At 46.9% G+C, this 56,593-nt stretch overlaps 1 protein-coding gene and 1 non-coding gene across 2 annotated transcripts; both read left to right on the top strand.

The window, feature by feature from the left end:
* Positions 1-5,960: 5,960 nt before the first annotated feature.
* Positions 5,961-51,482, top strand: ARHGEF37 (Rho guanine nucleotide exchange factor 37). Its single transcript, XM_045551401.1, has 13 exons — positions 5,961-6,017; positions 18,617-18,813; positions 20,381-20,504; positions 28,620-28,767; positions 34,193-34,392; positions 35,773-35,903; positions 36,573-36,677; positions 38,447-38,557; positions 39,240-39,569; positions 41,150-41,278; positions 44,097-44,292; positions 45,744-45,901; positions 48,543-51,482. The coding sequence occupies exons 2-13, from the start codon at positions 18,628-18,630 to the stop codon at positions 48,750-48,752; spliced, it is 2,028 nt and encodes a 675-aa protein (XP_045407357.1). The 5' UTR covers positions 5,961-6,017; positions 18,617-18,627; the 3' UTR covers positions 48,753-51,482.
* On the top strand, positions 29,376-29,482 carry LOC123639086. Its single transcript, XR_006735649.1, has one exon. It is a non-coding gene; the product is annotated as a small nucleolar RNA U13 (small nucleolar RNA).
* Positions 51,483-56,593: the final 5,111 nt, after the last annotated feature.

Here is a 56,593-nt window from a genome sequence, read left to right as displayed (position 1 = left end):
CACAGCTTGATGAGAACATCTGATTTCAAGATCTGGTCTTAGCTTTCACAGTGTAACAAACACTATTTTATCTATGGTTTCAGAATTAGTATAAACTCATTGAACCTTCACAAACACAAAGCCCTATGCGGCAGGTATTATTTTTACTCTATTTTGCAGCATTCTAAAGTTTACAATTTTTTCTCATATATTATTTCATTTTTTGTCCATCAGTCTGTGAAACACAAAGATTTTTATGCCCACTTCACACTAATGAAGAAACTGAATCTTAGATAGGCTAGTTAACTTGTCCAAAGTCACGAAGACAGTTAAGTAGAGGAGCCAGGACATAAACTTTAAAGTTCAGTGTCCTTCCAGTGTGTGACAAGTTCCAGTTTGTTTACTAGTCAATTCTTATAGGTTTTTCTATCAATCCAGTGGGACCACTGTCTCACTGAGAACTGCATCTCATTCACTTTCCACTTCTAATTTTATATGTATATGTGTGTGTATATCTTCTAATTATATATATAATCATGTCATTGAACATTAAATACTTCAGTGTATATTTCCTAATAACAAGGACATTCTCTTTATAACTATAGTAATTTATCAAAATCAAGAAATTCAACATTGAATAATATTATCTAATCCATAGTTCATACTCAAATTTCAAATGTCCCTGTAATGACATATATTTTTCTAGTCCAGGATCCCATTCAGGATCAAACATTACATTATTTCTTGTCTTCTTAGTTTTCTTCAATTTGGAATCTTCAGACTTTATGTTTCTTCACCTTGACATTTTTGTAGACTACACTCCAGTTATTCTATAAAATATCCTTTAATTTGCATTTGTTTTGTTTCTACAGGATTAGATTCAGGTTATGCTTTTTGGCAGGAATACCTCTGAAGTAACATACAGCAATCACAGTGTCTCTCGATATCGATGATACTAGCTTTTATCTTTTGGTGAACGTGGTGTCTACAAAGTTGCTCCTCTGTAAAGTTACCATTTCCCTTTGTAATTAATAAGTAATGTGTGGCAATATGTTTTGAGGTTATATATAAATACCCTGTTATACCCTAAACTTTCACTGTGTCATCCACTGAGGTTTTTCTAAATACACCATTCCTTCTATATTTATTAGTTGTCATTTTACTGTAAGGAAGAACTTTCCATTCTCCATTTTTTCTATATTCATCCAGATGTGAGTTCCATCGTGGAATCAATGCAGCACAGACAGCTTGAAATATCAACGAAGCATTAGGGAAGGATGTGACTAATAAACGCACAGTACGTCGATGGTTTGAGAAGTTCCATTCTGGTGATTTTAATCCTGAAAATGAGCCACATGGGCGACCTGAGACAAGGTGGATAATGATGAGCTGAAAGCTGTAGTGGAAGTGAATCCATCTCAACTTATACGTGAATTAGCAGCAAGGTTTGACGTTACTATTCCAACAATATTGGACCCTTTGAAACAAATCGGCAAGGCAAAGAAGCTGAATAGATGAGTTCCGCATGAATTACACAAGTGTCAGAAGAGAAATCATCTCAAAGCTTGCCTTTCTTTGCTGTCACGACATAAAGGTGAACCATTTCTATGTCATATTGTTACGTGTGATGAAAATGGATTATTTTTGACAATCGAAAGTGTTTGGTCCAGTGGTTAGATAAAGATGAAGTGCCAAGGCCGGACGCGGTGGCTCACGCCTGTAATCCTAGCACTCTGGGAGGCCAAGGTGGGAGGATCATTTGAGCTCAGGAGTTTGAGACCAGCCTGAGCAAGAGCAAGATCCCGTCTCTACTAAAAATAGAAAGAAATCGGCTGGACAACTAAAAATATATATGGAAAAAATTAGCCAGGCACGGTGGCACATGCCTGTAGTCCCAGCTGCTTGGGAGGCTGAGGCAGAAGGATCGCTTGAGCCCAGGAGTTTGAGGTTGCTGTGAGCTAGGCTGATGCCACGGCACTCTAGTCCAGGCAACAGAGTGAGATTCTGTCTCAAAAAAAAAAAAAAAAAAAAATAGAGTTCAGCTCATTTGCTGTATTAAGCACTTTATACAGATTCTATTCTTTAATTCCTTCAGTTTTTGGCCTACAAATTATTAGAAGGTGATTGCATAGTGGACATTTGTCATTTTCCTGGTTTCTCAGCCTCCAAATTGTCCTTTTGCATTTGGGAAACAGGCATTGTGTGAAGCAGAGCCCTGGATCTCACTGAAGGAGGCCAAAGGCCCTGGTACCAGCTTTCCCTGATTGCTGACTGCTTGGGACCCCGGCATGGTCGATCAGCCAGGCACTCTTGGATTATGATTCTGGAGAGGGAAGTGAAGAGAATCAGGCAATGTGTAAAATTTATTCAGTAAATTTTAGTGAATTTCAGGGGTGGTGGCGTTCTGTATCTGGTGGAGGTGATGATAGCTGGGTCAACTATGGCATCCAGTCTCCAGGGCCATAGCCTGAGTGGCAGGGCCAGTGGTATTGCCAGTGTCCAGAAGAAACATCCTTCCTGCGGTGTGGTTTCCTCTGTGGATCTGGCCACCTGGCCTTCCTTGGTGCCTGCGTATACTCCTAGCCTGGTTTTCTAGCCTTTCTATCAATTATTTGAGCTCCCCCATACTCCCTTCCTCCCTTTCTTAACAGGGTCTCCCCTGTTGCCCAGGCTAGAGTGCAGTGGCATCATCATAGCTCACAGCAGCCTCAAACTCCTGGGCTCAAACAACCCTCCTGCCTCAGCCTCATAAGTAGTTGGGACTATAGGTGTGCCACCTCACCCAGCTAATTTTTCCATTTCGTGTAAAGATGAGGTCTTGCTATGTTGCCTAGGCTGGTCTTGAACTCCTGGCCTCAAGCGATATTCCTGCCTGATCCTCCCAAAGTACTGGGATTACAAGCATGAGCCACCACGCCCAGCCTTCCAGTACCATTTCAATAAATTATTTTCTGCTTCAGTTAACTAGAATCAGTTTTTGTTGCTTGCAACCAAGGACTCTGGCTAATACATAGTCTTTAGGTAATTCTCAATCGCCAAGAGTCTCATGCTGCTGCTTTTAGCAAAGATCTCTGAGTAATGTCATGGTCAAATTTGCAACTGGTCAGGGAGTTCTGTCTGGGCTCCCTTTAAGGCCTGTGCACCTCAGGCAACAGAAGAAATACCAGGGAAATGAGCTGTTGCTCCTTGACTCTCAAATGACTGCTGCCCCACCCTAATCCACCTCTTTCTCTGCCTTTCACAATTTCTTAATTCACACTCACTCATCCACCCCTTCAACAAACACTTATTCAGCACCTACTATATACAAGGCTTTACGCCAGGCACTGGGCAGAATCCAAAGATCAGTAAGTCATAACCCTGACAGCATACTTTTGAATTTTGAACAAGGCGAATGTATTTTCTTTTCAAAAAATAGATAACATTTAAAAATTGATCACTCTGCTGAAGGCAGAAGTGAAAGGGAACTCTTTTTTACTTTGGGTTAGTGTCACTGCAGGCAAGGTGATGTCTATTTCTTTGTAAATGTTCTAGAAATCAATCCCAAACTGCAATTGGATTCCTTTGTTAGAGGTTTCCAGTCAAAAACAAACAAGTAGCTCTCCAGAGCATTGAGAAGAGAATGTCTCTTCTGAAGTTGACAAGTAGATTACTGCTCATCAAAATATTTGTGACCAGGATGGGAGATGGAGGAATTAGTGCCAGTGCATTAGAAATTTCACTCAAAAAAACCCAAAGTTCTAAAATAGAATCAAAGAAACATCCGTTTCAAATGACAATATTATCCAGCTTATTTCTGTCTCCTTAAATTACCAAATAAATACATGAACTACAGCAAATGTCCAGGGGGGTATTGACACTTGTATCTGAGAACACAGAATACCCAACACAAGCAAGGAGGAAGGGCACACAGTAGAAGTGCAAAGTAAAGTGTGAAGCAGATGATTTCACACACCCAAGCGACCAGCACAGACACATACACACTTTAAGGAGCATGAGCTGAGGTGTTGAGCATGCACAGGACCCTCACCCCCAAACAATTAGAAAGCCTGTCTAGGAATCAGACTTGGTTTTGATGCCTGCTCTTTGCTTCCCAGGTGACTTTGGACAAGCCACTTAACCACTCTATGACTCAATGTCTCTATCAATGAGTTAGAGTAGATAAAATACCAGAATTAGAAGGAACCTCAGCGATCACCACAATCAGTCTTTAACTTTCACCTGACTCTTCTTGAAGCATCCCCACTAAGTCTCTCTGCTTGAATGCTTACTTTTAGTGACAGGATACTCACTCTCTCCAGGCAACTGATGTCATTTTTGAAATACTCTAATTGTTACAAGAGTTCTTCCTTATTGTGGAGACTAAAGCAACTCTGTCTTGGATGCTAATCTGCCATGTTGACTTCTGATTAACTCCTGTTCTGGGAATGCCTCTAGATTTTGACTTTACTGTTACTGTAAATCCTGTCCTTAGGCAGATTCACATAGCATTCCTGCCTTTCCCTGAGGGGTTGACTTCAGTTGTCCTACACATTCCTACCCTATGGTGTACAAGCTCTGGGTATGAGGGGTAATGGTGTGGGGATCCACCATCTTGCCGGGTCTCACTGCTGCCAGAGATATGGCTTCTGTTCCTCAGTCCCTATTAAATGTTTTTTTCTGAGAAACTAGATTTGTTAGCCTCTTTCTTTGGCCTTTCAGCTTCCTTGGCCCTTGGGGGTAGGTCTGCATAGACCTGCTCACCTCAGGACATTTACATATTGAATTGTAATATGTCTCCTTGTAGCTTTCCACATCCTGGTGACAGGTTAAGTCTAATCCACAGGACTACTCTTAAAAAGCTCTCAACCTCCCTTGCTTTTCTCTTCTGCGGGCTAAACCACCCATCTCTCCTTCAATTGTCTTCATCTGTCACATTCAAGATGCGATGCTATTCTGGTCTTTATATATATTTTATGGGTGCAGAGTAGTGGTTAAGCACCCTGAGGCCTCACACAGTCTGAATTTGAATACTGGCCCCACCACTTAGCAGTTGTGTGACCATGGGCAAGCTAGTTTCATCTCTGTAGGCTTAGTTTCTCCCTCTAAAATGAAGAAAATAATAATCATACCCACCTCTTAGAGAAGTTGTGGATGAGATAAAGGACACACTATAAGTAAAATGTTTAGTTAGTACCTGGCACTTAGTAAGCAATACTACTACTACCAGTAGTAATAATAAATAATGACAATCCCTAATAATGAGAATAAGAATAAACGTTAGAACTGGCAGGATGATTAAAGTTCATCTGGTTCATTCCTGACCTCACAAACAAGGTTTGGTTGCCCTGATATGAAACTTTCCATACGTTTCATAGCAATTATCACTTTCAATTGAGTGTTCAATGTCCAGGACAGGAGCCCGAGAGGGCGGGGACTTTGTCGTGTTAACTGCTGAATCCTCGGTGCCCAGAACAGTGTGATCCGTCACAAAGTGTGAGAGAATGGACAACACCTTCATGGGCTCAGATTATGCGGAGAGCCCCTGGGAGCCTGGGCGAGAACTCAGAATTGAATCAAGGCCCAAGGCTAAAGTGAGGGGACTGGAGCAGGAGCACAGCCACCCAGTGATACCGGGTCAGCATGCCCACCGGGTGTCCTGAGTGCCGGCCCCTGTTTTCGGGGTGCCAGGAGAAGGCGGCTTAACTAGAGTCCGCAGGTGGGAGGGTCCCGGGGCGCGGCGCTAAACCCCGCCCGCAGTGCTCCCCGCTGGCCGCCAGCCAGGGCGCCGCTCCCCGGCCGGGCTGGCTCCGGGAGCGGCGAGCAGAAAACAACCTGGCTCCAGAAAGACAATCAACAAAGGCTGGAGCCCCGCCACCCTCTCGCGGCGCGCGCACGCACGCAGCGGCGTGGGCAGAGCCGCGCCCGCCCGCGCCCTGGGTTGGCACCGCCGGCCGGTGTGGGAAGCCCGCGGCGGCCCCCCCCGCCCCCCGCCCCGCCGCGCTGCGGCCCGGGCGGCCGAGCTGCGTGCGTGAGCGCCCGCAGGCACCTGGCGCGCGGTGAGTCCGCCGGCGATCGCGGTCGGGCCGGGACGGCAGGATGGGGCTGGGGAGGGCCGCAGGGAACAGCTGCCGGGCAGATCAGAAAAGGCAGGTGGGGGAGCCAAGGGCAGGATGCGCGAGCTCTGGTCCGGTCCCGTAGCTTTGTGTTTTGAGCCTTATGGGAATACAGGCCACCTGCTCCATGTGACCCAACCGAATCGTTTTACAGGTGGGAAACAGACCCAGGGAGGTAAGCTGGGTTAGGAAAAAATTATTATTCTTTGTGTCTGTTTATCTCTGCCTGCTTCCGTGCAGGATTTGAGGCAGCTTTTAGTAAGAATCCATACACAAAAACGATGGAAAAATACAATCAATGGTAAAGAATCCTTGCCAAGCAAAATATAATAATGAATAAACAGTCAAGGACACGGTAAAAGAGAATAGAAGTCGGCACTCCATAAGGTGCGGTGTCTTGGCCAAGGGCCCTCAGAAAAGTGACAGCAAAGCTGGGACTAGAGGCCAGAACATCCCCCTCCTGAGCGCCAGAACTTAGAGGGGAAGGGACGAGTGGACAGCATGCCCAGACACTGGTTCTTAACCTTCTGGAGGCCCCTGACCCCTTAGAAATCTGTGTCCACTCCCCATAGAGGGGTTCACACATTCCCTTGTGCACAGTCTGAGATTTCACAGGGATTCCTGCTGTAAGGAATGACCGCAGGCACAGGCTGGCACTCAGTCGCGTTTCAGAGCAGTTTCTTTGCTCCTTTGAAGGGAGGCAGCTGGTGGAGGAGTACCTGCTGTGAGTCCAGACCTGCTGGGACCCTGCTAGCTGTGTGATCCAGGACACACAGTTTAACCTCTTCAAGGCTCAGTTTTATTTGTACAATGGGGTTAAGATTGTCTGCTTCTTCCTCCAGGCAGTTGTCAGACTTAAGAATGAATGTAACGCCCGGTGCCTGGCTCATAGTAGATGCTCAGTAAAAGTGCTGACCATGCCATATGTAAAGAAATATTAAAAATATGGTTTATATAAACTATAGGGTGACTATAGTTTATAATAATCTGTTGCATATTTCGAAATAGCTAGAAGAGAAGAATTTGGTCCTAGAATAAAGAAAAGACAAATATTTAAGGTGGTGGATAACCCAAGATCACTGATTTGATCTTTACAAATTTTATGAATATATTAAATTATCACATGTACTCTGAAATTATGTACATCTTTTAGGCATCAATTAAAAGAAAGTGCTGATGCATAAAACCCAGTGAATCAAAGCTGGGTCAGTTAGGAAAGGGTGATGAGCTGGAAGAAATTGGGTAATATCTGAAATAAAATAAAACAAAAATCTTAAAAATTATAAACATGCAAATATAAAGTCAATCCTAGGATGACTTACAAACCGCAGCACATGCCTTGGTGATAGTATCCTAAATAAGGGGGCAGCAAAGCACTATACTACACTCAGTATTTGACCAAGGTCGAATGCTGAAAGTAGAAATTACCAGATGCTGTAACAAAGGCTGTTTGGGCTGGACTTCACTTGCCCCTTTCAAATGGAGCCAGAGGAAAAAGGACATAAACTGGGACCTGGGCAACACCGAATCTTGCCCAGCAATGGAGGCTCGGCTGAGTGTCTGCCAGGGACAGGAGCTGCTGGGGCAGCTGGCTTACATCCCCATGTGTCAGCAGATTACTGTGGTAAACAGTGCCTCGGTTGATTCTGCTCTAGATCAAACAAATGGCTTTTTATTTAACTAATGAGGAGGGGAGTGTGTTTTTGGGTGCTGTAACAGAAGCAAAATGGCATTTGTACAGCTTGATTGCCCAAAGTCTATTGCTTGTTTATTGACAGTTTTAAGAACTTTAAATCTATGGATTCAAACTTGGGAGGACAGAACCTGGGCAGGCCCTTTTATCTATAAAAAGAACTGCTTTTTAAAAAACACTGTGTTGTGTCCTTTCTCTTTTGGAAGAATTTTTTAGCCCTTCCAAATAGAGCCAGGGAAATATGGCTAGGGGCAAATAGCTGCTATTTAATTTCGGTTAAGACACATACCACCTGTCTGGTGGGTTACATTCCTCTCTATGTATTTATAAAGGGGAGTTTTTCTCCAGGAGAGAGAGAGAATGTGTGTGTTTTGTGGGGGGGAGGGGGGAGGCTGTTGTCATTTGCCGTCTTTCCACCTCAGTTCCAATTAGTCATTTCTCAACCCAGAGGGTTTCTCAGCCCTTCCTTTTTTTGCAAGCATGGTGATGTTGGCAAGTTTCTTCCCTTCCTAGCTCTGTGTCTCTATTTTGTTTCACAGTAGTTTCTAAAAAATTAGGATTTTCTTTTTCTAATTTGACTTTTAGGTTCCAAACTTTAGGAACTCCACGGGACAATACAAGGGAAACACGCTCACTATTTCAGGCAAAACTCTTCCTTATTTGAAGGCAGCCATGCACCCCTTCCGTGTTTTTTCCCCTCTATACCCACTGCCTTCGTTCCTCAGTTAGAGAAGAGTAAGAGCAGGATTTCTCGAGAAATGATCTGCAGACAGTTTGCGTCTGAATCACTTAGAGGTTTTGTTAAAATGCCCCACTCCTGACTTACTAAATCAGAATCTTCAAGAGCAGGAACAAGAATTTGCACGCTTAATAAGCACTCCTGGCTATGCTTAGGCACCTCTGGTTACCTGTGTGTTGAGGGGCGGGGGTTAGTGGTGGGGACTGTTAGCTCTTTATGTTTCTGTATTGTTTGTCTAGTTTTAGAATGAGTAAGAGCCTCTTTCATAATTTAAAGAAATCTTTAAAAATGTTGTCCAGAGAAAATACATGGGTAGGGAATAAGCACTTGAAAAAATATACAAGATCATTAATCATTAGGAAAATGCACATTAAAACTATAATGAGATATTGAATGAATCACTGAGTAATAAAACAAATAGAATAAACAAAATAATTATCGGGGGGCGGGGACAGGAGTGGTTCTTTAGAAGCATGATGGAAGTCAGGGAAGACTTGTCTGGGTTTCGAGTAGAGAAATAAGGTGACCAATTTCGAGTTTTTAAAAGACCACTCCACTCTGCTGCTGTGCATCCAGGCAGGAGGCTGTTGTGCTAGTCCAGGAGAAAGGTGATTGGAGATTTAGACCCAAGTGGTCCTAGAAATGGAAAGCACCAGAAGAATGAATGGATATCCTTAATAAAAAGGGCAGAGCCTGGAGGTTGACACTGATTGACACTCTTTTTTTTATTAATTTATTTTTTTATGGTGGTACAAATGTTTCTGTTACGTGGATACCTTCCATAATGCTTAAGTCAGGGCTTTTAGTTTGCCCATCACCAGAACAATGTTCATTGTACCTGATAGGTAAGTTTTTACCCCTCTGCTCCTTCTTGATTTCCAAAGACCTTTACATCTTTTTGTGCCTGTGTGTGCCCATCAATTAGCTCCCCATTATTAGAGAGTACATATGGTGTTTGTTTTTCCATTCCTGAGATACTTCACTTAGAATAATGATCTCCAGTCCATCCACGTTGCTACAAAAGACATTATTTCATCCCTTTTTATGGCTGAGTAGTACTCCATGGTGTGTGTGTGTATATATATATATGTATATATATATATATCACATTTTCTTAATCCACTCATGAATTGATGGGCACCTAGGTTGATTCCACATCTTTGCAATTGTGAATTGTGCTGCAATAAACAATCAAGTGCAAGTGTCTTTTTGATAAAATGACTTCTTTTCCTTTGGGTAGATACCCAGCAGTGGGGTTGCTGGGTTGAATGGTAAGTCTACATTTATTTCTTTGAGGAATCACAATACTGTTTTCCATAGAGGTTGTACTAATTTACAGTCCCACCAACAGTGTATAAGCATTCATTTCTCTCTGCATCCACACCAGAATCTATTGTTTTTTAACTTTTTAATAATGGCCATTCTGACAGGAGTAAGGTGGTATCTCATTGTGGTTCTAATTTGCATTTCTCTGATGACTAATGATGTTGAGCATTCCTTTGTATGTTGATTGACACTCTTTGCATTGAGTAGTTTTATCAGTTTTTGGTCCCTATTACTGTCCTATCCCCTGCCCTGTCCCCAGCCTCCACCACTGCATCTTATTCCTGATTTGTAAGGATGTCATGAGAGACTGACTACAACTGCTGGTCCAGATATGTTAGACTGCAGCATTCCTTTGATCTACTGATCTAACTGACCTTCAGTAAGGGAATGAGGATAGTCTGGAAGGACCTGTTTGGTTTTTTTAAATTAACCTGTACTGACTCCAAGGGATCTCTGTTTCCCTTTCCAAGGGCTAACAAACCATTTGTTTTAATCGAGTGGGTTTTTACCCAACTCAGAGTGGCTTAGGCCAAAATGGGGTGGGGAATGAAAATATATTAGCTCAAGTAAAAAAAATTAAAATTAAAATTAAAAAACCAAAGGGAACTAGTCTCCATCATGCCTGGATTGAGTAATGTCATCAGGGCTCAATCTCTCTCCCTATCTCTCAGTTCTATTTCTGTGGTGTTAGCCGCATTCTCAGGCAGGCTGTGATGCATAGTTCTTATTACTTATTATTGTTACCGTGATTAGCTGTCCTTGCCATCTGCCTGAATGAGATACATCTAGATCAGCCAGGTGTCCTGAGACAACTTCTTTATATATCTGATCAGTGGTAATGCCACCCTTTCCAATTTAACAATAATAGTAACAAAAAATAACAGCTACTATTACTGAGAGCTTACCATATACCAGGCACTCTGTTAAACATTTCACATAGATTATCTTATGAAATCTCATAACAAACCTTATATAAATATCCTAGGAAAGCCAGCCAATGGATTGCAGAATCAGAATTGGAAATCAGTTTTTTTCTGGCTGCAGGGCCTGGGCTCCTAATCTTCATGGTGCCTCTCACAATCAATCTTTAGAGATAAGGAGATGAAATCAAAGCCTTCCAATAGTGCGCCTCTCTCTTACTTTTTCTAAACGTGAATCTTAAAATATACTTGGAAGTTATGGTAGGGACACGGCTTTGGAGCCTATCCTTATAATTTTGTCAGTTCCAGATCCTTCTGGGTTTAGAGTTCTGGAAACCCTTTGTACAGGACTCTCCCTTCTGACTACTGCATGCATCTTTATAAACCAGCTCATTAGCCACGTCCTTGTGTGGCCATATCGTTCCCTCTTTTATTCTTCGGCGGGGTCTTTTGCTCTCATGATGCTTGAACTTCACCTTTTACAGCCTTTCATGAACCATCCTAGAGTCTGAGAGCAGAGGTCTTACTTCCTTTTTTTCCCTTAGATGTTAAATTGGCCCCCGCACAAAGCCTAAGGTAGGCAGCTGATGGATGCTCAGCTTTTCCTGCCCCGACATTGTGACTTCCGAAAGAACTTTCAGATGGTGGTTCCACTTTCCCCAAGGATCTGCTTAGTTCTCTTTCTTCGTTCATCTCTTCTGATTGCTCAGAATTAGATTTGGAGATTCCTTTTGTTACCTCCTCTGTCTTGAAAGGGATGAAATGATCAGGATGTCCATACGAGGTTTTTTGGTTTTGTTTTGTTTTTAGTTGACACATGATAATTATACATAATGTTTTAGTTTAGGTAGTTCTGCTTTTAGTGGAGTGAAACTTCGAGCAAATAGCCAGGTATTTTAAGTATCTATCCTGATGGTAGAGCCATTTTTTCTTGATCTTTGTATTCTCAGAATCCAGCAAAATGCTTGGCATGTTGCTCCAAATACTTTTGAACGAATGTGTGAATCCCTTTGTGCCAGTGTGGACAGAACAGAAGAGACAGAAGGAGAAGAGAATTAACTCAGTTTTAACCTAGCCTAGAGTCAGAAGCAAGAGCTTACTGCAGAAGCATTAACTAGAGAACATTCAATATTTTTTTAGTACTAACTATGCGCCAGACTGATTTTGGTTCTTATTTGCCCATCACAAGGCATCAAGGAGATCTCAGGACTGAACATGGACTGGACTGTTCAGATTCTTTTTCCAGTGCCGTGCAGGCACCTGACTGGCATTAAGGAAAGCCACATTCTTCCAAGTATGTTCTCTGGGACAAGCCTCCTTATCGGACCAGGCAAGGAAATGGAACAAGAGCACCTTGGAACCGGTTCTCCCAGGCTTCTAAGTCGTCTTTGTCCTGAGAGTGTTGCAAAGATAGTGGATAACTTAAGCTATACAGACAGTCCCTGACTTATCATTTTTCAACTTTAAGATGGTGGGAAAGCAATACGCATTCATACGACCATTCTGTTTTTCACTTTCAGTACAATAGTCAAATTACATGAGAGAGTCAACACTTTATTATTATAAAATAGGCTTTGTGTTAGATGATTTCACCCAACTGTGTGCTAATGTAAATGTCCTGAGCATCTTTAAGGTAAGCTAGGCTAAGCCATGATGTTCAGTAGGTTGGGTGTATTAAATGCATTTTTTCGTTATGAAAGTTTCAACTTACAATGGGTTTATCAGCATGTAACTTCATTGTAAATTGAGGAGCATCTGCATAATATTTTGTTTGTTTTTAAATTTTTATTTTGAAATAATTATAGATCAACATGAAGTTGCAAGGATAGTACAGAGAGGGCCTGTGAACCCTTCACCCAGGTTCCTCCAGTGGTTACATCTTATTTAAATATCACACAATATCAAAACAAGGAAATAGGCATTGGTATAATATATGTGTATGATTGTTCTATTTCATTTTATTACACGTGTAGATTTGTGTAACCACCATGTCAATTAAGACATGGAACTTGCCAGGTGGCATTGTGAGGCACAGAGGAGGATACAAGGTGAGTAGGTACACATCTTGCCTCCAAGAGCTTAGTGTCTAGCTGGGAAAATGAGCACAGTCACAAATAACCTGAATACAAGGTTGCATGGGATGTGTGCCACTTTAAATATTGTGAAGTATTTTAACCATCCAGAAAATAACAAAGAACAATACAACAAATACCCATGTACTTACCTCCTAGCTTTGTTTAATTTTAACATTTTTGCCATATTTGCTTCAGATTTTTTTAAACAAATAAAACATCTTAGATACTCAGCAATAAAAGGGAAAGAACTACAGTTATTGATGTACACAACTTACAGGAGTCTCAGGGAATTATGATGATTGAATAAAGCCAGTCCTAAAAGGTTATATGCTGTATGATTCCATTCACCTGTTCTTGAAAAGACAGGATTATAGAAGTGGAAAACAGATTCACGGTTGCCAGTGGTTAAGGATGGGATGAGGGCTGGAGCAAAGAGGATGAAAAGGTAACATGAGGCATGTGGTGATGGAATGTTCTATGTTTTCACTGCATCAATGTCAGTGTACCGGTTGTGATATTGTACTATAGTTTTGCAAGTGTTACCTGTGGGAAACTAGGTAAAGGGTACATGGAACTTCTCTGTATTATTACTGCATGTAAATCTATGATGATCTCAAAATAAAAAGTTTAATTTAAAAAGGTTTCAAATACCATTAGGCCTTCCTTGATATTCACTTCCATTCCATTCCTCTGCTTCCCTTTCTGTAGGTTACTGCTAACCTGAATTTATTGCTTTTCATTTCCATGAAAATTTTAATACCTATGCTACATATGTATGTATCCCTAAACAATAGTCAGCATTGTTTTATATATCTTACTTTATTTTATTTTATTTTGAGGCAGAGCCTTGCTCTGTTGTCTGGGCTAGAGTGCCGTGGCGTCAGCCTAGCTCACAGCAACCTCAAACTTGTGGGCTCAAGTGATCTTCCTGCCTCAGCCTCCAAAGTAGCTGGGACTACAGGCACATGCCACCATGCCCAGCTAGTTTTTTCTATTTTTTGTAGAGACAGGGTCTCACACTTGCTAAAGCTGGTTTGGGACTCCTGAGTTCAAACAATCCCCCCACCTCCCTCCGCCTCCCAGAGTGCTAGGATTACAGGTGTGAGCCACCGTGCCCTGCCTGTTTTATATATTTTAAACTTTAAAAAATAGTATCATATACCCTTCTGAGACTTGCTTTTTTCTTGCCTTTACAATATTTGTTGAGATATCCACATTGATACGTGAATATATAGTTCATTCATTTTCACTGTTCAGAATTCCATTGGTATTAATAGTATAATTGTGTGATTATACTACAAGTTATTTATCTACTCTCCTATTAATGGACATCTAGACTATTGCTAATTTCCTGTTACTACTAACAGTGCTGCTGAGAACATTCTTGTCAACATTCCTTGTGCTTATGTGGACAAATTTATTAAAGGCAGGATATTCTAGGAGCAGAATGGCTTGGCTTGACAGTGTGTGCATTTTCAACTTTTCTAGGTATTGCCAAGTTGCCCTTTACAGTGGTTGCAACAATTTACATCATCATATCAGTATATAGGACTTCTCACCATTCTACATGCATCTACATTCTCACTGATACCTTTTTTATATTTTGCAAATCGATGGGCATAAAGTGGCATCTCATGTGGCTTTAGTGATTCACATTTGCCTTTTTTAGTAAGTTGATCATCTTTTCATTTGTGTAGTAGCCATTAAAATGTCATCTTTTGTGAATTACCTGTTTATATCTGCATTAGCTGGGGTTTAGTTGGAGAAAACACAAATCATTGTATTTTAAGCAGAAGGAGATTTAAAAGAGTGTTTTAGGTACTTACTAAATCATTGGAGGGCCTGGAGCTGCAGGCCACAGCATGGCTTCTAGGAGGGAGTCCCGGGGCAGTACGGAAGGAAGGGCCCTCTTGAGCTGCTACCCTCTGCAACAATCAGCGAACTGCAGAATTGGGAAGGTGCTGTCCCAGATGCTTCCTTCAGGATTCCACAACTTTAGCAATAATCTCTTGCCAGAACTGTTGATTTTAGACCAATTTAGTATCTGCCCTGTTAAACGGATGCCTCAAGCACCACCTTTCTTCCTCCTTAGTTTAGTTCTAAATTCCAGGTTTACACGAGAACATCTGATTGGTGGGGCTGAAAATACATCCCAGAGAGTTTGGGAAGCTGGTTTCTGGCTCTCCAATTTCAGTCTAATAGCAAGACCCAATAGAAGGAGGTTGGAACTGATGCTGAATGAACCAAATTACGTGTTTTCAACAACAATAGCCTTTATCTATTTTTCTATTAGATTGCCTTGTTTTAATGATTCCTAGATGTTCTAGATATAGTCTGGATATTAAACTTTTGCAGATTACATTCACTACAGATATCTTCTCTTGGTCTGAGGTCTATGTTTTCCTTTTGATTGTAGAATTGCTTGATAAACAGAACATTTCAATATTAAGGCAGTCAGATTTATCAATTTCTATCAATCTCTTCTTTTGGGGTTTGCATATTCTGTGTTTTGTTGAAGAAATTCTTCCCATCTGGAGAGCATAAAAATATTTTCCTAATTTTTTTTGTAAAAATTAGAGTTTCACATTTAACATTTAGGTCTTTAACCCGCCTGGAATTTATTTTGGGTGTGATACAGGATTGCATTTATTTATTTTTCTATACGGGTAACCAGTTATCCACTTATCCCATGGACCACTTTTTTTAATCAGGTAGTAAAGTAGGAATACTTTTAGCTTTTTTGCACAATTTTTTTTATTTTAAAGTTGTTTTGACAATTGTTTGTTGGTTTGTATCTTAGTTTTCTACATATTGCCTATGTAATTATCTGTAATTAAACACTGGCTTCTATGTCAATTCAATAAATCTGCTCTCAAGACATTTTAGAACCTTCTGGAGTGCTCTAGTCCAGCCTGGAGCCAGTAGTCAACCCTAAGATTTCCCTTCATCTATCCTGAGGATTCCCATTCCCCTCTTCAGTGTTTGGTCACCAGTTTCCCGTATCTTCCTCTTTTTTGATTTATTTCTTTGTTTTGGAGGAACACATTCTCCAGCAGTTTCCTGGGAATAGGACCATAAGAGGAAAATGCTCTGGGCTTTCAAGGTTCTGCAATTGCTCCTCAACTTGGTTAAATGTGGATTTTTTTTTTTAAAAAAAAGCTTATCCTGCTTGGGATTTTTATTGATACTTCCTAGATCTAAGTATTCATGTCTTTTATAAATTCTGCACAATTCTTAACCTTATGTCCTCAAATATCGCCTCTCCTTACTCTTTTCATTCTTGCCTTCTGGAACTCTTATTTGTTACATGGACCTTTTTGTTTCCAAATCTACATCCCTCCAATTCTCTCTCACGTTTTTCATGCTTTTCTCTGTTAAGCAGTATGGTTCATTTCTTTAGATCTCTCTGCCCCTTTACTATTTCTTTTTCTTAAACATATCTGTCCATTCAGTTTTTAATTTCAAAGAATAAATTTTTAATTTCTATAAATTCTATTTGGTACTTTTAAAAAATTGTACAGGTCACTTTTTTTTTTTTTTTTTTTTTAATAAACAGGGTCTCTCTCTTGCCCGGGCTGGAGTGCAGTGGCATCATCATAGCTCACTGCAACCTCAGACTCCTGGGCTCACGCAATTCCCCTGCCTCAGCCTCCTGAGTAGCTGGGACTACAGGCATGTGCCATGATGCCTGGCTAATTTTTCTTATTTTTTGTAAAGATGGGGTCTCACTACTGCCCAGGCTGGTCTTGAACTCCTGGCCTTAATCCATCCTCCTGCCCCAGCCTCCCAGAGTGCTAGGATTACAGGCATGAGCCACCATGCCTGGCCTCTATTTTTTTTTATATTAATGGCCTTCCTCTTTTCCCATTTCTTTTTTTTTTTTTTTTTGAGACAGAGTGTCACTTTGTTGCCCTGGCTAGAGTGAGTGCCGTGGCATCAGCCTAGCTCACAGCAACCTCAAACTCCTGGGCTTAAGCGATCCTACTGCCTCAGCCTCCCAAGTAGCTGGGACTACAGGCATGCGCCCCCATGCCCGGTTAATTTTTTTTTTTATATATATATTTTTAGTTGTCCAGATAATTTTTATTTCTATTTTTTTAGTAGAGACGAGGTCTCACTCAGGCTGGTCTCGAACTCCTGACCTCGAGCAATCCACCTGCCTCGGCCTCCCAGAGTGCTAGGATTACACAGGCGTGAGCCACCGCGCCCAGCCTTCCCATTTCTTTTATAGTTTTTATCTGATCTTTTGATCATCTGATGTACTTGAGGTCTCATCTCTGTTCTTTGTTGTTTCTGCTGCTGCTCACTCACAGTGAAATTTTTGTAATTTGGGATTCTAAACTCACCTTCAGGACAAGTTTATCTGTGGCCTAGGTTAAAGATGTATCTTCTTAAGAAATTTTATTTGTCTTATGGCCATTCAAAGGATAGCATTAGTTCAAGGACTCCTTTTGGTGTAAATTTCTCAGCTTGGGCCATTTGGACCACATGCATAGTCTTCATTTGAATCTGAAACCCCGTGAAGGCAGGCCTGTTGTTACGAATTTTCAGAGAAAACTTCTTTCTTCACCCAGGACCCAACCCAACCCTCGATGGGGAAGCATCTTTGTCATCTTCTGTGTGGATGGATGGATGCTTTCTCCTGATCCGCCATTTCACTGACGTCCATGGGGAGCCCCAGCTCTGTGAAGGAGCTTGTCTCCTGCTCCTGCCTGGACACTAACGCCAAGGCCCTGGTTCACTGGGACTGGCAATGCTCTCTTCCCTGCCTGCCCCTCCACTTTGGGCCACAGCTGCATCAGCTCAGTTGCCCCTGCTCTGAGCTTCAATTTCCTCTGTTTTGGGGCCCTGGTGAATTCCTTTCTTTCTGGCAAGTTACGCCATGCAGTTAATGGGAAGTTTGCTATAGTTGATCTAGCGTTTCTAAGTGTTTTGTAGTAGAAAGGATTTTCAGGTCATCTTGTCCACGGTATTGCCCTTTAGACTTTTTAAATTTAGAGATAAAGGGATTGTAGGAGTTTCAGAGAAGAAAAATGTAGCTGATGGAGGTGGGGAGGGGGGAGGATCAGGAAAGGCCTTAGAGAAGATGAATGTTGGAGGACAGAGTCACAGGAGTGGGCACAGCAGGTGCCACAGCGCAGAGGCAGGAAATGCCAGCGCAGGTAAGGAGAAGAGCTCTCAACTCCCTTTCTGCTGGAGGACAGTCTGTGAAGGGGAAATGAGGTTGGGGCCGGACCACTGAGCAGCAGGAAGCTACTAAAATCTTGCAGCAGGGCACACCATGATCACAAGCTTTGTTTCAGGGAGTTTAAACTGGAAGCACATCCAGGAAGAATGGGTGTGGTGGCAGCAGGAGAGAGAGGGGTTTGGAAGGATGATCCTTGGGCCTGTGGAAATGGCCCAGGTGCAGGTAGTACAGCCCCTGAATGGCGGAGTGGGCTGGTTGTATAGAGGAGGGGACCACTGGGAGAGAGAGGATGAAGGAGACTCAGCTGAGCCAGATAAAGAAATCTGGATTAAGAGCTGGGAGAAAATAGAAGAAAAGCCATGCCGGCACATTGCTTGAGTCCTGGGAAATGAATTTAAAATATCAACAATTATCTAACCTGCTGTCTACCTTTTAATATTGTTCAGATACTGCCCACAAATGCTAATAAACAATTCATCTTCACTCTATTTGCCGCTAAAGATGTTTTTAGGCCTCCTGATGAACAGTTGTCTTTAAATTGAAGATAGCATGTCCCCATAGTGCTCCTGGAAATCAGCTGGGATGGTTTTGCTTTTCCCAGAACCCTCTGCCATGGCCAGTCGTGGGGGAGATGAGCCGTCCTCCAGGTCAGGGAGTCCGGACAAGGAAGGTGGGGTCTCCGAGGACCGATCATTGCTCCGTCAGAGACTGGCCATCAAGGAGCTCATGGACACTGAGGTCACCTACCTGCACGTGCTCCAGCTCTGTGCCTCCGACATCAGGAGCCGCCTCCAGCAGGTACTGGGGAGGGGTCACACTCAGTCTGTCTTTCCAGGGGCAAATGTGGATCCCAGCTGCTGAGACCTCACATCTGCCCCTGGGGCATGCTTGGTGGAAAGGAGGCATGGTGGATGTGGAGTCTGGCAGGCCTGGATTAAGCCCCAGTGCTTCCATTTATTGGCCACACCACCTTTACCAAGGCCTTTAATGGCTCAGAGTCTTAGTGTATCCCTCTGCTACATGGGGAGAGGAATAATCACCTCTGAGAATTAAATGAGCTAATGACAAGCCCTTTTCAAGTTTAGAACAGACTGCTTAAACTGACCTACATTCTAATGGTCTCATTTGCAGGGTGGCGACATGGAGAAATTATCACTATGATGGGTTTCTATTATGGTGTTCATTTTTTACATTTTTTTTTCTGGTTTCAGAAATAATACAGGCGCTCGCTATAAAATTTCCAGCATCCCCTAGCATGTGACCACCATAAGGAGCTCCTTCCATGCCTTTGCATATATATATATATGTATATGTCCTGCATATTTTTTACAGTGGTATAGCCTGGTTCATAGAGGCTGGAGTTTAGAATGCATTTTTTTTTTCTTTTTTTGGCATCTCGTTCTATTACTCTGGGTAGAGTGCAATAGAGTCATCGTAGCTCACAGCAACCTCAAACTCCTGGGCTCAAGCATCCTCCTGCCTCAGCCTCCCAAGTAGCTGGGACTACAGGTGCATGCCATGATGCCTAGTTAATTTTTCTGTTTTTTTTTTTTTTTTTTGTTGTTGAGACAGAGTCTCACTTTGTTGCCCGGGCTAGAGTGAGTGCCGTGGCGTCAGCCTAGCTCACAGCAACCTCAAACTCCTGGGCTTAAGCGATCCTACTGCCTCAGCCTCCCGAGTAGCTGGGACTACAGACATGCGCCACCATGCCCGGCTAATTTTTTGTATATATATTTTTAGTTGGCCAGATAATTTCTTTCTATTTTTAGTAGAGATGGGGTCTCACTCTTGCTCAGGCTGGTCTCGAACTCCTGACCTCGAGCGATCCACCCGCCTCGGCCTCCCAGAGCTAGGATTACAGGCGTGAGCCACCGCGCCCGGCCAATTTTTCTGTTTTTAATAGAGACAGGATTTGGCTCTTGCTCAGGCTGGTCTCGAACTCCTGAGCTCAAGAAATCCTCCCGCCTTGGCCTCCCAGAGCGCTAAGATTACAAGCGTGAGCCACACACCCGGCCTGGAATGAATCTTGAGGTCATGGTGTTAAGCCCCAAGTATGTCAGGGCTGGAAGGAAGTCTAACTTCCCACCCTCGGATGACAGATGGGAAAACTAAGAGAAGAAAAATGGTAGTTGGCAGCAGACCTAGGATAAAACCTAGTTCAGCTTTCTTTCCATGCTGAGCATGCTATGTCTTAGTCTCTTCTTGTAGAGTAATGAAAATACCTCATTTATAAAAGTTCAAAACCCTTGCAAAAATGCCACTGGGCCCCCGACGGTGTGAGTGTTCTGGGCTACTCTCCAGAGCCGGCAGATACCGTTAGTCTGCGGAACCCCTAGCGACGTCCAAGCATCTTTGTTCCTTCCAGTTGCCGCAGGGAGATGTGGACATACTATTCTCAAACATCGATGATATCATCAAGGTTAACGGCAGACTTCTTCATGACTTGCAAGAGACAGCCTCCAAGGAAGAGGAACAAGTGTCCCTAATTGGTAAGCAAGAGACCTAGGGAGTTGTCAGCCCTAGGTTCCTGTGGAATTGTCTTCAGCACGTGGTCATGGCTGAACTGTCTCCAGAGTTCCAGGAAAATGCAGCTCAATGGGAGTTCATTTTTGGGATCTCTGAACACAACATCTCAGAGCCAGCAGGGCCCTCAAGTAATATGTAGTCCAATCATATCGCTTTATAGAGACCAAGTCCCAGAGACAGGAAGGGGCATGTTCATGGCCACATAATTCTTAGTGACACAGCTGAGTCTTAGTCTGGGTCTCTTTCACATTCATTCATTCAACAGTTATTTCCCGAGCTCCTGCAGTGTGTCATCACTGTGCTGTGTGCACGGCAGCAACAAGAGAGACACTTGTTCTCATGGAGTTGACAAGTTAGTGAGAGAGACAGAAGATAAACAGATCAACAAAAGAATTTTAGGTAGTGATTTGTAATTTGAAGAAAATAAACAGTCGTGCTAACTTCCGGGTGTGAGGAAAGGCCTCCTGAGAGCGCACATTTGAGCTGAGGTCTAAATGTTAGGAAGAAGCCAGCCATGAATGTATCTGGAGGGAGACAGGGAGTGTAGCTGCGCAAAGGCCCTGGGGCAGGGAGTGCCTGGACTGTTTGAAGGAAAGACAGAAGGTTGGTGTGGCTCCAGGGGAATTAGCGAGGGGTGAATGTTAGGGGATCAGATGGAAGAGACAAGCAAGGACCAGATCGAGCAGAGGCTTCTAGGCCTTGGTGAAAAGTTAGGGTTTCATTCTAAGTGTGGTGAGAAGCCACCGGACGATTTTGACATGGTCTGATTTAGGTTTCTTAAAGATCTCTTTGGCTGTTGTGGACAGCGGATTATGAGGGGGCGGTGAGGGTAGAAGCAGCGAGATGATTTGGGAGCTTTGCCGTGGCCCAGGCAGGAGATGAGGACGGCCTCCTGATTCTGAAACGGCTAGGGTGACCAGAGCATAACGAAGGGAGCAGTGGGTGCAAACCTCAGACCTGTCTCCTAGGTCCCATCTGCTGTGAGGATTTCCATGGCCAAGGGTTCCCTAGTGAGGTCAGGGGAGGAAGGTGAATGGGGCCAGTGGCAGAGAGGAGAAGGGGGTCGGGGGATGCAGTGCAGTGGCCACCCAAGTCCCCTGGCCTTTACACTGCCAATTTTTTACCCTTTCCTAGACATGTACGATGATGATAGGGATTAAAAGTAACAAACACATTTTTAAAAACCACTTTCTGAATGTTTACTAAATGCTAGGCACTGTTCTGATGTACATATATGAACTCATTTCATCCTCACAAGAACCCTGCAAGGTAGATCCTGTTGTCCCGTTTGACAATTGAGGAACCTGAGGCACAGAGAAAGGAAGGAACCTGCTGAAGGTCACGCAGCTAGTGGCAGAGCCAGGACTTGAATACAGGCAGTCGGCCCCGGGAGCCAGGGCTGGCACCTGCTATGCTGACTTGCTCCCACATAGTGGATAGCGGGGTGAAAGCCTGGGTCTGGTGTGTTTGTCAGCCCTTTGAAAAATAGTTCTTTATTAAAATGGCAATGTGAATGAGTTACTCTTCCCTGCAAATGACACATGAGTACAAAATTAAAGAACAAGATTTTCTTTTTAGTACCTGTAGATGTTTTCACCTTTTATCATTTTATCCTGGTTTCTGTTAATAATTAATACTCATCTGAGTGGAAATGGATATAGGCTGAGGCTGAAGACTTTCTAAAGGCTTGGGGACTCTGAGGTCAGGCTCTTCTGTTGCTGTGTGTTCAAGGGTCCACATGTTCCTTGTAAGGGTCCTCACTGGTCAGTCTCTGCCCTCCTGCCGGACCCACAGAATGCAGATGTAACTCTGTCTGCTAAGCACACCTGGCGACATCTCCTTTGGCTGCCCTCACCACTTCTCTGGTAGGGTTTCCCGATGAAATATAGGCTGTCCAGTTAAATTTGAACTTCAGATAAACAAGGAATGATTCTTTAGTATGCTCATACTAAATTTTTATATACTTATACTAAAAATGATTGCTTGTTTATCTGAAATTCAAATTTAACATCCTCTGCTCTCCCTGACCCTAAATTTGGCAGTTTTCTGGCTTTTACAGTCTTCATAAAATACCCTCTTCACCCTTCGTCCCTTGTGTGTTTAGCCAAAAAGAGGCACAAATAGCCCACATGGCCTTTCTTCTCTGTAGTGCAACTATGCGCCAGGTCAGGCCGCTCTGGGTCCTGCCAGCTCTCTCACCCCCGTCCAGCCACCAGGCCTTGCTGTGCAAGCAAAGCCCTTCGCCCAGTTGGACAGCAACAGCGTTGTGAAAGATTTTTGGACCTCAGGCAAGACTGTTTCTCACAGACATTTTTCCTCCCAAATGAGTCAGGTTCCCTGTCTTTATGAACAATTCCAAACACCACTTGGGCATTCACAGGCGTTCCCGCACCGGGTTGTGTCGCCAGAAGGCCCCATGGTCTAGGGCAGCGCTGGCCAATAGAAATGTAACGTGAGCTGCAAATTGAATTTAAAATTTTCAAGTAGCTACATTAAGAACATTAAAGATGCAGGTGAAATTCATTTTAATATCTTTAATCCAATAGATCAACATGTGATCCATAGAAAAATTATTCATTAGCTATTTTACTTTTATATGAAGTTTTTGAAATCCAGCGTCTTTTTCACCGAGAGCACATCTCAGTGGGGGTTTGCCATATTTCAAGTGCCCAATAGCCATGTATGGCTGGTGACCGATGTATGTGAGCACTGCAGGTCTAGTGCTTAGGACAGGGGCTTGGGAGTCTGACTGACAAGGGCCTGCCACCCATAAGCTCCTTCCCATCTCTGAGCCCCAGTTACTGCCTCTTTGAAATGAGCATGAAAATAGTACCCATCTCTGCGTCAGTCATAGGGCAGAGTACTTAACACGAAGTACCATTTTCATTCTCGTAACATCGTTACTTGTTGATTATTATTATTATCCCCATAGAAAATTACCAAAGAAATTACTAAAGCAAAATCCGAGGCTCAGAGAGGTTAAGTAACTTTCTCAAGGTCACACAGTGTGTATTTGAACCTAGCTCTTTTGATCTCTTGAACCCTAGCTCTTTATCATTCTGCCTTCCTTTTTCTCCTTTCTGACAAATCCCAGCCAGGGAGAGTGTCCTTTTTGATGCTGGGAGTTAACTTCTTTGCTAATCTGTGACTGTGGAAGGATAAGTCAGGAGACATAAGCCTTTAACTTTGGTGTTCCGGACATTCCTGCCTCTTTGGACAACTCTGCTCTCTGGGAGTTTGCCTTCCTCCACCCTTCAGTTACTGAAACACCCTTGCCCCTGGCCACACTGGTATGATACAGTATCTTTGCTATGTTTGTCATGTTCCCGAAGACACGCCCATGTTGAGGAGAAGGTGGGGACAGCCCTAGGTTTCATGGCCACTCCCAGGCTATCTCCTAGCAGGGCCATCTTTGCAGTTGGCTGATCTCCTGTCACACACATTCTCCCTAGCTGGGGTTGGGGGGTGGGGCGGGGTCCTGTCCTCCCTGGCTCTAGGGGCTTCTCCTGGGAGTCCTCTCTGAGAATTGCCTGCACCAGCACTGGGTCAGGGGTTGGTCCTGGGTGATAATCTTGCCGTGGAAATCTTTGCTGAGAGCTGGATCATGCTCCTCCCGGCACCAACTGATGTGTCCCAAGGGAGACCTGGTCCAGGTCAGAGGTCCAGCCTATGGCTTTGGCTGGCAGTAGGGGCGGCTGGGTTTCCTGGGGGCCCTGGCTCCCCACCTGCCCTGTTCTGGTTACTACATTTCTCTTCACCTTGACCACTTCCTCCCTAGAGGGGCCACCACCTACTCCCGCCTGGGTGTTTCTCATAGAGTCTAACAGCTATTCCTCTTACTCCTTTGTCCCCTAGTAGTCTCAACATGGTATTTATCTTTTTTTAAAAAAAATTATTAGGCTTTATTTTTTAGAGCACTTTTAGGTTTATAGAAAAATTAAAAGTACAGAGAGCCTGGTCAGAAGGTAGTGAGTTAACTCGGTGGATTGTTTAGTCAGTCACAGGTCAAACTGCTTGTTCTACTCTTTCCCGCTTCTCACTACTGCACTTGACCAGTCTTTAAAATAAAAGTATGGAGAGCTACCAAATACACTCCTCTCCCCTCCGCAGAGGCTACCCTATTATTAATATCTTGCACTGGTGTGGCACATTTATTATAATTGATGAATGAATATTGATATATTATTAGTAACTGAAGTCCATAGTTTACGTTAGGGTTCACACTTTGAGTTGTACAATTCTGTGGGTTTAGACCCATGTATGTCATGTATCCACTGTTACAGTATCAGACATGATTGTTCCCCTGCTCTGAAAATCCCTGTGCTCTCTCTGTCCCTCCCTCCTATTCCCTGGCAGCCACTGATCTTTTTACTGTCTCTGCAGTTTTGCCTTTTGCAGAATGTCGTATAGTTGAGATCCTACAGCATATAGCCTTTCAGAGTGATTTCCTTCATCCAGCAATATCCATTTAAGCTTCCTCCATGTCTTTTTTATGGGTTGATAGCTCATTTCATTTTTCAGTCACTGAGAAATATTCTATTGTATGGATAAAGCACAGTTTATGTATCCATTCACCTATTGAAGAACATCTTGATTGCTTTCAAGTTTTAGCAATTATGGGTAAAGCTGCTATAAACCTTCATGTGCAGGTTTTTGATCTTTTTAAAAACTTTTTTATCATGGTAAAATACACATAACATAAAATTTGCCATTTTAGCCATTTTTAAGTGTACAGTTCACTGGTGTGAAGTGCATTCGGATTGTTACCCCACCATCCCCACTTCCCATCTCCAGAACTTTTTGATCGCCCTAAAGTAACACTCTGCCCTTTAAACAGTAGCCTGGCTCTGGTAACCAGGATTCTATTTCTGTCTTTAAGAATATGACTGTTCTAAGTACCTCATATAAATGGCATCATACAATATTTGTCCTTTTGTGTCTGGTTTATTTCACTTAGCATAATGTTTTCAAGGTTCTTTTTAAACTTTTTATCTTGAAATAATTTTGGACTTATAGGCCGGGCGTGGTGGCTCACGCCTGTAATCCTAGCACTCTGGGAGGCCGAGGTGGGTGGATCGCTTGAGGTCAGGAGTTCGAGACCAGCCTGAGCAAGGGTGAGACCCCGTCTCTACTAAAAATAGAAAGAAATTATCTGGCCAACTAAAAATATATATACAAAAAATTAGCCGGGCATGGTGGCACATGCCTGTAGTCCCAGCTACTCGGGAGGCTGAGGCAGTAGGATCGCTTAAGCCCAGGAGTCTGAGGTTGCTGTGAGCTAGGCTGATGCCACGGCACTCACTCTAGCCTGGGCAACAGAGCGAGACTCTGTCTCAAAAAAAAAAAATTTTGGACTTACAAAAAAGTTTCAAAAAATGCAGAGAGCTCCTGTCTACCCTTCATCCAGCTTCCCCTAATTTTAACATCTTACATATCCATAGTATAATTACGGAAACCAGGAAGTTAACACCAATGCAGTACTATTAACTATTCTCTAGACCTTATTCAAATTTCATCAGCTTTCCTATTAATGTCCTTTTTCTGGTCCAGGATCCAATCCAGGATAACAAATTTTTTTGTCACATTCCCTTAGTCTTTTTCAGTCTGTGACAGTTCTCCAGTCTTTATTTTTCATGACTATAACAATTCTGAAGAGTCCAGCCCAGATATTTTGTAGACTATCCCTCAGTTTGAGGTTTTACATTAAGATTAAAATTATGTATTTCATAAAGTTTTATATATAAAACCTGTTTTATAATTTGTATTTTATAAAATAAAACTTTTATATGTTTTACAATTTTATATAACTCATGAGATTAAAATTATTTTCATATTCAATTGAGGTTATGCATTTTCGGCAAGAATACCACAGACTCCATGTCATGTCCTTCCCAGTGCACCGTATCAGGGCACATGATGTCATTATGTCCTCCTACTTAGAGTAATGTTCACTTTGATCACATAGCGAAGGTGGTATCTAGGGTTTTTACACTGTCAAGTTACAATTTTCCCCTTTGTAATGAATGACTATATTGTGGAGAGAAACTTTGATATTATGCAAATGTCCTGGTTTTTTTCTCAAACTTTGGCCCGCTAATTTTAACATTCATCAGTAGTTCTTACCTGCAACAATGATTACTGGCTTTCAGCTAACAGAGCTAGGAAATATACGTGTGTATACTAATACATGCATATACACACATCAACCTTTCTTTCTAGTGCTATCCATCTGTGTGTATGTATACGTTTAAAACCATGATCTTATGTTGATCACTCCAAATTCCAATCCAGCATTGCAGGATTCATTCTAGCCATCCCCCTTTTCTTGTTTGTAATGTTTTCTCTGATAGGAGAAGCCTAGCCGTCATTATCCACAATATATTTACTTATTTGTTCAAAGTTAGCATACAGGTGAAGAAGTTTCAGAATTTAGTGGATTGTATTCCTATGAAAAGCAGTTCCTTAAGTCAGTTTCTCCCTCAATCCCTTCGGGGCGGTTAGGCTATTCATTTGTGATAGAGTTAGGTTCATTCCTTGCTGTTTGTATTCCATTTGGGGTTCCTGCTCCTCATCTTGGTTGAGCTTAATGGCATATTTATTTTGGGAGTATGCGGAGCCTGATGGTGGCTCCGAGAATCAGAACTATATAGAAAGGTATTTTCAGCAAAGCATGGCTCCCCTCTCGTTCCCACTATGCTTAGCCAGGCCTTCGTCCTCCCCACCCTGTCCCATCCACCCCTACAGGCAACGAGTCTCCTTCGTTTCTGACTTGAACATACGGAACACCGCACGAGTTGGCCTGTCATTTTTGCTCAGGGGTCGTGCTCATCATGTCTATGTTGTTACTTTTGTGGATGTGCTGCTGACAATGAGTGCCAGAGTGAGCCTTTTAAGCAGAAATCAGGTCATGTCACCCTCGCTCAAAGCCCCCAGTTGCTTCCTGCCCTTATTGGAATAAAGTCTGAGCACCCGACTACACCTCACTCTGAGGCCCTACTTGATCGGGCTTCCCTTTCCTGTCTTTCTCTTCTACTCTATGCCGTTGCTGTCTCTGCTCCAGCCATCTTGCCTTCTTGCTGCTACCCTCATGCCAAGCACCCTCCTGCCTCAGGGCCTTTGCACTTGCCCTTGCCTAGGCCCACAGTGCTGCTCTTCCCAGAGATGTTCCCGGGGCTGGTTGCCTCTGGTCCCTGATAGACATTCACATCTTCCCAGAGGCTGTCCCCAAGGGGATCCCTCACCACTCTCCAACTCTTTCTTGAGTTTCTTTTTAATTCATGGCACTTATCATACCTGACATACATAATATATTTATTTATTGTCTGTCTTCCCCACCAGAATATAAACTCCATGAGGCAGGGGCTTTTGTTTGTTCGTGGAGCTTAGCAGAGTGCCTGGCACATGGTCAATAAATAAGCAGGTGGTAAATATTTGGTGATGAAATTTGTGTCAGGAGCTTTATGTGCATTATTTCATTTAATCCTCACCCAAAACACTTGGTGATGAGAACTGTTTTTATTCCCATTTTATAGATAGGAAAACGGAGGATCCAAGGGGTCAAACACTTGCCCCAGGTTACAAGACTAGGGAAGGGTAGCCTGGAGATCTGGCCCTCCTCTCTCTAGTGCCAGAGGCTGCCCTCGTAGGCACCTGTAGGATGCTGCGGCTGGCATGTCTTTGTGGAATGGTTTGTAATTGTGTTTGCCACGCGCAGCTAATCGGAAAGATGAAATGAACTAATGGCTAGGAGTGTGTTTTGTACACTATAAAGCACTGTCCAAATGTGAGCATTATTCATGTTATTGATGTGATTATAGCTACCATTTATTAAGGGCTCACGGTACCGGCCTGTGCTCTATGTTATTCTGTCACTCAGTCCTCCCAGCAACCTTGTGAAACTGAAATGAAAAAATGAAAAGTCAGGAAGATGAGGTCACTTGCCCATGGTGACACGCTGGTTAAGCCTGGCAGTCTCACTGCAGAGCTGGAGGGGCTGGCTCACTTACCACCTCCCTGTCCCAAGCAAGGGGACATGCAGACATGCCCTTGGTCACTCCTTGTTGTGTGTTCACCCTCAGGTAACTTATTCCTGGAATTCCAAGAGGAGTTGGAGCAGGTCTACAAGGTCTACTGTGCCAGCTACGAGCAGGCCTTGCAGCTGGTGGAGGCTTACCGGAAGGAGCCGGAGCTGCAGCAGGAGATCCAGGGCGTCATTGAGGCGGTGGTGTGAGTAGAATGGCCAGGGAGCACTGGCTCCTGCCCCGCTGCCCCAGGCTCAGCGGCAGTTACAGTCTCACCCCTACATGGTGTCTTATTTACCTACCTTTTAAATGAAAGTTTCTATCTTTTTTATTTTACTTACATGTGTGTATATATATCTACATCTGTAAGTATATTTCTCTTAATCTTAGAGGTCTTTCCATTTCAACACATAACATTCATGATGTTTTAAACAGCCACATACTCTTGGAGTTATTGATGGGAATTTGGTTTGTTTCTATTCTTTTTTTTTTTGACAGAGTCTCTCTCTGTCACCCACGTTCGAGTGCAGTGGCACCATCATAGCTCACTGCAACCTCAAACTCCTGGGCTCAAGCAATCCTCCTGCCTCAGCCTCCCGAGTAGCTGGGACTACAGGCATGCGCCACCACGCCTGGCTAATTTTGTCTATATATTTTTAGTTGTCCAGATAATTTCTTTCTATTTTTAGTAGAGACAGGGGTCTCGCTCTTGCTCAGGGTGGTCTCAAACTCCTGACCTCAAGCGATCCACCCGCCTCAGCCTCCCAGAGTGCTAGGATTACAGGCGTGAGCCACGGTGCCCGGCTGGGTTTGATCCTTTTGTAGTTCATAGGTGTGATGATTGGGTTTTCACAATCATATGAGAGATGTGCCTTTCTTAAACCTTGTTACCCCCATGTTGACACATTACCTGTCTGGTGTGAAAATAAAATAGGGTTATGTCTTCCCTAGGACAAGCTCACCAAATGGAGGTAGATGAAGGTCATTTTCTGGAAATCTGAGTACTGTAGGAAGAGGAGGGGTTATTATTATCATCATCATTATTATTTATTTATCTCACTCAGGCATTCTTATTATATCTAAGAGAAAGACAGTGTAGACCTAGGTCTTTGAAGACCGAATAATCCCACGTGGAGCCTCCTGCTACCTCCCCTCCTCCTCTCCCTTACCTTTTTTTCACCTTTCAATCACCCTCTTTCCTCTAAAGTCTCCGTTACAAGAACCCATGTCCTAGCCCCTCTCTGCCTCCAAGAAAACTATACCCATTTTCCCCTTTGATTCATCTCTTCATGGGCCATGCAAACTTAGGCTTTTGCAAGGGTCACTAAATACATTTCTACCAAAGGGAGGCGGATTACAGAAAAGAGGGAAGCAAGGTGCCAGATGTGGGACACAAGGAAGTAGTGGAGACTGAGGCAAACCAGAGAGAGCAGACCCTGTGCAGAATACAGCTGCAGTGTAGCCTTGGCTTATCGTTGCTAGATCAAGTGGCTTTTGCTAGGTAACAAACCAGCCCAAAGCATAGTGGCATAAAACAAGCATTTAGCTCACACTTCTGCATATTAGCAATGTAGCTGACCTAGTAAATGATTCTTCGAGTGCTATCTGAGCACCGTCACACGTCTGCAGTCACTTGCAGGTCAGCTTTGCTGACAGTTGGCTGGGCTTTTTCACGTATCTGGGACACATGAGCTGACTCAGCGCTGGTCACAAGGTCTCTCCTCTTCCTTCAGGCTAGCTTGTTCACGTGGCGGTCACAGCGTTCTGAGGGCAAAGGGGAGGGCAGCTGGCGGCTTTGGCTGGCAACTGGCGTACTGTCACTCCATCAAGTCCTAAGGCCAGCCCAGACTCAGGGATGGGGAAACAGACTCCATTTCTTGGTGGGAGGAGCGTCAAAGTCACATTCAAAGGGCTATGGAGACAGGGAGGGGAATACTGCAGCCATTTTTTTGTAAACCATCTATCTGCCTCAACTGCCCCGTAGGAATGTGGGTCCACTGCAGCCAGAGCCTCTGGTTTTTCAAGAGAAGCCAGAAATGTAGCAGTAACATGTCCCAGGTGTTCAGGGTTGGCATCTAGTTCAGACGTTTTAGAAGCGCTGTGTGTGGGAGCCCCAGCTGGCACGGAGGCTGCTGTGTGTTGCGTCCTCTGCAGTCTGGTCTTTCCCAGCCAGGCCAGCTGGGCCTCCCTCGTGGGCTCTGGAGCCGGGCCATGGGGGTGCATCTGGTCAGCCCCTTACCACGGGAGAGCCATTTCACATCTCGGAACCCACTTGCCTTGTGTGTGACATGGGAGTGATACCAACCCCTCATGGGGACACTGACTCATTGCATACAAGTGACACTTAGTAAACCCCAGCTGATACAGTTACGTTGGCTAGGCAGGGATTATGTTTTTCTGAGACCACCCTGTGGTTCTCAACTGTATCAGTCCCAGTGCCCCCTTTTTATAACAAATATTAAGTAAATTTATTATCCTGAGATATATCCTAAAAAAATATATATATATACACATCTCCTATATATGTATTGAAAAAAATCAATATAATGGCTTAACTATAATATAAAGGAAAAATAAAAGGAAATGATATCTAATAAAATATATATTTCTTTCTTTTTTTTTTTTTTTGAGACAGAGTCTCACTCTGTTGCCTGGGCTAGAGTGCCATAGCATCAGCCTAGCTCACAGCAACCTCAAACTCCTGGGCTTAAGTGATCCTACTGCCTCAGCCCCCCGAGTAGCTGGGACTACAGGCATGTGCCATCATGCCCGGCTAATTTTTTCTATATATATTTTTAGTTGTCCAGATAATTTTTATTTCTATTTTTAGTAGAGATGGAGTCTCCCTCAGGCTGGTCTCGAACTCCTGACCTCGAGCAATCCACCCGCCTCGGCCTCCCAGAGGGCTAGGATTACAGGCGTGAGCCACCGCGCCCGGCCTTAAAATATATATTTCAATGTGCAAATGCTTGGGCACCACTGCACTAAAAGATATAATGAAACAATCAGGTGCTGTATCTACTTATGATAAACAAGTCTGGACTTAAGAAAAGTCTGAAGCCATTCTGTACAAAAAGTATAGGGAAACGAAAGAGCAGAGAATGCGTGTACCCTGGAATAACAAACCTGACTTCCTTGTGTGTGATGACAGAAACAAGGAAACAACGTCATTGAAGTAGGGATTTATAAAAGGTAGTGTCTAGGACAAATTAGGATGGACAAAAGAAAAAAAGATGTAAAAGGTAGTGTCCTAGTAATTCCCAGTGTTATGACATGTGACTGGATAGAGTCCAAGTGTCACAAAAATATTGCGCTTCTTGAAATCGCAGCACATTTCGAGGCCTCCGTTCAGTCTCTGAGTGTTCAGAGGGACGTGTGAGGCACGGAGCAATTCTCTGCAGAGTGGGGCTAGAGTGCAATGGTGTCATAGCTCATTGCAACCGCAAATTCCCCGGGCTCCAGTCTTTGCCTGCCTCAGCCTCCCAGGTAGCTGGGACTAAAGGTGTACACCACCACACCTGACTAATTTTTTAATTTTTTGTAGAGACGGGGTCTCGCTGTGTTGCCCAGGCTGGTCTTGAACTCCTGGTCTCAAGGGATCCTCCTGTCTCAGCCTCCTGATGTGCTAGGATTATAGGCATGAGCCATTGCTCCCGGCCAGGGGGAGTTGGTATTTCTGTGGGTAGATTTCTAGGGTAGGATTGGTGGAGCAAAGCATTTGTACAGTTCACAAATTGTCAAACTGCTCTCCAAGATGTGGCCAAGGGATACTCCCACCAAGAGAATGCAAGAAGGCCCTTTCCCCACACTCACTCAGCTCTTGTTACCATCTTTCAGTTTCTGTTGCCTACTGAAAGGTGACATGTGAAAAGTTGTCCACATTGCCTTAGCAAGGCCGTAGATGTGAGAGGCCGCCATCGTTCTGTGGCAACTCCTTGATGACTGTGAGGTGAGGAAGGGATGTGATCATCTCTTTGAGGGCCCCTTGCCCTCTGGTTTTTGAGGTGACAGTTGTCCCCATGAGGCAGTTGGCTCTTTCCCATGGAGAGGATGGAGGTTTGCAAATATCTGGCAACTGTTTACACCTCCCCTGCCCACAATCAGCCAAGCTCCAAGACACCCGTGGTGAGAGCAGACGGTCAGTGTAGGCATGTGCTGACGTAATCCCACCCCCTGATGCCTCTGAGGGGCTCCCACCTGCTCTGCCTATTCTTAGCCTCATGGCTGATCGTTCCTGGACACTTGGTCTGGAGACTTTTCCACAGGAAGAAGAGCAAGAGGCAAGACGACCATCAGGGAGGGCCCAGATGATGGTCCTGGGCAGGATTTGTAAGTCTTCTTGGAGGAGGCACAGTTGGACAGTTGAGGTTGGAAGCCCATGTGGGTTTCTCCGAAGCTGGGCCTACGGGCTACTGGTCATAATCCAGGAAAGACTGTTGGAGCCTCTTCCCAGGTGCCATTGACTGGGGGACTCTTGGAATTCCAGACAGCCTCAAGAAGGGGACTAGTCATCCAGGCATCGATGGTGCATCTGGAAGGGACCTTGGCACATTCGTTCCAGTATTTTGTTTTGTTTTTTTTACTTTCTTGTAATGAAAGATTTCAAACCTATAGAACAATAGAATAATGTAATGGACACTCATGTACCCACCACCTAAAATTAACAAGTGTTAACATTTTGCTATTTGCCTCGTCCGTTCTTATGCTAAACTATTTGAAGGAAATTATAGGTATGATGACTTTTTACCCCTAAATACTTTAAATGCGTCTCTAAAAATTAAGTTCCTGTGATTTTAAACACTTTTTTATAAAGCAGTAGACCATTTCATTTAAATGAAATATCATGTGGATACCCAACACGTAGAGTTGTGCTTGGGACATACCCAAGTGGAGATGTCAAGCAGGCAGCGGAGTGTGTGAGTCTGGAGCTCTGGACAGAAGTTGGAGGTGGAAATCTGGGTTTGGGATGTGTTTAAAGCCATGTAGGGAGACGGGGAGGGGAGGGGGCCCCAGGATACTCTGGCATTGGAGAGAAACCAGCAGAGGAACTGACAGAGCAGCCCGCAGGGTGTGAGAAGCAGAACAGTGGGTGTCCCTGGGGCCAAAAGAAGAAAGAGTTTCAAGAAAGAGGTCTATGGCCATACCACCCTGAACGTGCCTGATCTCGTCCAATCTCGGAAGCGAAGCAGGGTTGGGCCTGGTTAGTGCTTGGATGGGAGACCACCTGGGACCTGTAGTCCCGGCTACTTGGGAGGGTGAGGCAGGAGGATCGCTTGGTTCCAGGAGTGCCTGGATGACAGAGCAGGACCCTGTCTCAAAAAAAAGAAAAAAGAAAAAAGAAAGAGAAAGAGGCATAGTCGGCCATGTCTGCTATTGAGGGGCCGAGTAAGTGGAGTGCAGAGAACCAACCACTGGATTTGGGACAGATGGGGAACCAAGGCCCAGAGCTGGCACTGCCCACCTAACATCTAGACCTCACAAACTACAGATGAGGAAACTGAGGACCATAGAGGGAGGGTGACTTGCCTAAGAGCACAGTAAGTTAAATGGCAGAGCCAGGACTAGAGCCCAGGCCCCCTGCTGCCCTGAAGGGTGGGCTTTACCTGCCTAATACCAGCCTTCTCCTGCAGGCCACAAGCTGGATCTTCAGGCCTCGGTTTCTTACTGGTAACCCCTCTGCAGAGGATTACCAAGTACCCACTGCTGCTGCAGAAAATCCTGGAGAACACACCCCCTGATGACAGTGCCTACCTGGTCCTTCAGAGGGCTACCTCTGCCCTCCAGGACGTGAACGCCAACATCAATGAGTACAAAATGCGCAAGGAAGTGGGTAAGACTTGGGGCATTTAGGGGATACATCAGTGAGAATGCCTCCAGTTACAGAAAACTCATCTCCAGTTGGCTTCACCAATAAAGAGAATATAGTGGCTTATGTAACTGTAAATCCAGAGGTAATGTGAGCTTTAGATAGGGTTTGATCAGGGAGCTGTTTCATTTCCCTGTAACTCTCTTGTCTTTGCGCTTTACTGTGTATCAGCTGCATCTGTAGCCTGGCTTCCCTCGTAATAGTAAGTGGCTATTGCTGTTCCAGGACTCACAGCTGCGCACCACACCTTCCAGGGTAAGATAGGGTTTTTCTCCCTTTAGCCACAAAAATTAAATTGAAGCTTCACTCTGATCAGATCCGCTTGGGTCATGTGCTCATCCTGAACCAATCACCCTAGTTAGGGTGCCATGAACTGATTGACTTAAGACAGGGTTATGTGCCCTTCTCTGAACCAATCACTGCTGCCAGGGAGATGGGATTGTATGGATTGGCTTATACCAGTCGGCACCCACCGCTGGAGTCAAAGTGAGGTCAGTCCCGTCCAAATGACATGGCTGCTCCACTGTGAAGGAGAAACAGTACTGGGGAGGCATAAATCTGGAGGGGTGGGGGAAATCCCTGCCTCTCAGGTTGTTAAAACAGAAAGTTTGGAAAATAAAGCTGTGCCCCAAGTGGAGAGAAACTCAATTGCACAACTGAGATAATATAAAAATGATAATTTAGCTGATGTTTACTACGGGCTAACTGCTACGTTTTTTCCTTCATTGTCATATTTGATCCTTGCACTGCCCTCTGGGGCTGGCCCTCTTGGCCCCATTTCACAGTCAGGTAGAATTGAGAGCTTACATCATTTGTTCCCAGTCACAGAGCTGGTGAGGGACAGAGCCAAGTTTTAAACTCAGGCCTGGAGTCTCCACCGCCATGCCGTGCTGCATTCGGTAGCTTCGGATTTCCTCCCTACTGGCTTCTCCGTCCAGGTCAAGCACTGAGTCAGGAGCGGGAAGTGTGGCTCCCGGCTGGCCTGGCCGAGGGACCCCAGGCAAATGGCCCCTCACTGCCTTCTTCTTTAGGACGTCCACTCAGACCTGCTCTAATACATGACCGTCCCAGCAATCCTATGAGGTTGCTCACCTCATTTTACAGATGAGGAAACTGAGGCCCCAGGGAGTAGTGACTTGCCGAAGTCAAGCGGGCAGGAAGCTCTTCCGGCAGGGCTCAGACCTCAGACGGAGGACCGCGCTTTCCCTGCACAACTCACTGTTCTCACGGATGTGACCCCGAGGGAGCGGGGGGCCCAAGCAGGTGCCTGCACAGCATGTCAGTGACACTTGCTTTCCTAGGTCAGCTTTGGTCACAGGCTTCCCCTCTTCTCTGTCGGTGCAGCCTCCAAGTACACCAGGGTGGAGCATCTGAGCCTCCGGGAGCGGCTGGCCCGCATCAACACACACAGCTTCTCCAAGAAGACCACCCGGCTGAGTCAGCTGCTGAAGCAGGAGGCGGGGCTGGTGCCCAGAGTGAGCGAGGGCCTGGGGGAGGAAAAGTCGCACCCCAAGCACTCCCAAGGGGCCAGACCCTGTGCCGTGGGTAGAACAGGAAGCTTGGGCTCTTTTCAGAAGTGAGGCAACAGAGGCTGAGAGAGCGAGGGACCAGGGGGAGGCAAAGTTGGCCCCCGCACCTGATTCTGCAGAGCCAGTGCAGGGCTTCCCAACTGAGCCTTCGGGCCACTCTTTCTCTGGGCCTCTTGACACAAATAGGAGAGCTAGTCTCTGGGTCTGAGCAATGAAACAGCCTCCAGTAGCTACTGGTAGCAGCTCAGGCTGATTGAGTGCTTACTCTGAACCAAGCATTATTTCATCCACACAATGAAGCAGGTGTTTATTATTGCCATTTTACAGAAGAGAAAATAGAGGCTCAGAGCAGATAAAACACTTGCCCAGAGTCACACAGCTGAGAAGCGAGGGAACCAGGACTCCCATGCTCGTGTGTCTGATTCCATGAGCTGGGTGCAAATCCACTGAGCTACCCTGCTTTCTGACTGTCCCACCGAGCTCTGAGGCTGTTAGAACTGGCTATCGTGGGCCAGTGGAAAGGTTGGCCCCAGTGAGGACTTGGGACACGGGTGCTGGTGTACACTGCCCCCATGTGGATCTTCCCAGCCTTCACATTCATAACTTTACTTTCAGACAGAAGACAAGGAATTTGATGACTTAGAAGAGAGGTTCCAGTGGGTGTCTCTGTGTGTGACTGAGCTGAGGAGCAACGTGGCTGCGTACCTGGATAATCTGGAGGTGAGGACCCTGCGGAGTTCGTGGTGGACAAGTCTGGGCTGGGTTCCCTGTGTAGGAGGCATGCGGGGCCCCGCCCATAGCTGGCAAAGGCACCGGCTGCTGGAACCGAACCGATGAGGTTACCTGGCAAGCACCCCTCAGCCCCCGGGGGGCAGCTTCTGAGCCCACTGGGGTTCCTACCGGGCGGGGTCAGAATTCACTGGTGTTAGAGCCCTCCAGAGGGACCCTGCCAGACCAGCACCTAGAGCAGGGAGACACTCAGGTGCCTGCAGGGCCAGGTAGGTCATATTATTGAGTGAAGTGTGCGGGTAGCAGGCAATCCCCTGCAGTAGAAGCCAAATGTTGTCTCTAAGGCTTTTTCAGTAGATTTAAATAGAAAATAATATTTGGAATTTGAATGGCTGGATGAATGCATAAATGAATAAGGTGTAAAGGAGCAGCGTGTACTCAGCTCTGGGGGGGTCACTGCTGTGTGGGAATGTGTCCCCAGTGTGGCCAGTATTTCTGATTTTAAGTTTTTAGAAACCCTGGAAATTCAGAATTTTAGGCAAAATCTCCTGATGTGTCCATGTGAGCAACGACTCCAATAAAGATTTTCTTGGGCTATAACGGGCCCAAGAAAATATATCTCTACAAACTGAATTCAGCCCACAGGGCTGTCAGTATGCATGGCCCTCCGGCGTGTCACTTTCCTCAAGCCCAGATGCCCCCTTCCTCTCGTCATCAGTGGTGACTCATTCCATCCACCCTGCCTCTGTTACGCGGTTTTGTTCCCAGTCACGTCTATTTGCGCAAACCGGCTGGGTCAGAGATGATAATGGGCTCTTTGGATAAAGGGATTTGAGTGGCATTATTGGAAGGACGTAAAAGGAAGGCGGTCGCTGTTCCACGCTCCTCCGTGTGGGGCGATCCCGCTGCCTGTTCATGTTCCATCCTGGGCCCCCCGGGTGGCAGGACCCTGGTATAGCACAGTGGGCCCAAGGGGAGGAGGATGCAGCCACGCCATGGAAATGGGGGGAGGGCCAGTGGGTGTTGGGCCTTGAGAGAGATAAACCAGAGGGACAGGAGAGGGACATCTGGCTTTGCCGGGCAGGATGAATATTTGGAAGCATTAGAGCTGCATTTCCGTAGACGCAGGACTTACACAACAGATACGGCGCTAACACAGAATCCCACGGTGAGAGAGGGATTCCATGTTTTAATCCTCTGAGTCTAGGAAAAGCCTCTTTGCTGGTATGTCTTTAACACATGCAGAACGAGTCTCAGGCTGGGGATCTTCAGCAGGCAATGATAGCCAGATAGTAAAATTTAAGAACATCTTTTTGTTTTTAGAGCAATTATTTGTAGATGCCTGTCTATGACAGTTATTACTGGTTTTCCCTTTATGGTAGCATCACAAGGTGGTTTTGATTTTTTTAAAAAATGCATCCATTTAAATAGGAATGGTTAGTTGGTTTAGAGAAAAGTATTAATAGAACATGTGGAATATGGACATGCCAAAAAAAATCACAAAGGTGACATGCGAATGTGTGCAGTTCAGGAAGTGCTGGAATAGGGAGAAAGATATTGGCTCCGTGTAAGGAGGAACTTTCTAATCATTCATGTTGTGCAAGGATAGAAGGGGCTGTGTGTGTTCCTGTCATGGGGGCGGCGGTGGGGTGGGTAGAGAGCCTGGACAACCTCTTTGGGAGGTACAGAGGAGGGGGATTCAGGCATAAGATGGCCGCGACAGGCCATGATTGGATGTCTCCCCTTGGTCCTGGCTCCAGATTTTCCTCGGATGCAGGCCGCATGAATGCAACCTGGACATCCCCGGGGGGCCCGTGGTGCAATATTGCAACCTGGCCAGAGACCTTCAGCTCGATGCCTTCCTGAAGTTTGTGAGTGGAACTTCTTTCTCCTTTCTTTCTGGTAGGCTCTATAGGTGGCAGAGCCTACAAGAATAATGTTTACATGTCAGGCACTGTACACAACTGTCACATCCATAACCACCTGGGTGGTCAGGAGCATAGAGATTATTATTAGTGCGTTTTCCTGATAAAAACAGCCCGGCTGATGTTTAGTGAGCCTCCCTGTCTGCAGGCACTGTGCTAGGCCCTTTACTTGCTTTGCCTCATTTAATCCTCATGGCATGGCGTTGGGGGTAGATGCTATTAATAGCCCCATTCTGCAGATGGGAGCTGAGGCTCAGCGAGGGCAACCTCTGGGGTTATCTATACAGATGGTCAGGGGCAAGCTTCAATCTGAGCACAAAGACTGCGTTCTTGACCACCACTGTGGACAAAATCTTTTTCAAGATCTTTACATGGTGATGATACTAAGAAGTGACATGTACTGAAGGCCAGTCCCTGCCAGGCACTCTGTTAAGCTCATTACTTGCCTTGTCCCCATTTTTCAGATGGTCAGATTGAGGCCCAGAGAACTTAGGTAACATGCCAAAGGCCACAGCTAGTTGATGGAGGTGGGACTGGAATCCAGGCCCTCCTGCCTCCGGATCCCCTTCTCCCAGCCCCTGCCCTCTGCCCCTCCTTTCCCAACTCCCAAGCTCATCCCTCCCTGCAGAGGCAGCGGCTGGAAGGCCTGGTGTGGCGGCCGCTGTGCAGCCTGGCCAGAGCCCTCGTCGGCCCTCGGAACCTAATCAAGAAGCGTCTGGACAAACTCCTGGACTTTGAGCGGGTGGAAGAGAAGCTGCTGGAGGTGGGCAGCATGACCTACGAGGAGGAGGCCACTCGGCACACGTACCAGGCGCTCAACTCCCTGCTGGTGGCCGAGCTCCCGCAGTTTAACGAGCTGGTCATGCGGTGGCTGGGCCAGATCCTGCGCACGTTCGTGTCCCTCCAGAGGGATCTCGCAAAGCAAGTGCTGCAGAGGGCAGAGGGCAGCATGGCCCAGGTAAGGCCGCCGGGACTGGGGTGCCTCCGGGGAATAGCCGGGCCAGGCCTTGCAGTCCCTTCAGCCAGCTGTTTGCAGGGGCTGGGAGGGAGGGAGGTGGAACCTTCCAAACAAGCCATCAGCACTTAGGAGGAGGCAGTGGAGACCTTCTAGATCTCTCTCTCTTGCCTATTCTGCCTCCACTACTGGAGTCAGACCATGAAAGCAATGATCCGACTGAGACTCAGAAGCAGAAGTTGTTTTGCTGGGAACAGAATAGAACTTGTGATCAGTCCCTGGAGTGTATTGGAAGTTGGTGACAGAGACAGAAGGTCCCTCTACACAGTAAAGAGTAAATGTCTCAAGCCGGTGTTACTACTACTATTACTACTTCTAGCAGCTACTTCTCATGAGTCCACATTGTATACATGTTTGGAGCACTTTCCATGCGTTGTCTCATTTTATCGTCACAGCAACCCTACAGAGTAGGAATTATTATTATCTTCATTTCAAAAATAAAGAAGCCAAGGCACAGAGAGGTTAAGTAGCTTGCCTAAGGCTACACAGCTAATAGCAAGCTTTGAACTTTCTCAGTTCAACTCTAGAGCCTGGGCTCTGAACCACGATGTTCAAGAGCCTGTAAAAGGAGCTGTCGGCTGATAGCATTACTAGGTTCCAAAGAGGTTTGGACAGACCTCCAAATGCAAATGTGGATTTTGGAATTTGAAGACGAGTTGATACAGGAAAGAATGCCCAGCTGCTTCCAGATCTTGCTCTCTAATGTCAACATCAGAGCTGAGTGGCTCCTGGTTCCGACCTTGGGAGCAATTTCAGTACTCTTCATGCCACATGCTGCATCCTGTGTTTCACAGTCCCCAGCTAGGCTTTCCCCCTCCAATTCTTCACATGAAAATTCCTCTGAGATTTGCCTTCCTTACCTGTCACCTCTCCCACCCACAGCCCCACTCCACGCCTGCAGCCCTCCCCTGCAGCACATGGCCGTGTTCCCTTTGCATAGGCCCTTCCTTTCCTGGAATCCCCCTTTCATCCCCCGGGCCTTTCCTGGTGTCTGGCTGTATAGTAGGAGCTTCCCAAATAGGTGACAGATGAATGAGTCTCTCAACAAAGCTCTCAGGATTCCCGAGGGCTGGGACTGTGGGTTTTTCCTGCCTTGGGTTGGCTTTATTCTCAGGCAGGTGGCAGAGATGACTACGGACAACTCCAGGCATCTACCTTCACATCCCATAGTCCAAAGGAAGAGCAACCCCCTCATTCCCAGCCTTCACACGCTAAGTCTGATGGAGGATTCCAGCTGGCCTTGCTCAGTCCCTTGTCCATCCCTTGGACCCATCACTGTAGGCGGGAGGAAGGAGCCCTGACCACCAGTCTTGTAGCTCTGGCACCATGGTGGGCAATGCTGCTGGACCCTCATAGAGGGATACTTTCTTAAAGGAAAGTGGGCCAGGAGGCAAACAAAGCAATAGCTGACCATGACAAAAAGGTGCATCTGAACACACCAGGGGCTAGAGCGTGGGCAGCCAGGTCTCCCTGTCCTCTCTCTCCCAAAGAGGGCTCTCTTGACAGTGCCTGTCGCCACCTAGCTGCCCCACCACCATCTCTCTGAGCCGGCCTTCGGGAAGCTGGTGGAAGACGAGCTAGGCCAGACCAGTAACCAGCTCCGCTCCTTTCAAGAGACCTTCGAGAAAGTGCCGCCACCTCCCACCACGCAGGTAAGTGTTCCTCCCTCCCCGATAAAGACTGTCAGTTCTTCACCTGTCCGTGGGTGAGGCTCAATCTTTCCTTTCCCCTATGTTTTCTGTTACCCATGGAAATGTTTTCTCTTCCTCTCTCTCCATTCTCTGTGCGCCTGCAGGAGCTGGGGAACATACACCCACATGCACACACGTTGCGCATGGCCAGTAAGCAGAAGAGCAGCACAGAACTCTTGGGTCAAGAATAAGAAAACCCACACTTTTTTCTGAGACAGTCTCACTGTCACCCAGGCTGGAGTGCAGTGGCATCATCATAACTCACTGCAACCTCCAACTCCTGGGCTCAAATGATCCTTCTGCCTCAGCCTCCCAAGTAGTTGGGACTAAAGGTACAGGCTGCCATGCCTGGCTAGTTTTTGAATTTTTTGTAGAGATGAGGTCTTGCTATATTGCCCAGGCTGGTATCAAGCTCCTGGCTTCAAGCGATCCTCCTGTCTCGGCTTCCCAAAGTGCTGGGATTACAGGTGTGAGCCACCACACTTGGCCCCCAAATATTTTAATATTAAGTAAAATTAGATACAATAATGGGCAAGGAGGATTAATATCCAAAAACCTGGAACTTCTTCAGATTTGTTGTCAAAATGTATCCTCTTCCCTCCCCAACTTCTAATACTAGCTTCAATACCAGCATTCAAGATGAATAAAATGTTTGAATAAGAAGTCATTCAGATTCCAGTTTTTGCTATGGTATTTTTTGATTGCAAAAGACACTGTTTCAGCTGCCTGATGGTTTACAGTCTCTGGCTGGCCAAATGCTTGTTTGTTTGCTTTATAAGTATTTTCCTCTAGGCCGAGTGCAATGACTCATGCCTATAATCCCAGCACTTTGGGTGGCTGAGGTGGGAGGATCGCTTGAGCCCAGGAATTTGAGGTTACAGTGAGCTATGATTGTGCCACTGCACTCCTGCCTGGATGACAGAATGAGAACTGTCTCTAAAATTTTTTTTTAACTTTTTTAAAAAAAGTATTCCCTATAATATAAGGACAAACATCTTCCAGTCACATGCAGAGTACACCCAGGTAGTCTGTGTCTTAAAGTAACTGAAGCATCTCTAGGGAGAAAGTGCTCCCAGACTCGGCCAGATTTGGGATTTGAGATGTGAAATGAAGGGTGGGGAGACAGCCCCAATGTTCCCCAGAGGGAGAAGGGGGCCCCAGGAACACGGAGAAACGAGAAGGAGCCCAGTGGAGCAGACACAGGTGGGCTTCACACCTGGCCAAGGTGCAGAGAATATCAAAGACCATCAGGGACTAATGTCGCTGCATTTGGGAGGCTGACTCCTCCCAGGCCACAGCTGTCCCCACCTCCTAAACCACCACCGAGAGCTGCGCCCAGCAGCGTTCTCCTGGGGGTGCCTGGGCCCTGTGTCGCAGGGCAAGGGTGCAGACAGTGAAGAACAGAGCAGCCTCTTGGGTGCATCGTGGGAAACTCCTCTCTCTTCCCACTTAAAACAAGTTAAAATAACATTTTTTAAACTGGGAAAGCAATGCATACTTACTGTAGAATAGTTACAAGACACAGAAAGACAAGAAGGAAGAAACCCACGGAAGCATCCGTAATCCCAGTGTGTGTTGCCCACCGGTGGGAAGACACCCCTTTCCCAGCCTCCCACCGCTCCCCACGCACAAACCTCCCAGGAATTCCTGCCGTATTTGACAGAGGGCACAGAACCCGGCAGGAGTGAGGTGCCCCCAGGACAGGAGCAGTCCTGGCGATGTCACTGTGTGCCCTTCCCAGGGCACCCCAGGGGCACTGCTGTTCTCCACGCAGGTGGGGCTGGCCGGGCTGGAGGACGGAGGCCTGTGGTGGCCACGCCACTCTCTGAAGGAAACAACCCCAGCACCCCTGTTCTGAAAACAATTCCCTTTAAGGACCTGCTCCGAAACACTGAGCTCTCCTGGTTCTTAATCCTGACTCAACATCCCCATTGGGGTGGGGACATGGCTGTCTGTGCCCAAATGTCCCTGGAGGGCACCTCTGCTACCTCCTCACACCAACACCTACCCCCATGAAGAACATAGTGAATGTATATGCACACGTGTTGGGGGGAGAAAACAGTAAATATATATTTAGCATATTTAGTTTGTGATTGGTTTTACAGAAAGGGGACAACCACCCCTGAGTCTCTTCTTGTTGATGCTTTTGCTGGAGGCAGTGTCATGGAATGGAAAAACAGGAAATGCCAGGAGATTTTTTGGATGAGCTGAAAGTACCTTTGCATCACTCCCCCCAGCTAGATGGCACTTTCCCTCTGGGCAAAACTGTCCCTGTGTTTCTGCCCCACTGTTCACAAGGCTTCCGGCAGTGGTAGATGCTCCGCAAATACTTGTGGACTGAAAACTCACGAGATGAAAGATAACGTCCGCTCCTTCTGGCCCTGGGCTGGCTATTTAAGATGCCACTTGAGTAGGGCCTGGTGCCCACGTGAGGCTCACAGTCTCATGGGCTTGAAGACCTGTATGAGGCATTTTCCTGGGGGATGACTTAGCTTGATGTATGGGTAGAAATAAGGGCTCAGTCCAAGGAGTTCTATAACTGAGAAATTTCAGAGCTTACATTTGAATTTTTGAGAATTCCCGGAGTTAGAAGTGTCTTCTGAAATGCCATTGGATACTAAGAGCCAGCCACCTACTAGAGAGGGCACTATTGCCCTGATGGGGACGGGCCCTCGAGGGGGTGCAGGTGGGATCGGGCCCAGTGCTCCTGGCTCTCAGCATGTGGGCTTTGACACGTTTATTCAAGCACCTGTGTGTGTCTCTGCCCTCCTCTCCCCAGCCGCCCCGTCCAGGGTCTGAACGCCAGGCGCAGGCTCTCCTGAGCAGGTATGGCCCCGGGAAGCTGTATCAGGTGACAAGCAACATCAGTGGGACTGGGACTCTGGACCTGACTCTGCGGCGGGGCCAAATCGTGGCCCTCCTGCAAAACAAGGACACCAAAGGCAACAGCGGCCGCTGGCTGGTGGACACAGGGGGTACGTGGGCCTTTGCGGGCCCTTCCTCTCTGTCTGGGAGAGCCACCCCACAGAAGCCAGGGGGGAGACATGGGCCCCCTTGTGGACCAAATTCTGGCTGTGCAAAGCCAGGATGGGAACCAGCACAGGTGACAAATGCAGGGCTCGGGACCCAGTCAGCTTAGGGTGACTCAGTGGAGCATGAAACACCAACAGGAGGAATTCAGTCTTTCATTGCAAGGTCCATCAGCAAGCACCTACTGTGTGCTGGGTGCCGTGGTCATTAGATGAGGACCTGCCCCAGGGGCTATCAAGGTGGACAGAGATAGATGGAGAGAACCCAGCACCCCCTGCGAGAGGGGGATACGCACAGAGGAGGGCTCAGATCCCGGCCACAGGACAGAAGTCTGACATCTGGAATGAGGGAAGTGATTATCCTGCCTCCTCTCTACTGGCCGTGGCCTTGGGGTGTGCGGCCCAGGTCTGGGTGCCCCAGCGTAACCAGGCTGGAGGCAAGTGGCACCACGAACCCAGGAAAAGACGGCCCAGCAGAGCATCTTCCAAAGAGGGGCATGTGCCCCCCCAGATGAGAGTCGCACAGGATTATTGTGGGGGGATCCACAGATAGGTTTCCCCCTTCAGACAGTTTATGATAATTGTTACTTAAGTATTTTAACATATCTTAGAAAAATATATAACTAGTCCACAAGCCCATGATTAAAATCGTATAATTGTATAGTACAAGACCAAATTTTAAAAAGTGAGTCAATGAAAAAACTCAAGAAGGTGGTACAAATCAGACAGCCATCAGGAAACAGCACTTTCATGATGTAAGCTGGGAACAAGGGAATGGGTACTAAGCAAGGCCCCAGGGCCAAGAGGGCTGGGTTTGGATTCCAACTCTGCCACTTTACTGTGTGATCTTGGGAGGTCATAGAGCTTCTCTGAGCTTGGCTGGTTCAATGTAAAATGCAGACAACACCCACCTGTGAAGACTGGGTAATCAAGTGCTGGTGCTGGCACCTAGCAAGCCCGGAAAGTGATAGCCATGCGTAACGACAGCAACCGGAGCAGCACTGGAGTAGCTGCCACAGGAGGAGGCTCTGGGGCTGCTTGGGAAGGAGAAAGGCACTCTCTGCCTCCTGGGAAAGGCAGTCCTAGGGAGAGGAAGTGGCTTTGCTCTGGGTGGCCACCAGAGGGGTGTCCCAGGATGAACTTTTTATCTCTGTCAGAGCTGATCAAATGGAGTGGGCTGCCAAGCAAGGAATGAGCCGCCTGTCACTGGGGGTGTGCAAGCAGAAGCTAGAGATCGTGTGTGCAGGGACAGGGGACTGAAGTTCCTAGATGACCTTTTCTGGTCCTCTTGGGTGCTGAGGAGCTGTGTTGGAGGCATTCACAGCCACTGACTTTCCCCACCACCGAAAGGGACAGGAAGATGGCCTGTAGCCCATAACCTTCTGCTTGTCCCCTAGGACAACGGGGGTATGTGTCAGCTGGGAAACTGCAGCCGTACCGCACAGTCCCCAGTGAGGAGGAGCTCAGAGGGCAGGCGAGGCCGCACGAGGACTCCCGACGTCTAACACCAGAGCCCACCCGGGCCCCAGTGCTCTCTGTCCCCACCATGACCCAGGTGAGTCTGGGAGGGGCTAGGGGCTTGCCTCCCCTTGGCCACCTGCCCTGGGGCCTGGATTTTCCTCCTCTGTCAACATCTGTGCCCCGCCCATCTGGAGGAGCCACCCTGTGAGGCTGGGGCCTCCATCAGTGTCCCTGCCTGTGTCCTGGCCGGGGGTGGGACCTGGAAAAAGTGGCCTCCCACCCTGCACAGCAGCTCCAGAGAGCCAACCCCTTGTCCCCCACCAGCAGGGCAAGCGGGACTCGTTCACCCATTCATTCATTCATGCATTCATTCATTCACCCATGCATTCATGCATTCATTCAGTACCTGCCAGGCACTGTACTAGATGAGAGATACAATGATGAACAAAAGCAAATCATGGTCTTTGCCTTCCTCAGACTTGTGATCTGGGGTGGAGAAAACAGTGATTAATAAAATAACTGCCTGAATAACTGTGAAGTTAACAGCAGAGATAACTACCAGAGCCCTAGGTGTGGAGAGGTCCAGGAAAGGTTTTGCTGAGAAGAATGATGCTTTTTCTCAGCCAGGAAAGGTGAGAAGGAATTAATTGGATAAAGGGGCTTTACTGGGGCACAGATGGGAAGAGCTTTCTGGAAAGCATGCTCAGCACGTGCAAAGGCCCTGTGACAGGAGAGCGCAGGGGGCGTGTAAGGATCTGAATGAAGTCAGGGAAGTGTGGCCAGGGAAGAGGGAGTGATGGGCTGCTCGAGGGGCTGGCAGCGACGGGCCATGAGCCTTGTGGCCTTGAGGCGGCAGCGTTTCTCTGAAACACAGTGGGAACGTGTACGTGCATGTTCATAGCAGCATTCTTCATAACAGCCCCAGAGTAGGAGCAACCCAAGTGTCCATCAGCATGAATGGATGAGCACAGTGAGGTCTATCCATACAATGGAATATTACTCGGCCGTAAAAAGGAATGGAGTGCTGATGGCTGCCACAGCACGGGTGAGCCTTGAACACTAGGGCTAAGTGGGCGAAGACAGACACCAAAGGCCACATCCCGTGTGATCCCACCTATAGGGATGTCCAGAAGAGGCCAACGCACAGGGGCAGAAGGTGGCTTAGAGGCTGGCAGGGGTTCAGGGAAGGGGGATGGGGAGTGACTGCCGACTGGTATGAGGTTTCTTCTTGGGGTGATGAAAATGCTCTGGAATTAAACAGTGGTGATGGTTGCACATATCTGTGAATATACTAAAAACTGCTGGATTATACACTTCAAAAGGGTGAATGTTACGATGTGGGAATTATATTTCCACAAAAAAAGGGAAGCTGTTGAGGGGTTTGGCTTTGCAGGGACGGAATCCTTGCGTGGGGAAGAAGCTCAGTGGGGTCGTTGTAGGGACTGGATGCAATAGAAAAGCCGGCTGGACATGTTGTGAACCTCCCTAAAGGGGGCTGCTCCCATGGTTACCGTCAGCAGTCAAGGGTGAGCGTCCCAGGCCAGGCACGAGTAACAGGAAGGATCGGACAGAGAGGGCTTGCAGCGGAGAGACACGGATGTCTCGGGCCAGGGCGCAGGGGGAGCCTGCAGCGGGCTGCAGGGACGTCTGGCGATGCCTTGGTGTGTAGCTTGTGCCACGCCCACCGGAAGGCTCTCAGGCCAGCATCCTCCTGCAGCAGCCAGAAGCAGTGCACCAGGCTGCAACGGACTCACAAAGACCCCACCCCACTGATCACCCACCTCAGCCCCTCTGAGGAAGGGAATGAGGTTGCCCCTGCAGCCCAGCTCTGGTCAGTGTGGGTAGGGTTTCAGGGAACCCCCCACCCAGGGGTTCACGTAAGTTCAGCTGTTTATCTGCCCAGACGTATCAGCTGCTTCCTCGTTGTTCCTGCGCTGCTCTGTGGGACTCACGTGGGATCATCCTAATCCTGCCACGCTGCTAATGTTCCTGAGGCTTGGCCATCAGTACCAGCAGGAATGTGTTAAAAAGAAAGAAGAAAAAAAGAAGCAGGCAGTCTGCATTTATTGAGCCCCTGCTGTGTACCAGGCTCTGTGTGAAGCCCTACGCATGCCTCATTCATTAACTTCCTTCAGTGACCCAGGGGGAGGATATCATTACTTCCATTTTGCAGATGAGGAAACTGATGCCCAGAGAAGTTTAATATTAGCCTAATAAATGCCCTCCCCTCCAATTTTTCTCTCCAGTCAGCGCTTGTCCCTAAAAAAGTAACCAAGTCACCCAAACTCCTCTCTCTACTCCAAGCTGGGAAACTAGCCCGGGCAGATGAAACCCTTAGATCTGGAGAGGGGTGGGCAGCTGCAGCAGTGGATCAAGAACCCCTGTTCTGAGGTCAGACAGGCCTAGCTTCGCTGCTGTGTGATTTTGAATAAGTTCCTTAACTTCTCTGATCCTCAATTTCCTTATCTGAAAAATGAGGTAATTAGAAGGATAAAACTGTTGTAAAAACCAAAACCCAGTAAAGTGCTGGAACAGTGCCAGTCACCTAGCAAGTATTAGCTGTGGTACTGGCAGATGTGGCCATTGTCCTTAGCACAAAGGGTGGACTTGGGAGGTGATGCCCGGCAGTGGGGACCAGAGCCGGGTGGGATAGGAACAGGATAAACAGCCTCTCCGGATTGAGTTTGTCTGTCTGCCCACCGTGACCATTCCTGTGTCACTCCCGTGTGTTTCAGGTGGTGGCAGCTTACCCCTTTGTGGCCAGAAGCAGCCATGAAGTGAGCCTGCAGGCAGGCCAGCCTGTGACCGTCCTGGAGGCCCAGGACAAGAAGGGGAACCCGGAGTGGAGCCTGGTGGAAGTGAACGGACAGAGGGGATACGTGCCTTCCGGCTTCCTGGCCAGGGCCCCAAGCCCAGCTCCGTGGGGCTGGAGTCCGCCGTCTTAGGGTGCCCTCCGTGGAGCCCACATTGCCAAGGGATGGGGGCACCCAGAGACTGTGAGCCTGGACAGAAAAGAAGCAAAGAAAAGGTGGGAGTGGAAGGGAAGAGTGGGCCAGGTGGGTGAAGGGCACCCAGAAGGCAGCCAGAAGAGGTGGGGGGACTTGCAGAGCACTTGGCGTAGGTGGACACAGAAGGTGCCAGGCAGGACGGCTCATTATGTCTGCGCAAAGAAGCCATTCCAGCCCGGGGCCACAGCGCCCTGGACAGCAGGCCACAGCTGTGGCCAGACATACTGTGCGTCCCTCTGGGCCTGCCCGACCGTGGGAGCAGGTGAATGTGAACATGAGCTGTGTGCTGTGTGGCTGCAGGCCGCCTGGCCGGGCAGTTCACTTGCCGCGAGTGGTGTCGGGGGAAGAGCCCAGACTACCAGTCGGCTTTGATTTCTCCGTGCTGGGAGCTGAGTTCCCGCGGGCAGTGAAGCGCTGGCAGCCCTCTCCCGCAGGGAAGCCATGGCGTGTGCGACTCAGTGGAGAGGTTCCCAGGAGACTCCTGGCTGGGCCTGGGAATGGGTGTGACCAAGTCACAGTTCTGGAATATGTGTAGGCAAATTCAGAAGCTGTTCCAAGGAAGAGGGGATTTTGACGGTGTGTTAAGGAGGGTGTGTGAGGCTGTTGGCTGTTTTCCCTGCACCAGGGACAAAGGGGTATGCAAATCATAGAGGAAACTATGAAGTAGTAAAGGCCTGGTGGGTGGGGAGGTTAGGCAATGGCTTGTTTCCTGTTTCTGGCTAGAAGGGGCACCAGGGGCAGCCCCCAGTGGGTTCAGAGTGCCTCTGAGGGCCAAGAGGCAGTGGCAGATGTGATGCCAGTTGGCTGTGGGACCTTAGACACAGGGCACAACCTCAGTTTTCCCATCCAGAAAGCCCTACCTCGCAGGTTGCGTCGAGAATGATGTGAAGCCAACCGTGGGGAGGCTCCTTGTAAACTCTGAACCGTGATACGAATGTAAATGCTGTCGTTGTGTCAGGATGGCCCCAGCCATCAGCTGGCAGGACTGGCAAGCGGAAGCGTCCACGCGGCCACTCCCCACGCCTGTGTCCCAGGCAGCACACGTTGCTAATCAACATGGCGTCCCTTCCTATAACCCAGGATCTACCTCGGAGTCCCTCTCAATACTGCTTTCTAGTTAGCCGTCTCTTAAACTGGGTAAGTGAGTCATCCCTTTCCAGAACCTGGAAGTTGGAGGCCCTCAAAGACTGTCCCTATTTGCAAGGAAGACTGGCGCAACGGGGCCATGCTGGGTGCAGTCGCTGCGGGATCGTCACCTCTGGGCTGTTGCTTTGGGCGAAGATAAATTGTGAGACTCACAGAAAGGGGCAAAGGTAATCCAGTGTGGTCTTTACGCAACGTACACAGTTTGGAACCAACCCAAGTCAGGGTGTATATAAAACAGGCGGCAGTTTAGATTTATTTCCAGGAACACCTCTATGTTCTAACTATAGTGCCTAAAGCTATGTGCTCTGGTTTTTGAAGAGCTTTTAAGAAATATATACATGTCTGTGTCAGACAGTCTGTAACGTGCCTCCTCTGGGCTTGTTAAAGCATGAAGACTCTGCATAATACGAGAGAAACTCTGCCCCCACGATCCCTTTCTCAGCACCAAATTCATTTTATAGGAGCTCTTGACTCATTTTCCTTTCTCTTTCCTGCTCAGATTTCTGATAAAAATAGAAGCATAGGGGAACAGATAATAAAATAGGAAATCCACTGTGGGCTCCGCAGATGCTTGCTGAGAGCCTGTCGTGTGCTTCTGGCGCAGAGGTTCTCAGTGTGGCTGCTCAGCTGTAGTTACCTGGCAGCTCTCAACTATGGCAAAAGCCAGGGTCCCTCCCACCCAGAGATGCTGATGAAATTGGCCTGGGATCTGGCTCGGACCTCAGAAATGCAGACAGCTGCCCAGGTGCTTCTAAAGTGTAGCCAGGGGGGTTGAAGACCTCTGCCCTAGAAACACAGTGGTGGACAGGTAGAGCTGGGGTCAGAGGTGGCCGTGAACTCTCACCTAGCATGTGCCTAGCAGAGCTTTGCACTAGCTGTTTCAAACAGGCAGCTTCAGAGGCAGTTTGAAATGGAACAGCCTGTTCTGTCAGGTCCCAGAATGTATATTTATTAAGTGCCATTAAAAGGGACCTGAACAAAATTGGATGTCTCGTAGGCATAAGGGAGGAAAATGAAACATACTTGGAACCAAGTCTGTCTCATGAAGGGAAAATAAAAACGTATTCAGTAGCACATGGGTTATGGTTTCTCATAGACCAGGGGATAAGATTAAAAGTCACTGAGGGGTGGGAAAATGCATATTGAGAAGTTGGAGAATGTCTGTATTTTCTCCAGGGGACTCTGCATAATGTGCCTTTTCACCCTCCGAATGCCTAGAACCATTGTACTGTGTCTTACTGATTTCACTGTTGGGCTGCCACGTACTAAACTTGCTCAGATATTTGCCTGTGAACTGAACAAGACTTGCAGGAGTGGAAGACTGATTCGCAAGGGGACCCCTTGCTTCCTGCGATGGAGTGAGAACTCTTAAACCCTTTGGCCCCCAACTCAGTTTTCTATATGAGGACAAGATTGCAATATCAAAAGAAAAACAAATGAATTCTTGGTTAATATGATGAGCCCTGGCTCAGTGAGGAACTGATGTGAACTGCTGGAAATAAAAGATTTCAAAGATGTAAATGTCACTGGCATTCGTGTGACTCTAACTGTTGGGTAGTGAGATGCCCCAGCATGTCACTGGTTTTCTGGTCACTTGCTGTATATCAAAGTGGCACCTTGTTCACTCCGGTGTTCATTTAACAAGTACGCACACCCTTCATGCCTCCAGGAGCTGGGCTGAGCTGCTGAGAACGCAGGAACAAGTCAGACAGAGGAGGCCCTGTCCTCCCAGAGCCCACAGTCTGGTGAGGGAGACAGACAAGTCAGCAGTCACTTACATGTGGTGTAAGTGTCAGGATGCGGCAGTAGCAGGTGCCATGCCGGCCCAGGGGTGGGGCCTGCCTCTGAGTCAGACTTGGTGGCCAAGGAAGGCTTCCTGGAAGAAGTGATATCCAAGCTGAGGGTAGCTGGGATTAGGTGAAGCTGGCAGAGCGGGCACATGCAGAGGCCCAGAGGTGACAAGTGTGGCGTGTCAGGGAACTGAGATGCTGTAGAGCCAAAATGCAGGGCCTGTATGGGTGTGTTAGCAGGCACAGTAGAGAGCTCAGCACAGTGAGTAGCCTTGGGTTTTTATTCTGAAGGCTGTGGGGGCCACTAAAGGGTTTGAGGTGGAGGAGTGGCATGCTCTGGGGGTTATTTTAGGAGCTCACCAGGCTCTGGCTGCGTGCCTCTTGTGCCCACAGGGGACTGCGTGCTCTGTGAAGGTAGGAAGCTTTGATTCATCCTGAAGTCTCCCTGAGCCTCTGCCACATGGCTGGAGTAATAGATGTTCAACACACGTTGCTCAGAACATCCGAGAGAGCATGGGGACAGCAAAGCCCTGCCTTCAAGGAGTCCCCAGCTGGCTGGAGGGTACAAGCATCAAGCAGTTGTCTGGTCTATGAGCAAGGATGTCCTCCACCCCAGGGGGGTGCTTATGGGCCAGGCTTGCGGGTGCTCTGACAAGGGGGAGATCTGGGAAGGCCGAGGTGGGCAGGGGCAGTTTCCCAGAGGAGGTGGGGCAGGCACTTGGCTGGGATCCTGAAAAAAACCACTCACTTAACCTTGTTATTTGTTTTCAGTAATTTCTCATTTGTAAAATGGGTACAACAGGGAACAAAATGTTCTCACAGGGTTGGTAAGAGGACGAAATGAGACGATCAGGGTGAATGCGGTGGACGTGTCACTGCTGTGCCTGATGGAATATCAAGCGTCCCTGCTGTGTACCGACGGAAAGTGTGAACTGTGGCCACCAGGAGGCAGTAGGGCTCTTCCAAGCACCTTTGGGGTAATGGCAGGTGGTGTGAATGAGAGGAGAGTCCAGGTGAAAGACATTAGGGAGTGGCGGGGACTGTGTTGGAGCGGAGACTGCACACTCACCCTCACGAGCTGCAGCTTCGTGGCTCCAATCAGCTGCTGGCGCTGCAGAATGAGAGCCCACCGGTGCCAGAATACGGATTTTTCAAGAGGAGCCAGAGTTTTTGCTTATTTGTTTGTTTTTATTTATTTTTTGATGTAAAATCTTCTGTGTGGAGATTATGTGGTCCACGACAGGTACCCTCTGCATCTTCTGCCTGAGAGTGGGTGGACTGTTCCGGGTAGAGAATTTTCCCTGAAGAATTCGTATCATGTCTTTATAGTTCCTGCAAAATGCCTTCATGTGTCCTCACTTTCCTCATTACTTCATCAAACATTAATCTCCCCTCCTTAGATCCCTAAGAAGCATTGTTTCTTTTTGCTATTGTTGTTGTGTTCAAGCTTTTATTAGATCATTGGTCATCTTTTCTGACCCACCAGCGAGGAGCCTCGAAGTACCTTTCTCAAAAGGTTCTTCGGTGATTAAATGAGATACTGATGTAAAATCACGTAGCCAAGCACCTGGCTCATCAGGCCCGTTAAAGACACAGAGATCACAGTAGGAGGCAGAAATGAGAACTGGGCACAAGGCTAGGGTCCAGCTATCAGCACAGGGGACTGTATATTGAGCTCACCTGAGGACAGGGTGGTCTAGGGAGCCAGGTGTGGCTGGGCTTGGAGAGGGTCTGGAGCCAGAGCGGTGGTGGTGCCGGGAGCCTGACTTCCCAGCAACGGGCCTGAGTTCAAATCCCATCCCCACACTTACCAGCTGTGTGGCCTCGCTGAAACAAGTTACTTAATCTTGCTAAAACCTCACTTTCCTCTTTGTGGGTAAACCAGAAAATAGTCCCACCTCAAAGGGTTGTTGGGATGTTGAAATGGGATAAAGTATGGCAGCATTTGGCACTGTATCTGGTACACGTAAGTGCTTAATAACGACTTGAGCCTTGGTCACACAAGCCAATTTTGTTCCCTCCCACTCCCTCCCCAGTGTCCCTTCCAAGCTTTGCAGGCAGTGACCCCCGGCTAACACTTGCTCTGCCTGCAGCCTTTCCCAACGCCCGTGTCCCCGACCCTTCCCCGCCTGCAGCTCTGAAAATACCCCATCACTGCATGAGCTCTTTCCAAACTGAAAGCAAGTAGATGTCTTAAGAGCCCAAAGGTTGTTCCTCTGGGAATGTAGCTGTGACCATGTCCTCAGATACTCTCTAGTGATCGGAGTTGGCCATCTTGAATTGCTTGGGGCTCTAGACGCTGTCCCAACCTGCTGATGGAGCAGCTGCTGATTGGCCGGTGTGTGTTGAGTATACCTTCCCCCTACTTTTTTGTGTTTTGATTTTTTTTTAAGACTTCTAAATGTTTTTATTTCAAAATTTTCTTACCTTTCCCCCACCAAAAAAAGACATGGGTCAGAACAGCAACCGTAAAATAAAAATACCAACACAATCTCGAATGCACACACACACACACACACACACACACAGACACATACAACTAGAAAAATCTAAACATCCATCCCCTTCCCCTTCACACCCCACACCCCCGAGATACCTCTCAGGCAGAGACTCCAGGGTGTGGCACTCCCCTTGGGAGCCATGTGTCCCCCATGCCCATGATGAGAATCACAGCTACCAACCAAAAACACTTTGTCCAGATTTACTGTCTGTAGTTTGTGTTGTAAAGGTATGCATTTCATTTTTCTTAATACATTACAATGTGCGTGTAATACGTTATTTTAAATAAAATTGGGTATTGATTTTGGTTTTTTTGTGTGGGCTTTTTTTTTTTTTTTTGAGACAGGGTCTTGCTCTGTTACCCAAGCTGGAATGCAATGGTATCATCATAGCTCACTGCAACCTCAAACTCCTGGGCTCAAGCGATCTTCCTGCCTCAGCCTCTTGAGTAGCTGGGACTACAGGTGCGCACCAGCCACCACGCCTGGCTAATTTTTTTATTTTTTGTAGAGACAGGGTCTCGCTCTTGCTCAGGCTGGTCTCGAACTCCTGGTCTCAAGCGATCATCCCACTTCAGCCTCCCAAAGTGCTAGGATTATAGGCATGAGCCATTGTTCCTGGCCTGATTTTGAATTCTATCATTTCCTCCCCCCAAATTCCATCACACTTCTTTAGCCCCCTGTAAGGTACAACGTCAACAAATACCTAACCTGCAACCATGACCCCAAAGCCACTTTCCCCACAGTCTTCCCCTCTTGGTAAATGGGTAAATGGTTCCCTCAGCCACTCATTTATTTATGCAAAAAACCTGGGACTCATCTGTAATTCCTCTCTTCTTCACAGCCCTTCACATTCAATCTTTCAATTTCACCTCTAAAACCTCCCTGAATCACCCACTTCTCCTCCACCTGCACCCTCTCCACTACCTTCACCGTCATCTCTCATCTGGACTCCTGCAGTAGCCTCTTGACAGTCTCTGTTCCCACTGTGTCCTTCACCCACAACCCACTCTCCAGAGTAGTCAGAGTGAGTTTTTTGAAAAAGTAAAATAGATAATGTCACTTCTCTGCTTAAAACTGAATGAAACCTGGCTGGGCTCAGTGGCTCACACCTGTAATCCCAGCAGTTTGTAAGACTGAAGGAGGAGGATCACTTGAGCCTGGGAGTTCGAGGCTGCATTGGGCTATGATAGCACCACTGCACTCCAACCTGGGCGATAGAGCAAGACCCTATCTTTAAAAAACCAACCCCACCAAACTCCTTGCTCTGACATAAAAGGCCCTGCATGATGGCCCTACCCACTGTCCTCCCTCACCTGGTACGACCCTCCTCTTTGTCACTATACCATGGCCACACTGGCTTTCTCTTTCTGTTTCTCAATCACTCTCAGCTCATTCCTGAGTCAGGGCCTTTGCACTGGCTATTCCCTTCCCCTGGATACTGTTCCCCAGACCTGCCCATGGCTGGCTTTTTCTTTCAGGCAGGTCTCAGCGCGTCAGCTTCTCTGTGACATCTTTGCTAACCACTCACTCCAGGTGGCCTCTGGCCCTCCCCACCCCACCCCCCATCACTCACTCTGTATCACCCCAACTTATTTTCCTTGCAGAATGGATCACACCTTATTATCCTGTTTATTTATCATCTGTTTATTGGCTGGCCTGTTGGGAAGTAAGCTCCTCAAAAGTAGGGACTTTATCCTTCTTATTCAATGCTAAATTCAAATAATTTGGGGGATATATTTATATTTAAAAAGTATGCATTGTTTATCTGAAATTCAGATTTTACTAGGTGCCCTGTATTTCCTACGGCCACCCTACTTGAAGCCCGTGGTCTCACATCTTGGGGACATGGGCCCAAGAGAATGAAGCTGGCATGTGAAGAGGAGAAGAGAGAAGATGACATAGTGGAGGGAAAGTGAGGACACAGGGAAGACAAAGTGACAGAGAGAGAATGAGACAGCAATAGAGAATGAGAGGGAATGAGTAAAAGTGACACCAAGAGAACAAGAGACAGAAACAGAGAGAAAACAAGAGTCGTAGAGAGAGAACAAGACAGAGAGTGAGACAGACAGGGAGAACGATTGTGAGAGATAGAATGAGAGGAACAGAGACAGAAGAGAGAGGCACAGCTGGGCCAGCAGACACCTCCGACAGTGTTTAAGTCCCAGAGCTCAGTGACCCGAGCTCAGCTCCACCTCCTGTCTTTTCTGTAGTTTGTTTACAGGCACCAATAAATTCCGCTTTTGCATAAAAATAATAGTCAGCATTTCTTGAGCGTTTCTGCATGCCAGGCTCTGAGCCAGGCGCTGTGGATACACGATTCCTTTTTGCCATTACCTCACAA

The sequence above is a fragment of the Lemur catta genome, chromosome 5, assembly GCF_020740605.2.
Source record: "Lemur catta isolate mLemCat1 chromosome 5, mLemCat1.pri, whole genome shotgun sequence".
Taxonomy (NCBI): Eukaryota; Metazoa; Chordata; class Mammalia; order Primates; family Lemuridae; genus Lemur; species Lemur catta.
Note: the sequence above shows the minus strand (reverse complement) of the source record. Positions and strands in the feature narration are given on the sequence as shown.

Excerpts from the sequence above, each read along its gene's own strand:
- ARHGEF37 (XM_045551401.1), top strand. The coding sequence starts at position 18,628 with ATGGCCAGTCGTGGGGGAGATGAGCCGTCCTCCAGGTCAGGGAGTCCG. Across the intron at positions 36,678-38,446 it reads CGTACCTGGATAATCTGGAG|ATTTTCCTCGGATGCAGGCC; the intron begins GTGAGGACCCTG and ends TCCTGGCTCCAG. Across the intron at positions 39,570-41,149 it reads CAGAGGGCAGCATGGCCCAG|CTGCCCCACCACCATCTCTC; the intron begins GTAAGGCCGCCG and ends GTCGCCACCTAG.